Source organism: Orcinus orca, chromosome X (assembly GCF_937001465.1).
Source record: "Orcinus orca chromosome X, mOrcOrc1.1, whole genome shotgun sequence".
Taxonomy (NCBI): Eukaryota; Metazoa; Chordata; class Mammalia; order Artiodactyla; family Delphinidae; genus Orcinus; species Orcinus orca.
The window spans coordinates 124914147-124986235 of NC_064580.1; positions in this window are offsets into that span (position 1 = coordinate 124914147).

A 72089-nucleotide genomic window follows, 5' to 3' on the forward strand; every position below is an offset into this window, starting at 1 on the left:
GCCAAAACAGACAAGCACAGTGTAGTCTGAGAATTTCGGTTACTTCAGAAGACAATAAATACATATTTTAGTTCTCAAAACAACAAAAGAGCAGGAATGTGCTTAACATTGTCTTGCTAATTTCAAAGCATTTTAGAGAAATGTTTATTTGTGCTTGCTAATGTTCAGTATAGACAGAAACACAGTATGCATGGAACTGGTTCCACAGGAGTCATTAAAAGGTTTGCTGAGAATGTGTGCTAAGAATAAGACACAATTCTTTGTGCCTGTTGTCTGGCAAAACTCATAAGGAGTGATTCCAAAGTCATGGGAGATGACGTGTTCGTGCCTCCTGGAAGAGGGAAGGCTGAATGGCATGTGTGTTCCCTTCCTCTATCTTTCAGGACAGCACCTTTGGCTGGTATGGCAGGAAGACAGACTGGAAACAGGCAGGGAAGATGAGGGAGAACAGAATCAGGGTGGAGACCAGCCTAACACGCTATTGATCAGCATTCTGACTGTACAATTTCAATCACACAGGACCCAAGAGCATATCCTGTCTATTTGATAAAAGGGCATTTCCTTTGCAACACGATGTGATGGAAAAGGGTCTGCAAGTCAGAAAGTGTATATTTAATTTTTATTTTTTTAACATCTTTATTAGAGTATAGTTGCTTTACAATGGTGTGTCAGTTTCTGTTTATAACAAAGTAAATCAGTTATACATATACATATGTCCACATATCTCTTCCCTCTTGCATCTCCCTCCCTCCCACCCTCCCTATCCCACCCCTCTAGGTGGTCACAAAGCACCGAGCTGATCTCCCTGTGCTATGCGGCTGCTTCCCACTAGCTATCTATTTTGTTTGGTAGTGTATATATGTCCATGCCACTCTCTCACTTTATCCCAGCTTACCCTTCCCCCTCCCCATATCCTTAAGTCCATTCTCTAGTAGGTCTGCATCTTTATTCCCATCTTGCCCCTATGTTCTTCTGACCATTTTCTTTTTTTTGTTTGTTTTTATTGTTTAGATTCCATATATATGTGTTAGCATACGGTATTTGTTTTTCTCTTTCTGACTTACTTCACTGTGTATGACAGTCTCTAGGTCCATCCACCTCACTACAAATAACTCAGTTTCATTCCTTTTTATGGCTGAGTAATATTCCATTGTATATATGTGCCACAGCTTCTTTATCCATTCATCTGTTAATGGACACTTAGGTTGCTTCCATGTCCTGGCTATTGTAAATAGAGCTGCAATGAACATATTGTTACATGCCTCTTTTTGAATCATGGTTTTCTCAGTGTATATGCCCAGTGGTGGGAATGCTGGGTCACATGGTAGTTCTATTTTTGTTTTGTAAGGAACCTCCATACTGTTCTCCATAGTGGCTGTATCAATTTACATTCCCACCAACAGTACAAGAGGGTTCCTTTTTCTCCACACCTTCTCCAGCACTTATTGTTTGTAAATTTCTTGATGATGGCCATTCTGACCGGTGTGAGATGATATCTCATTGTAGTTTTCATTTGCATTTCTATAATGATTATAGATGTTGAGCATTCTTTCATGTGTTTGTTGGCAATCTGTATATCTTCTTTGGAGAAATGTCTATTTAGGTCTTCTGCCCATTTTTGCATTGGGTTGCTTGTTTTTTCGATATGGAGCTGCATGGGGTTCTTGTATGTTTTGGGGATTAATCCTTTGTCAGTTGCTTCATTTGCAAATATTTTCTCCCATTCTGAGGGTTGTCTTTTGGTCTTATTTATGGTTTCCTTTGCTGTGCAAAAGCTTTTAAGTTTCATTAGATCCCATTTGTTTAATTTTGTTTTTATTTCCATTTCTCTAGGAGGTGGGTCAAAAAAGATCTTGCTGTGATTTATGTCATAGTGTTCTGCCTATGATTCCCTCTAAAAGTTTGATGGTGTCTAGCCTTACATTTAGGTCTTTAATCCATTTTGAGTTTATTTTTGTGTATGGTGTTAGGGAGTGTTCTAACTTCATTCTTTTATATGTAGTTATATAGTTTTCCCAGCACCACTTCTTGAAGAGGCTGGCTTTTCTCCACTGTATATTCTTGCCTCCTTTATCAAAGATAAGTTGAGCATATGTGCCTGAGCTTATCTCTGGGCTTTCTAACCTGTTCCATTGATCTATATTTCTGTTTTTCTGCCAATACCATACTGTCTTGATTACTGTAGGTTTGTAGTATAGTCTGAGGTCAGGGAGCCTGACTCCTCCAGCTCCGCTTTTCTTTATCAAGATTGCTTTGGCTATTCGGGGTCTTTTGTGTTTCCATACAAATTTTGAAATTTTTTGTTCTAGTTCTGTGAAAAATGCCAGTGGTATTTTGATAGGAATTGCATTGACTCTGTAGATTGATTTTGGTAGTAGAGTCATTTTCACAATGTTGATTCTTCCAATCCAAGAACATGGTATATCTCTCCATCTATTTGTATCATCTTTAATTTCTTTCATCAGTGTCATAATTTTCTGCATACGGGTCTTTTGTTTCCTTAGGTAGGTTTATTCCTAGACATTTTATTCTTTTTGTTGCAATGGTAAATGGGAGTGTTTTCTCAATTTCACTTTCAGATTTTTCATCATTTGTGTATAGGAATGCCAGAGATTTCTGAGCATTAATTTTGTATCCTGCTACTTTACCAAATTCATTGATTAGCTCTAGTAGTTTTCTGGTAGCATCTTTAGGATTCGCTATGTATAATATCATGTCATCTGCAAACAGTGACAGCTTTACTTCTTCTTTTCTGACTTGGATTCCTTTTATTTCTTTTTCTTCTCTGATTGCTGTGGCTAAAATTTTCAAAACTGTTGAATAAGAGTGGTGAGAGTGGGCAACCTTGTCTTGTTCCTAATCTTAGTGGAATTGGTTTCAGTTTTTCACCATTGAGGATGATGTTGGCTGTGGGTTTGTCATATATGGCCTTTATTATGTTGAGGAAAGTTCCCTCTATGCTTACTTTCTGGAGGGTTTTTTATCATAAATGGGTGTTGAATTTTGCAAAAACTTTTTCTGCATCTGTTGAGATGATCACATGGTTTTTATCCTTCAATTTTTCATTATGTGTATCATGTTGACTGATTTGTGTATATTGAAGAATCATTGCATTCCGGGGATAAACCCCACTTGATCATAGTGTATGATCCTTTTAATGTGCTGTTGGATTCTTTTTTCTAGTATTTTGTTGAGGATTTTTGCATCTATGCTCATCAGTGATATTGGCCTGTAGTTTTCTTTCTTTGTGACATGTTTGTCTGATTTTGGTAATAGAGTGATGGTGGCCTCGTAGAATGAGTTTGGGAGTGTTCCTCCCTCTGCTATATTTTGGAAGAGTTTGAGAAGGATAGGTGTTAGCTCTTCTCTAAATGTTTGATAGAATTCACCTGTGAAGCCATCTGGCCCTGGGATTTTGTTTGTTGGAAGATTTTTAATCACAGTTTCAGTATCAGTGCATGTGATTGGTCTGTTCATATTTTCTATTTCTTCCTGTTTTAGTCTCAGAACGTTATGCATTTCTAAGAATTTGTCCATTTCTTCCAGGTTGTCCATTTTATTCGCATAGAGTTGCTTGTAGTAATCTCTCATGATCCTTTGTATTTCTGCAGTGTCTGTTGTTATTTCTCCTTTTCATTTCTAATTCTATTGATTTGAATCTTCTCCCATTTTTCCTTGATGAGTCTGGCTAATGGTTTATCAATTTTGTTTATCTTCGCAAGGAACCAGCCTTTAGATTTATTGATGTTTGCTATCATTTTCTTCATTTCTTTTTCATTTATTTCTGATCTGATTTTTATGATTTCTTTCCTTCTCCCTACTTTGGGGTTTTTTGGTTCTTCTTTCTGTAATTGCTGTAGGTGTAAGGTTATGTTGTTTATTTGAGATGTTTCTTGTTTCTTAAGGTCGGCTTGTATAGCTATAAGCTTCCCTCTTAGAACTGCTTTTGCTGCATCCCATAAGTTTTGGGGTGCCGTGTTTTCATTGTCATTTATTTCTAGGTAGTTTTTGATTTCCTCTTTGATTTCTTCAGTGATCTCTTGGTTATTTAGTAGTGTATTGTTCAGCCTCCATGTGTTTGTGTTTTTCACAGATTTTTTCCTGTAATTGATATCTAGTCTTATAGCGTTGTCATCAGAAAAGATACTTGATATGATTTCAATTTTCTTAAATTTACCAAGGCTTGATTTGTGACCCAAGATATGATCTATCCTGGAGAATGTTCCATGAGCACTTGAGAAGAATGTGTATTCTGTTGTTTTTGGATGGAATGCCCTATAAATATCAATTAAGTACATCTTGTTTAATGTATCATTTAAAGCTTGTGTTTCCTTGTTTATTTTCATTTTGGATGATCTGTCCATTGGTGAAAGTGGGGATTTAAAGTCCCCTACTATGATTGTGTTACTGATGATTTCCCCTTTTATGGCTGTTAGTGTTTGCCTTATGTATTGAGGTGCTCCTATGTTGGGTGCATAAATATTTACAATTGTTATATCTTCTTGGGTTGATCCCTTGATCAGTATGTAGTGTCCTTCTTTGTCTCTTGTAATAGTCTTTGTTTTAAAGTCTATTTAGTCTGATATGAGAATTGCTAGCCCAGCTTTCTTTTGATTTCCATTTGCATGGAGTATCTTTTTCCATCCCCTCCCTTTCAGTCTGTATGTGTCCCTAGGTCTGAAGTGGGTCTCTTGTAGACAGCATATATATGGGTCTTGTTTTTGTATCCATTCAGCCAGTCTATGTGTTTTGGCTGGAGCATTTAATCCATTTACATTTAAGGTAATTATCGATATGTATGTTCCTATCACGATTTTCTTAATTGTTTTGGGATTATTATTGTATGCCTTTTCCTTCTCTTGTGTTTCCTGCCTAGAGAAGTTCCTTTAGCATTTGTTGTAAAGCTGGTTTGGTGCTGCTGAATTCTCTTAGCTTTTCCTTGTCTGTAAAGCTTTTAATTTCTCTGTGAAATATGAATGAGATTCTTTCTGGGTAGAGTAATATTGGTTGTAGGTTTTTCTCTTTCATCACCATAAATATGTCCTGCCAGTCCCTTCTGGCTTGCAGAGTTTCTGCTGAAAGATCAGCTGTTAACTTTATGGGGATTCCCTTATGTGTTACGTATTGTTTTTCCCTTGCTGCTTTTAATATTTTTTCTATTTAATTTTTGATAGTTTGATTAATATGTGTCTTGGCATGTTTCTCCTTGGATTTATCCTGTATGGGACTCTCTGTCCATCCTGGATTTATTAGCTATTTCCTTTCCCATATTAGGGAAGTTTTCAACTATAATCTCTTCAAATATTTTCTCAGTCCCTTTCTTCTTTTCTTCTTCTACTGGATCCCCTATAATTCGAATGTTGGTGCATTTAATGTTGTACCAGAGGTCTCCAAGACTGTCCTCAATTCTTTTCCTTCTTTTTCTTTATCCTGCTCTGCAGTATTTATTTCCTCTATTTTATCTTTCAGGTCACTTATCCGTTCTTCTGCCTCAGTTATTCTGCTTTTGATCCCTTCTAGAGGATTTTAAATGTCATTTATTGGGTTGTTCATTTCTGTTTGGTCTTTCGTTCTTCTAGGTCCTTGTTAAACGTTTCCTGTATTTTGTCCTTTCTATTTCCAAGATTTTGGATCATCTTTACTATCTTTATCCTGAATTCTTTTTCAGGTAGACTGCCTATTTCCTCTTCATTTGTTAGGTCTGGTGGGTTTTTATCTTGCTCCTTCATCTGCTGTGTGTTTCTCTGTCTTCTCCTTTTGCTTAACTTACTGTTTTTGGGGTCTCCTTTTCGCAGGCTGCAGGTTCGTAGTTTCTGTTGATTTTGTTGTCTGTCCCCAGTGGCTAAGGTTGGTTCAGTGGGTTGTGTAGGCTTCCTCGTGGAGGGCACTGGTGCCTGTGTTCTTGCAGATGGGGCTGGATCTCTTCTTTCTGTTGGGCAGGTCCACGTCTGGTGGTGTGTTTTGGGGTGTCTGTGGCCTTATTATGATTTTAGGCAGCCTCTCTTCTAATGGGTGGGGTTGTGTTCCTCTGTTGCTAGTTGTTTGGCATAGGGCGTCCTGCGCTGTAGCTTGCTGGTCGTTGACTGGAACTGGGTCTTGGCATTGAGATGGGAGATCTCTGGGAGATTTTCACCATTTGATATTACGTGGAGCTGGGAGGTCTCTTGTGGACCAGTGTCGTAAACTTGGCTCTCCCACCTTAGTGGCACAGCTCTGATTCCTGGCTGGAGCACCAATAGCCTGTCCTCCACACGGAAAAAGAGAAAAAGGGGGAAACATATATATATGTTTGCTCCCAAAGTTCACCTCCTCAATTTGGGATGATTCGTTGTCTATTCAGGTATTCCACAGATGCAGGGTACATCAAGTTGATTGTGGAAATTTAATCCGCTGCTCCTGAGAGATTTTCCTTTCTCTTCTTTGTTCGCACAGCTCCCGGGGTTCAGCTTTGGATTTGGACCCGCCTCTGCATGTAGGTCGCCTGAGGGTGTCTGTTCTTCGCTCAGACAGGACGGGGTTAAAGGAGCCGCTGATTGGGGGGCCCTTGCTAACTCAGGCTGTGGGGAGGGAGGGGCACAGAGTGCGGGCGAGCCTGTGGTGGCAGAGGCCGGCAGGACGTTGCACCAGCCTGAGGCGTGCCGTGCGTTCTCCCGGGGAAGTTGTCCCTGGATCCCGGGACCCTGGCAGTGGCGGGCTGCACAGGCTCCCGGGAGGGGAGGTGTGGAGAGTGACCTGTGCTCGCACACAGGCTTCTTGGTCGTGGCAGCAGCAGCCTTAGCATCCCATGCCCGTCTCTGGGGTCCGTGATGATAGCAGCAGCTCGCGCCTGTCTCTGGAGCTCCTTTAAGCAGCGCTCTTAATCCCCTCTCCTCGCGCACCAAGAAACAAAGAGGAAAGAAAAAGTCTCTTGCCTCTTTGGCAGGTCCAGACTTTTCCCCGGACTCCCTCCCGGCCAGCCGTGGTGCACTAACCCCCTGCAGGCTGTGTTCACGCAGCCAACCCCAGTCCTCTCCCTGCGCTCCAAACGAAGCCTGAGCCTCAGCTCCCATCCCCGCCTGCCCCGGCGGGTGAGCAGACAAGCCTCTCGGGCTGGTGAGTGCCGGTCAGCACCGATCCTCTGTGTGGGAACCTCTCCGCTTTGCCCTACGCACTCCTGTTGCTGCGCTTTCCTCCGTGGCTCCGAAACTTCCCCCCTCCGCCACCCACCATCTCTGCCCGCGAAGGGGCTTCCTAGTGTGTGGAAACCTTTCCTCCTTCCCGCCTCCCTCCCACTGGTGCAGGTCCTGTCCCTATTCTTTTATCTTTGTTTATTCTTTTTTCTTTTGCCCTACTCAGGTACATGGGGAGTTTCTTGCCTTTTGGGAGGTCTGAGGTCTTCTGCCAGCGTTCAGTAGGTGTTCTGTAGGAGCTGTTCCACATGTAGATGTATTTCTGATGTATTTGTGGAGAGGAAGGTGATCTCCGCATCTTACTCTTCCGCCATCTTGAAGCTCCTCCTAGAAAGCATATATTTAAACCTTGGTTCTGCCACTTCCTCTGTGATCTCGAGCAAGTTCATCTCCTTGAGTCTCAGTTTCCTCAACTGCAAAATGGGCATAATGATCGCACCTACCTCATAGTGATATAAGGATTAAATGCACCCCTATATGTGATAGTGTCTCTTATAGGGCTTGGTACCCGATTGTTGACTCATAAATATAAAAAAAAAATCTGTCAGTATAAGGAATGACAAAGTAGCCAGTATTATGCTGTGTGATTTGACCCACTCCTGAGTGTGCTAAGCTATGAGCTCCACATTAATATATTTTGGTTATTCCTAGAGCCACTGACCCTCCAGCCAGGTTTTCTTTAACTTGCAAAGGCAATTTCCTGCTAAGCCTTAGCATAAGCACTCTCCTTTCCATAGTTTTCTTGACCACTTTCTGAACATCATGCACTTAGAGCAGAGGTTACCAAATTTAGGGGCTCATTACTGTCACTCAGGCACCACAGATGCCCAGGCCCTACCTGCAGAGATTCTTATTCAACTTGTCTAGGGTGGGTCCCTAGACATTTTTGGCATTATCACTCTTTAAAGATTCCAAGGGAATTCTAGTATGAGGCCAGAGTAAAGAACTGCTGATTTACAGGGTTCCCCTTGCTTTCCCCCACCCTCCCACCTGTTCCAGTAAGAGAGACTGTGGGTTGCTTGAGCCAAGCACTGCTTATGTCTCCTCACCCCAGGGTTTTGCATGGTGCTTGGCACATGGTAAGTGCTCAATAAATACCTCTTGAATAAATGAATGAATGAATGAAGCACTAGTGGTAGCTGCTTGCAAGGTTGCTCGCTGATATTAATGAGTGATAAAGTAAAATGAGCATTGACTTAGGTGACAGAGAACTTGGCTTTTTATTCTGATTCAGTCACAAGCCTGGTGGGTTTTCATGGTTAAATCACACCAAGCCTCAGTTTCCCCATGTGTAAAATGAGAGGAATAGACAAAACAATGCCTCAGGGCTTTTCTAGCTTAACATTATTATTTTATGAGTCCATGAAATCCCACGGCACTAATAGCTATATTTCTGACACCCTGATAAAATGACATGTACGTGGGGAAAGGAAGTTTAATGAATCTTGTGAAAAGCACTTTGTGGAACTAGAGAAGCCATTTTCATAATGGAGAGGATTTAATGGACTCAGCTTGTAAAGAGGCAATTTAGTAGCTTCTGTCCATTTGGAGCTGTTGTCCATGCTAAGCGGAACGAGTAATCCTGGAGCATCCACCTTCTTTCAGAGATAGTGTGTCCTCTGGAATCAGACGAACTGGATCCAGGCTGACTGATTACCAGGTGGGTGATTTTGACATGTTCTTTGGTGTTTGGTCAAGATGAAATGAAATCACACACGTGAAGCACTTAGAAGAACGCCTGGCAAGTTGAAAGGACACAGTAAATGTTAACAATAACACCACACAGCACAACAAGAATAAAACCCCATGAGTCCCGTACTATTCATCTCCATCTTCCAATCGCAGAAATGGAAGCTCAGGGAAGTCAAATAAATTTGCCCAAGGTGACAGAGCTGGTAAATCACAAATCTGTGATTTCCAGCGAGCACACATGACTGCAAAGTCGGTGGCTTTGTCCTTATTCCTCAGTGCTTTATTGGGATTCCTAATGTGTCTAGATCTGCTTCCAGTAGTCAATGCTGGGGGTTTGTTCACTTCAGCAGCCTGTCCTGGGTCCTTATAGGTATGGTCTGGCCGCTAATCCTCAGCTTTTCCCCATGGCACCTTTTCAAGTGTCCTCCACCATGAAAGAGTGACAGTGTTTCTGCTTTTATAGACGTAGCTGGATTCACATATGCACCTCTAGCTTCTAACACAGCAAAACCCCCTGTATAGGTAGAATTGTTTCTTTATGCATCAAGCCATAAAGACTTCTTGCAAAGGAGAAGCTGGTCTTAGAAAGCTTAACTCTTCACACTGCTGTATTTAAAATAGATAACCAACAAGGGCCTACTGTATAGCACAGGGAACCCTGCTCAATATTCTGTAATAACCTATAAGGAAAAAGAATAGATACATGTATGTGTATAACTGAATCACTTTGCTGTACACCTGAAACTAACACAACACTGTTAATCAACTATGATCCAATATAAAATAAAAATTTTTAAATAAAAATAAAAAGAAAGAAAGCTTAACTCTCTAACTTCCACAGCATCTAGCCCACATTGACTGCTCAGTAAATTTGGCACAGGGCCTGAGCAATGTGCTTTGCAAGTTTTCCAGGTGATATTACTATGCTCCCCTGGTTGAGACCCCACACATTCTAGTTCAAAACCCTCATTGTATAGTTGCAGCAACTAAGCCAAAGAGGAGTAGAAACTTACTCTAGGTGGCATCAGAAGGACTAAAATCTAGGTCACCTGATTTCAACTACAGCTCTCTTTTCCCTGCCTGCCAGGCCAAAGTGGATTTAGGTCTTTGGGAGTGCTACATTGTTCTATTTGGGTAAGCCAAGGTCAGCAGTTGTCTTTATGAAATGCTTTGCTGTCTAGTGGCCCTCTGCTCCTTTCTGAAATGCCATTTTGGGATAATGAGAAAAGCTCTCTCACGAGGAAGCAGTATGTTATGGTGGTTAAAAATGTGAAATCATGAAAAGATGCTCGGCATTGATAATTATTAGAGAAATGCAAATCAAAACTACAATAAGGTATCACATCACACCAGTCAGAATGGTCGTCATCAAAAAGTCTACAAACAATAAATTCTGGAGAGGGTGTGGAGAAAAGGGAACCCTCCTACACTGTTGGTGGGAATGTAAATTGGTGCAGGCACTATGGAAATATAAAAATAGAGTTACCACATGACCCAGCAATCCCACTCCTTAGGCACATAGATTTAATTATACTGGCTCTCCAGCAGAATGGCTTTTCCCAAATTATGCTTTGGTATGATACTGTACCATTAACTTCTATTGAGTCATATTAAGCAACAACCCAATGAAAGTCATTGTTACATATATGGTGTTAGAGACCTTAGTCATTATACTACCAGTACTGTTTCTGTGGATGCCTGGGAAAACTTCCTGGCCTCTCTACCAAGAATTATACATCCATTGTATCATTGATATATTTGTACTTCACGGATATTGTGGCTTTTACAGCAAACAGATTCTCCCTTTTCTTAATGGCTGCTATGACTCTTAGAGACAATTTTGTGGTTATATCCTTAGCACATGTGTAGAATAGCATGGTCTGCAATTTTAGTTCAGAACCAGATCATTTTGTTTCTATACTTTTTCCCCTTTCATCTTTCATACCAAGTCATATTTTATGCATTTTTGTTTCTTTTGAATATTTAATATCTGACTATGTAAGAGAGGAAGGAGAAAAGGAAACAAGAAAGATAAATATAAAAAAGATTTTCTCATTCCTTCAAAACTCAATCCAGACATGCTATATACATCAGTATTTACCCACAAGCCCAACTCCCACAATACAAAAATGCATTTTTAAAATGCTCTTATTGGCATTATATTTTAAACATCAAGAGCAATATTATGACTTATAAGAAAGGCCAATGAGGCACCTATCATGCTACTTCAGACTCATTGAACAGACTCATTTCAGAGTCTGTTTTCATTCCCGGGTAACGATGCCCTTTGAAGACCACCAAGTGGGAGCCATCCACAATCATGGAGATTCTCTTTTCCAGTGTCTGGAGTTTTCTATGCTTTCCAGTCTCTATAATGAATGGAGGTTTGAGGAAGAGATAACTTAGCATAGCCCACATTTCATTGCATTTTATTTGTTTAATGGTGCTTATGCTTAGAGATATGTTGAAAATAATCAAGTCAGAAGCATGACATGTCTTCCCAAATCAATAGTTTAATATCTTGGTTACAGATACTCCTACCATTAATCTTGGTCTCTTTATAAAGCTATGGGTTATACTTGATGTAGCAAGTAAATAAGCATGTCCTTTTATGGGTTTGGACTCAGAAAGATAAACATATTTTAGATGTGCTTCACTTTAGGGAGGTGAGTATTATCATCAACCATTTAAATAAACCTTTTGCTCAAAAATATAATTTCCATGTCACTCTTTAAAAGTAAATGAAACATTTGCAGCTAGCTTTATGGTGTGCTCAGTACCTACTGCATATGACATTTAAATTTAAATACATCAGCTATACCCTATATCTCAATTCACTTGTACTTTAAGATATTCATTTGTACAACAGAAATCTAACACTTTAATGGAATTCTCTAGGCTGTGCTTGAGAACTTACAAATGTGGAGTGAATTTTTTAAATGGTCATAAATGTTAACCATTAATTTCCTTATCACAATGATAATTTTCAATTTAGCAATCTGGCAAGCAAATTGCTTCTTTTAAAGCTAGGTGCATGAAATCAGATCCATTATGAAAATGGCTAGTCGCATTTCCAGGAAGTGATTTTTACAACATTCATCAAACTCTCTTTCCCAGAGCATAGGTCATTTTAAAAGGGAGGTAGCAATGTGGATATTAGTGTCATGGTTATTCACAGACTTTGAAATAAAGACACTTAGAGTGGGAAGGCCTCTTAGAGATCATTTAGTCTTCTCCATCTTACGGAGGGAAAAAAGTAAGAGCAAGAGAGGAGAAAGACTGCATTGCTTAAGATTGCCCAGCTTCACTTTGTTATACAGCAGAAACTAACAACAGTGTAAAGAAATTATACTCCAATAAAATGTTAAGAAAAAGAAAAAAAGATTGCCCAGCTTAAGTGGAAACAAGCCCTGTGTATGTGGAGAGAGAGAAACGGAGACAGAGTCAGACGGATAGAGAGATTAATCCAGTGGTAGCCTTTCCTTTCAACTGAGAAGCTAGTATTTTTGTGACTTAGGGCTTCAATGAATATAACAAAATCTGTTTGCTATAACCAAAATCTATAACTACTAAAAATGTGGGAAGGGCTTCCCTCGTGGCGCAGTGGTTGAGAGTCCACCTGCCGATGCAGGGGACACGGGTTTGTTCCCCGGTCCGGGAAGATCCCACATGCCGTGAAGCGGCTGGGCCCGTGAGCCATGGCCGCTAAGCAAGCGCATCGGGAGCCTGTGCTCCGCAATGGGAGAGGCCACAGTAGTGAGAGGCCCGCGTACCGCAAAAAAAAAAAAAAAAAAAAAAAAAAAAAGTGGGGTTATGCTATTTGCGTGCATTTTCACATCAGAATCGGCTAGTGTTGACTGCAATTAAGATCATGGAGAAATCCAAAGATCCAGGAGACTCAAGGGAGAAAAGAACCCAAGGAAAATCCTCACTGAAAACATGTGCCTTTTCAGACATGTATCTGTAATAGGGTAGAATTTATATTGTCACTAACTGTTTGCTTTACTTAGTATGTAAATTCCTTGAAGATCCAAACTAGCAATTACTCTTCTTAAGAACAAAGTAACTATTTGAAATTTGCTTTTATGAGCAAGAATGTCTATAATACTTCATTGTAACTTAACATGTTCTAGGGCAACTCTGATGTATCCATTTGCATGGGTGAGGGAGTCTAATGATCTTTAGCTGCCTGTCACAATCCACTGACAGCTGCTCTTTCTCTCAGAGCCATCAGCAGCGCTGAGCAATGCTTATGAAGACACCTGGAGGTCCAGCGCAGGATGAGGTAGGGCAAGGCTAAAAAGGAGTAAGCAAGGTGGAAAGGGGGAAATTGACTCTGAAAGGACAGTGGGAAATAGAGAAGAAAGAGAAAACAACAAGGGGATTAAGAAAAGACATCAAATGCCAGGACATGATGTTACAGCAAGCTGAAAATCCTTGCGCTAGCCTACTATGAACTTTTTTTGGGTATTTCCAAAGTTTCCAAAAGATCATTTTGAAAAAAAATATTTTAAAACATAAGCTGTTTTGTAAAGTATGCAACATTCATTGTAATGCTATTAAAACACCACTTTTCACCCATAATACACCAAACGCCTACATCTTTACAAGGCAAACTTCCACGTGACCCTATGGAATTTATACCATCAAAAGCACGAAGTTATTAGGTGTGTCAGGTTTTTAAGAGAGAACTTGTGCTATTGGAATTTTATTCATTTTAAATTAATGATTAGCGCTCTGATTAAAAAAATATATTATCAAAACCACAAGTAGCCAAGAAAATGCATTAAATGAGTGCTGTTACTGCTTCCCACCAAACAGTGATTATACCACGAGGCTTTTCTTGTCTCTTTTGTTATCTGCTCAGAAAGCTAAACTGTCATGAATAGGAGTTTCATGGTAACCCAGAAACTTCTCTAGCACACAATTTTGATAACCTAGTACCAGATAGTGTCCAGGAATAATTTGATTTTAATTTAGAAATATGCCATTGCAACCCAAGGGTCCACTGATGAATGAATGGATAAACGAAATATGGTATAGCCATACAATGGAGTATTATTCAGCCTTAAAAAGGAAGGAAATTCTGACACATGCCAAAATATGGATGAACCTTGAGTGCATTATACTAAGTAAAACAAGACAATAACAAAAAGACAAATATTGTATACTTTCACTTATATAAAGTGCCTAGAGTCGTCAAATTCATAGAGACGGAAAGTAGAATGGTGGTTACCAGGGAGAGTGGGGAATTGTTGTTTATGGGTACAAAGTTTCAGTTATGCAAGATGAAGAGAGTTCTGTGATGGATGGTGGTGATGACAGCACAACAATGTGAATGTACTTGATGCCGTTGAGCTGTACACTTAAAAATGTAAGATGTCAAATGTTATGTATACTTTACCACACTTTTAAAAAATAAAAAGAAATAGAAAGTTCCCTGGTGGTCCAGTGGTTAAAACTCCATGCTTCCAATGCAAGAGGTGCGGGTTCGATCCCTGGTAGGGGAACTAATATTCCACATCCCCAGCGGTTTGGCCAGAATAAATAAATAAAATAAAATAAATAGGTCACAGGAACACCTCCAGGGATCCTGGCTTTCACCTGTTTTCTTGAATCCTTCACGGTCACTTTAAGACGTTGTGAATCTTACAGAACATCCCCTAAACTCCTCAGTGCCAAGTATGCCCTCACTGCCACTTCTAGAGCTCTCTTTGTATAATATGTTCTTCTCTGGAGGATGATCATTAAAATTGAGCCTATTAGAGCCTTCCTCAAGTTAGACCTCTCTCAATTAGCACCCTGCTTATAATGACATATTCTCTCAGGTGAGAGACCTTCCTTGTTGAGGGGCTGGGGCATTAATGCATGGGGTGGGTGGAATGTAAGTTTTCCCAACATAAGGAACAGTGTGACTCTGAGTCATCTGGTACTTGATTGCTTAATGGAATTCGATGAATGACATCTAACCTTTGGGAATAGTTGTTCATCTGCTTTTTTTCTGTGTGTAGAAAGCATCAGTCATTTTCCCTGATTCCATAGGTCAGACCCTTGAAATTTTGCCTTAAAAGAAATAGTCAATTTGCCTGCATTCTGTTCTGAGCCTCCTGGTCATGTTCAGATAACTGCCTTGATACTGGATCTGCCCATTGCTGAGCTGTCATGGCACATGGGGCAGGGTCAGTTCTATTCAGGGACTTGAAGGGGTTACAGAAGCTGGGCACCTGGAGAGTTCCCATTTATCAGCCCTGTCATTCAATTATTTCCTATTTATTCAGGCCTATATGAAATCCTTGAATTTTTAATGAAAAAATCCCATTAGCACAGAAGGATAGAAGTGTTATTAAGCTAATAAAACAGATTTCCATTGAAACTAACAGGGAAAGTGAGAGAAATTAACATAAGAAATATAAAACTAATTAATTCCTGGCTCGACACAGTTAAGGATTATTTAGATTAGACACAGCAAAATGGGAGGTAACTGTTTTTTAATAATAAGCCTACATACCAATATGCATTTTCAACAAATAAGACAGAATGAGAGCATTATGATTTAGATACTTTGAGCATACTTGCAACGATAAATTTAGTAGACTTGAAAAAATGGCCTGAAGATCTCACAGTGAGTGTCATATGGAAGAGACAATAGGGGGCACCTGGCTTATGAACTAAGCGTGAAGCAACAGCAACACAACTAGACCCAGTAAAGACCTATAATCTTCTCTCTTAAGAGTTTGCTCCTCATTCCTGCATATGAGGAAGGCTTTTAAATTTCTCTTGGCCAGAATGGTAGGTAATGATTATTATAAAACTGTTGCCTCCACTATTTTTGAGGCACTCCATAATTGTAAATAAGAAGAGTAGACCGTTACTGAAACCAGATCTCTACAGACTTATTTCCATTACAGATTAAAGTTATGTACTTTGTACTGAAGCTGAGCAGGGTGTCTTGTGTTATGTTCATACAAGTGATTGCCCTTTATAAATAGTAGTTTTAATTTGGGCACAAGAGGGGCCAGATATTTTAGTGCTAAGTCCAGGCACTTAGAGAAGTAGCACTCTTTCATGTCACTAGGGACATTGCTTAAAAGATTAAAGCAAGGTAGTGATTTTCAAACTGATTTGAAGGAAAAGGCATGACTTTGCAAAGTGCCAGGTGGCTTCTTGACGCAGCTTTGGGTTGCAACTCAGTTACTACCAGGGAGTAACCCCAAACTGAGAATATTGTACGTCTAGATGCCAGCATCCTTCTCTCTACAGAGTAGATGCAGCCCAGTGCATCTGGCTGGAAATCATATCTCTTATTTACACATTCTATAAAATCCCATCACTTTTTGTCATGGGGAAAATAATCACAAATTATATAGAAAATATTTGGCAAAGGAGGGCTGTAAGAGCATCAGCTCTAAGCCCTTTATACTGCAAGGATGTCAAGGCAGTTGTGGGTCTTCAGCAATTCTTCTCAGCAAAATGAACCCTTGTTTCCTACTCACAGAAACCACTTTACCCACTAACACATACTCTTCCCCTTTTGTCCTGGATCTCTAAATTAATGTTCAGTGGGGTCACAAAAATGTTGGACCTGGGAATTACACATCCCAACATAGGGTAAGTCCCTCATTTTGTAGGTGGCACAAGATATATTAGATGGAATGGGTTGCCTAATGTTGTATAACTAGTTAACAGCAGAATCTCCATTCACTATACCATGATTAATCAAGTTGTGACAAGGTACTACTGTGTAAAATAGTCAACCCCTCAAAATCACCTATGAAGGGTGTTTTCTAATGGAAAATAAATTTACAAGGCTCCTGAGAAGCTCCTGCTGTATGTTTTGTGTGTATATTTCTTTTCAATTTTTAAAATAACTGTAATACATTAACCTGATTGCAAAAATTTAAAACCATACAGAGGATTTAAAGTAAATTCCTATTCTTGCCCCCAAATTAACCCACTTAACTGTTTCAGTCTGCCTTTTCTATAGGTTAATATGTATATACTGAAATTGTGTGTTTATACTTAATTATACTGATTTTGTTGAAATTAGTTTAAAACTATACAGTATGTAAAAGACTTCAGTTTACAAATAAGATACGCGTCAAAACTTTTGAAACCTGAAAAGATAACTTGTGAACAATTATATTCTATTTTCAATTAGAAAAGTTGGAAAGGTTGAGGGTTTTATTAAAGCTTTATTTTGCTTGCTTGTTTTTAAAGATTATTAAGTAATATATATTTGTTTTGGAAAATAGAAAATGCAGATTATCAGTAACGAAATAAGGAATAAAATCACCCCTAATCCCAGAGATAATATCTTCCATTTGGATGACTCTATCTGTCTCTATCTATAGTACATGTTTTTGCAAAGCAATAAATACATGCAGTGAGGTAGTCAAATTAATTGCTTTAAAAGCCAATACTAGAGCTCTTTTTAGGAAAGAAAATTGTATTTGATTAGATAAATGCCTTGATAAGCACTTGGGGATGAAAAACATGAGGTCCCATCCATATGAATGGAAGAAGGAAATAAAATAAGAAACTAACTGTTCTGGAAAAAAAGGAAAGAAAAGACAGGTATTCAATGGGAGACAGAGACAGAGAGGCAAAGAGGGAAAGACAGAGAGATGAGAGAGAGAGACAGAGACAGAGAGAGAGAGAGACAGAGAGAGAGAGGAAATTGAAAATTGAGTAGTCTGCTAGGAGGATGGCACCTGTGAGGAAAGGTGGCCATATTAGCCAGAGAAATTTAAAGAACAAGGATGTCAAATGGCTTCCCCTGCATTCAGTCAAGTCATCAGTAACACATCTACAAATGCCCTGGGTGAGAATGTAAGCTCCATTTCAGTGGGCACCACCTTTTTAACCACAATAAACACAAATACTGTGTCTGTGACAGTTTGAATGGATGAAGTAATGGTTTGGGAGAATAAAGGAGCCAGGGAAGGTGAAGCACAAGAGTTAAAAAGAAGCAACTCAGAACTAGAAGTGAAGAATTCACAGAAATATTGGAGGAGATACTGGACCTCCCACTGGACATGGGAGGGGAGATTAAAAATTTTCCTCAAATTTCTAATGTTAGAATGACTTCATCTAACATTGAGATTTTTCTTTCTCTAATTATATATAATGTTACCAAAAATGTTAATGGTCATCATGCTATGCCATAAACATTGTAACATGCTTTTCTCACTTAGAAATAAATATGGATTTACATTCATTTCAATGGCCTCATATTTAATGGATATAAATAATTTAGCTAACCTTTTATTAGTCTTCAAGTTTTCACTATGGAAAACAATGCACTAAACATTCTGTTAAGTAAAATGCTCACACAAATATAAAAATAGGGAAGTCTGTACAATTGCTGGAAAACAGAAGGAATCCATCAATAGGCAAGAAACTGGGGACGTTCTAAAAGGTGTGGTATGGATAGGAGGTCAAGGGAAATACTATTCTGTTCTTCTTCCACACATGAATAAAACGCCAGTTGAGGGGTGCAGAGGTAAGTGGATGGGAACCCTGAACAGAAGCTCTTAAATCCCCACGCCCAGGGTGGAAGTGCATGTAAGCTCCTGGACCTGTGGGGCAGTGCGGGGATGGGGACAGTGCAACCATCTTAGAACGACTCCACTCCACAGATTGTGGAACGGCAGGCCAGGGAGCTCACGTGCCTACTTTCTCCCCAGTATGGGTGAAGAGAGAGGACAGGGCTGCAACCGGCTCAGAAAGGGCAGTCAAGACCACCTGGGAAGGGGAAAGTCCTCTAACTCCATGCTACCATTACCAACAGAGCAAGAAACTGCTGGGTGCAGCACTGTTCACAGGCATCTATCCCCTCCATAGTTACTTATGATCAACTAGATCATCAATCTAGAAAAATACAACTACAAAAATATAAAACCCCACTTCTCAGAAAAAAACTATTTGTACAGAAACCCATCCCAACTAGCAGAACTTAGTAGAGACCACTCTGGTTAGAGTGTGAAAACAGAACAACTGCACAGATATTTGAAAAGAGTTGGTACTACCAAAGAAAATGGGTAGACCAAGGAATAAGATTTCTCCCAATGAAAGAGATTTACTCCATGGAACTGGAGAAAACATTAGATAAATTCTATTTCATATTTTCCAAGAGTTTTGAGAGAATATTTCATAGATGAAGACAAAGCAATATGAAACCAAGCAAGATTGCTTTCAGATAAAAAAACACAATTACAGAATGAAAAAAAAATACCATGGAGGCAGTGAACAGGAGATAGATTATTGCAGAAAACCAAAGCAGAAGAATTCAGAAAACTCTCCCAGAACCTATAAAAAATTTAGACACAAACATGATATGCAAATATATAAAGGCATATAATTCTTAAAGCCTTAGGATCGTAATTCTTAGAAGAGAAAAAGGAACAAATGAAGGAGAAGCAATAGAGAAATAATAGGAACAAACTCTCTGAGCTTAGGCTAATTAAGTTTGAGCTAGTTAAATCTTCTCCTGATTGGGGGAAAAATACAGGATGTTCATTCATGCTGCTGAAAGGAATACATAGTGTAGCCAGTCTTTTTCTTTTGACATTTGCCAAATAGCAGAGGAAATCAGCATTTTTCCCTCGGGCAAAGAGACAGGAAGCTGAAAATATCAGCTGGCATGCCAAAGGACAATTACAGTGATTCCTTGGATGAGGTATAAGGAGGAAGATAAAGAAAGATCTGAAAGTAGGATGAAAGTCTGAATGGAAGCTTGCTGGTTTTCTGCCAAAGGTAAATGGGTCTGAGGATCACGGTTCACCTCCAGGCAGACTACTGGAATTGTAGGTTCCTCCTAAGAAATAAACAGTCCCACAGATATCTTCTCGGCTAAACCAAAACAACAAACTGACTGACAACAGATGTCACAGAATTTCGTTATATATCTATATGCCTATAACCATATGTAAATACAGATATATAGATATTACATATAGATACATATGTATATGATAATCACAGTGAGGAACCACACCCTCCCATGTAAATGTTTAATTTGTCACATGCCTTTGTGGGTTATATATTATTTGTCGTGTAATAACGTTTAAATCCCAACGAAATTTAGTTCAATACATATTACCTGTGTACTTACTATATGCCAAACATGTATATGACTTCTGTGTTTCACACTCTTCTTCCATGTGGAAATCAATGTCAGGCTAATGTCAGGAAAGTACAGAGTTTCATCAAATGTCAGTGTGAAATCAAGGGAAACACATTAATTCTCATTCCTATAAAAGATATTTCAATAGTTATTCTTGATACTCCCTCATAAAAATGATAAAAAAAGTGTTTTAAAATATTCTGTTTGAAAGGATAATTTTGCAGAAAGTCATATATATGCTTCAGATGTCCATCTAAGGTCTCTTTTCACTTTAAGAAAAGGATAAGATTGGCTTGAAACCCCTTTCTATATCCTGTTGAAGTTCAAGATTTCCCCAAGAATGTCATGATTATGGGGCTGGGAGGCAGGGGAGGTGTCTCAAATTCCCATGGTGCCCCAAAGTTCCCAGCCCCTGCTGTATTCGACAAGTTGATGGCCTGTCTCACTCTTCTAGGAAGACCTTCAAGGGTCACACACAATGACAATACACATAGGGAACTTGGCTTTTTCTTTCAAAAGAAAAAAAAAGACCTAGTCATGCAGAGATGCTTCCTGCAGCATCTCTTTTCCAAAAGGATGATGTGGAAAGGGGCTTGACCTCCCAGATCTGGGCTCTTCTTAAGAACTCACAGATCACCTTGAGTCACTTCTCCCCCATGGAAGAGGGCGTGAGAAGGCCAGAAGATGAGAATGCTGAGTCTTCCATTAACCCAACTGCCACTGCTCAGGAATGGGAAAGAAGTATTCCCTTTCAGAAGCCAGAGGAGGGGCTCGGTTTCATTGATTTCAATTAAAAACTGTTTAATTTTAAAGATAATTTTCATGTCTATTTTAACAGCATCTAACACATCTGAAGATTTGGGGAAACTCATTTCCTTCCCATGTAGGTCTTTTCCCCCATGACAAGTGTCTGAGACCTTGCTTGAATTTGGAGGTTTTAGAGTTAGCTGCTCAATGACACAGGCTTTTCCCTATACTTGTGAACTGAAAGAAGTCCCTGATTAAGTCCTCTGAATATTCTAAAGAGTAAAGAAGGGTGAGTATGAACATGACTTTTTCACTTTTGTCTTCTTTGACACTGAAGGAATGCCTAATTGAACATTTTGACTGTATGCCATGGAGGCACCTGGGATGATCAATAAAACTCAATAGCTCATCAGATTAGTTAACCAAAGTTAAGGCCATGATTGCAGAAATTAGATTGCTAAACCAGGTATAGCCCCAGTGATTCTCCTTCAGTTCTACTGGCTGACAGTATAATGCCAACGATAGTGTACAGACTCCAGAGCCTGATTACCTGGATTGCAATCCTGACACTGCCTGCTTACTTGCGTGACTTTGGAAAACTTACTTCACCTCTGAGCCTCAGTTTCGTCATCTGTATAATAGGGATAATAATAATAACTACATTAAGGTTTCTGTAAGGATTAAGTTAATATACATATTAAATGCTTAGAATGTTGCCTCGCAAATAGTGGTAGCTACTATTATCATGTAGGAGGGCGTTTCCCATCAGAGTAAAGTCCTGAGAACAGATGACTTGAAGTGACATCACTGCTGAAGTACTTTGTCACTGCCCCTCTCATCGTATATACTAGAATTTTTGAGCAAGTGGCTCCTCCACATGATAGATGTGACTTTGAATAAAGTATATCATCATCAGTTCCATGTCTTGTAAAACTGAGATAATAACAGTACTTGTATCACAGGGTTGTTATGATTTAATAAGATAATGGATGTATGAATGTTTTACAAACCTTAGTTACGATTGATATTAGCTGCATTTTTGAAAATCCACAAAAAAATTGAGAGGATATGGTAGGATTGAAAAAATGTAAGGCTTGTGATTTGAAGGATTGAAGTTTAAATAATAAAAAGTCTTATAATAATGAGGATCATTAGACACTGAAATAGAATCTTCTCATAACTGGTAGAACTGATTTTCTTAAGACTGACATATAATTACTAAAGCCCTTTTACAAGACAATGGATTTGACATCTTTAAGATTATATGAAAGCATGTTCTGCAATATGCTTAATTTCTCAGAACTAAAAGTTCAATTGCATGACCAGTTAAGTCAGTTTTTATCAAACGTCTTTAGTAATTTCTGTATGCTAGTTCTAGATACTCTGTCCTGTCTCTCAGACCTTAAAAATTCATTTGGGAGGTATTTTTTAAAGCTTTGATATTTAGGATATGTTCTTTCTAAAATAACACAGAACAGAGATTTGTAATTTCAATGTTATGAGACTTTGGGGATTTTCAGAAAACATTTTATAAGGGCTCTACTCTGGACCACCTGATGTGATTATTCAGAGCAAATCCTGGGAGATCTTACCCAATAAGTGCTGAACATTTTGAGTCTCTTCGGACTACAGCTAGGCAATTTTTGCATAGATTCTTTGGTTATAATGGGAAAGTAAAGAACCCCAGTGCAGATGGCTTTCAATTATCCACGATAATAGAGATAGTCAGGGTTGAGTACGGCACTGTTGGGATTCACCCACACACTCCACTGGCTTAGGGGAAAGGAAAAACTCATCCAAAGGCATCTTAGTACTGGTATTCTCCCAGATCATTGTGCCCTCACATTCACCCATTTTGATTCTTTCCCATGATCTTCTCAGGAAGCCCTTGGCTTCATACTGTATACTCCTAAACCCATCTTAAGATTGCTTCAATTTGCCAACCTACACAGCATGCAGTTACTTCATTTTATAGAACTCATTCAGGCCTCTGCACTCTCAACTTAGCTAACCCCTTAGCTCAATGCTCCAAAAGCTGCAGAAAGGGGATGCTACTGACATTAGTTCTAGCTCTATAGGAGAAAGAAAATTTAATAAGGCTAGAGTAAGTAAAACATAAATGATTTTGCACATTATGAGAAGCAACGTATGTTACCTTAGTTACTTCTTTCTAAGAGTTAGTGAATTGCTTTTCTCTTAACTGTGTCCAATAATTAGAGCTCTCTGAATTTGTTGACCATTATTTGGAGAAACACACACATGCGCATGCGAGTGCACACACACACACACATGCACACACACTGATATATAGAATGTCTATCATGGTCATCAACGTAAATAATAGAGTAAATGAGATATGCTTATACAGTGAACTTACTGAGTTGAATTGTTAAAACATAGGGCCTGGATAACTATAACTGTAACAACTACTATATAAAACTTTTGGACAAGGGGATAAAATCCTCAGATTTACAAACATCGTTCTTGTGTGCAAACAAATCCTATATCATTATTTTCCATTAGTAGTTCACCAAAAGACTTAGTTGTCATCAGAAGACCTAATTTTTCATCTTTTCTATTAGTCCCCTGATGAACAGTAGGTGAAGTACATCTGCATGAAGCATAACTTCTTCTCTCCTTGAAATAAACTTAGAGAGCAGGCCATTAAGTGTACTTTTTATAATCTTCAATTAAAATGCTCTTCAGTTGTACTGATGTAAGATAATGTGCACCAAGATGTTGGTATTCTACCACCTCAGGGGATGAAAATAAAGAGGGTAAGGAGAAAGATTAGCAATTTCTTTACATTTATCTGCCTATTTCACTAGTTACAAAGTACAAGTATTACAGACTGTTGTGAAGAAGCATATTTTAAGAAAGAAAAACAATTTTGCAATTTAACAAAAGAATCCAGGCCACTCAAGTGTTATGCCACCTGACAGAAACCAGGTAAGATTTCAAAGGGTCACATTATTACATCCATAAAAACAGATACTAAAACTACGCAAGTAATTGTTGTGAGATATTTATAAGAATTATATCATTTAATCCTCATGAGAAGGTTATTATTACATCAAACTCACAAATTTCTCATGAGGCTCAATTAAAAAACATGGAAAAATACTTTTGGTGAAAATCAACATGGATGCAAATGATATAATTTCTATAGCAGATTATGTGCTTAACAAAGCACATTCACTACTAAAATGTTGGTTTCCTATTTAGAATATATGCACGTAGCTACCAAGATGTGAATAATGTGTGTAGTCTGGATACCAAACAACTTCAATTCTTGCTATTAGATGGCATTCTTAATAGTTATCATTAATATGTATTTAGTAAATTCTGTGTGGCAGGCACTGTTCTAAGTGGTTTACATCTATTAACTCAATCCCCATTACTATTTTTTTTGTACTTTTACTCAGTCTATTTACCAACTTCTACATAATTTTCTCTAAATTTTCTTATTCATTCTTCAAGTTTTTTCTACTTAGTTCCTCTGCTCATGACATGCATTTTCACCCACTAATGTGTATAAACAATTCTACCAACATTAGCTACCTTTGTTATTCCTCTTCATGCATGCATGTGCACAATTGCAAAACTCACCTGAAAGAAGGTTAATCAATGAGGAAATAAATGGGCTCACATAGTTGTGAAGTTTAAGCACAGAAATTGTATCGCTTGAAGTGTATTTAGATTAATATCATTGAAAATTATGCCTACTGATTTCTAGGTATGTCTCTTGCATTTCCTGGCAAGGATGACACTAAAAATTCAGGTTTCCATGATAATGCCTGAAAATCCAAAGAAGAGGTTTTGTTACACCTGTGTGCATTTTCAGAAAAAAAAATGAAATAAAGAATAGAAAAAAATAGAAAAGATCAACAAAACTAAGAGTAGATTTTTTGAAAAGATAAACAAAATTGAAAAACTTTCAGCTAGACAAAAGAGAGAGCTCAAATAAAGGAAAATCAGAACTGAGAGAGGAGACACTATAAGTGATACCACAGAAATACAAAGGATTATAAGAAAATACTATCAACAATTACATGCCAACAAAGTTTGTAACCTAGAATGAATGGATAAAATCCTAGAACTATACAACCTACCAAGGCTGAATTATGAAGAAATAGAAAATCTGAACAGACCAATAACAAGTAAGGGGATTGAATCAGTAATCAAAAACCTCGCAGCAGGTCTTCCCTGGTGGCGCAGTGGTTGAGAGTCCGCCTGCCGATGCAGGGGACACAGGTTCGCGCCCCAGTCTGGGAAGATCCCACGTGCCGCGGAGCGGCTGGGCCTGTGAGCCATGGCCACTGAGCCTGCACGTCCAGAGCCTGTGCTCCGCAACGGGAGAGGCCACAGCAGTGAGAGGCCCACGTACTGCAAAAAAAAAAAAAGAAAGAAAAAACCTCGCAGCAAATAAAAACCCAGGACCAAATGGTTTCACTAGTGAATTCTACGAAACATGTAAAAAAGAATTAATGCCAATCCTTCTCACATTCTTCCAAAGAATTTGAAGGGATGGAACACTAGCAAAATAATGTTACAAGGCCAACATTATCCTGATACCAAAGCTAGATATGAACACTACACAAAAAGAAAACTACAGACCAAGATTCCTGATGAAATTAGATGCAAAGTTCTCAACAAAGTATTAACAAACCAAATTCAGTAGCACATTACAAAGAGCGTACCTCATGATCAAGAAGAATTTGTCCCATAAAAGGCTGAAAATGGTTCAACATTTGTGAATCAATAAAAATGATATACCATATAAATAGAATGAAACATTTAAAAATATGATAATATCAATAGATACAGATAAAGAATTTGACAAAGTACAACATTTTTTCATGATACAAACACTGAATAAATTGGGTAACATAGGAACATAACATAAGAAAGGCCAGTATGACAAACCAACAGCTAACATCATACTTAAAGGTGAAATGTTGAAAGCTCTTCCTCTAAGATTGGGAACAAGATAAGGATGTCCACTCTCACCATTCTTCTTTTTTTTTTTTCCGTCAGTATCCTTTCTTTTTTTTAAACATCTTTATTGGAGTATAATTGCTGTACAATGGTGTATTAGTTTCTGCTTTATAACAAAGTGAATCAGCTATACGTATACTATATCCCCATATCTCTTGCCTCTTGCGTCTCCCTCTCACTCTCCCTACCACCCCTTTAGGTGGTCACAAAACACTGAGCTGATCTCTCTGTGCTATGTGGCAGCTTCCCACTAGCTATCTATTTTACATTTGGTAGTGTATATATGTCCACACCACTCTCACTTTGTCCCAGCTTACCTTTCTCCCTCTCCATGTCCTCAAGTCCATTTTCTACATCTGCGACTTTATTCCTGTCCTGCCCCAAGGTTCTTTACAACCGTTTTTTCTTTTCTTTTTTTTAATATTCCATTTATATGTGCTAGCATATGGTATTTGTTTTTCTCTTTCTGACTTACTTCACTCTGTATGACAGACACTAGGTCCATCCACCTCACTACAAATAACTCAATTTCATTTCTTTTTATGGCTGAATAATATTCCATTGTATATATATGCCACATTTTCTTTATCCATTCATCTGTCGATGGACACTTAGGTGGTTTCCATAATCTGGCTATTGTAAATAGTGCTGCAGTGAATATTTTGGTACATGACACTTTTTGAATTATGGTTTTCTCAGGGTATATGCCCAGCAGTGGGATTCCTGGGTCGTATGGTAGTTCTATTTTTAGTTTTTGAAGGAATCTCCATACTGTTCTCCATAGTGACTGTATCAATTAACAATCCCACCAATGGTGCAAGAGGGTTCCTTTTTCTCCACACCCTCTCCAGCATTTATTGTTTGTAGATCTTGATGATGGCCATTCTGACCAGTGTGAGGTGATACCTCATTGTAGTTTTGATTTGCATTTCTCTAATGATTAGTGATGTTGAGCATCCTTTCGTGTGTTTGTTGGCAATCTGTATATCTTCCTTGGAGAAATGTCTATTTACATCTTCTGTGCATTTTTAGATTGGGTTGTTTGTTTTTTTGATATTGAGCTGCATGAGCTGCTTGTAAATTTTGGAGGTTAATCCTTTGTCAATTGCTTCATTTACAAATATTTTCTCCAATTGTAAGGGTTGGATTTTTTTTGTTTATGGTTTCCTTTGCTGTGCAAAAGCTTTTAAATTTCATTAGGTCCCATTTGTATACTTTGGTTTTATTTCCATTTCTCTAGGAAGTGGGTCAAAAAGGATGTTGCTGTGATTTATGTCATAGAGTGTGTTGCCTATGTTTACCTCTAGAGTTTTATAGTGTCTGGTTTTATATATAGCTCTTTAATACATTTTGCATTTATTTCTGTGTATTGTGATAGGGAATGTTCTAATTTCAGTTTTTTCATGTAGCCATCCAGTATTCCTAGCACCAATTATTGAAGAGGCTGTCTTTTTGCCATTGTACGTTCTTGCCTCCTTTATCAAAAATAAGGTGGCCATATGTGCAAGGGTTTATCTCTGGGCTTTCTATCCTGTTCCATTGATCTATATTTCTGTTTTTGTGCCAGTACCATACTGTCTTGATTAATGTAGCTTTGTAGTATAGCCTGAAGTGCAGGAGTCTGATTCCTCCAGCTCCACTGTAAAGCAAATATACTCCAAATAAAGATGTTAAAAAAAACTGTTTTGGCTATTTGGGGTCTTTTGTGTTTCCATACAAATTGTGAAATTTTTTGTTCTAGTTCTCTGAAAAATGCCAGTGGTAGTTTGATAGGGATTGCATTGAATCTGTAGATTGCGTAGGGGAGTACAGTCAATTTCAAAATGTTGATCCTTCCAATCCAAGAACATGGTATATCTCTCCATCTGTTTGTATCATCTTTAATTTCTTTCATCAGTGTCTTATAGTTTTCTGCATACAGGTCTTATGTCTCCTCAGGTAGGTTTATTCCTAGGTATTTTACTCTTTTTGTTGCAATGGTAACCGGGAGTGTTTCCTTAATTTCTCTTTCAGATTTTTCATCATTAGTGTATAGGAATGCAAGAGATTTCTGAGCATTGATTTTGTATCCTGCTACTTTATCACATTTATTGTTTAGCTCTAGTAGTTTTCTGGTAGCATCTTTAGCATTACCTATGTATAGTATCATGTCATCTGCAAACACTGGCAGCCTTATTTCTTCTTTTCCGATTTGGATTCCTTTTATTTCTTTTCTTCTCTGATTGCTGTGGCTAAAATTTCCAAAACTATTTTGAAGAATAGTGGTGAGAGTGGACAACCTTGTTTTGTTCCTGATATTATTGGAAATGGTTTCACTATTTCTGCAATGAGAATGATGTTGGCTGTGGGTTTTTCATATATGGCTTTTATTATATTGCGGTAAGTTCCCTCTATGCCTACTTTCTGGAAGGTTTTTATCATAAATTGGTGTTGAATTTTGTCAAAATTTTTTCTTCATCTATTGAGATGACCGTATGGTTTTGCTCCTTCAATTTGTTAGTATGGGGTATCACATTGATTGACTTGTGTATATTGAAGAATCCTAGCATTCCTGGGGTAAACCCCACTTGATCATGGTATGATCCTTTTAATATGCTGTGGGATTCGGTTTGCTAGTATTTTGTTGAGGATTTTTGCATCTATGCTCCTCAGTGATATTGGCCTATAGTTTTCTTTGTGACATCTTTGTCTGGTTTTGGTATCAGGTTGATGGTGGCCTCGTAGAATGAGTTTGGGTGTGTTCCTTCCTCTGCTACATTTTGGAAGAGTATGAGAAGGATTAGTGTTAGCTTTTTTCTAAATGTTTGATAGAATTCATTTGTGAACCCTTCTGCTCCAGAGCTTTGGTTTGTTGAAAGATTTTTAATCACAGTCTCAACTTCAACACTAGAGATTGAGCTGTTTATATTTTCTATTTCTTCCTGGGTCCGTCTCGGAAGGCTGTGCTTTTTTAAGAATTTGTCCATGTCTTTTCAGTTGTCCATTTTATCAGCATAGAGTTGGTTTTAGTAATCTCTTATGGTCGTTTGTATTTCTTCAGTGTCAGTTGTTACTTCTCCTTTTCCATTTCTAATTCTATTGATTTGACTCTTCTTCCTTTTTTCTTCATGAGTCTGGCTAATGGTTTATCAATTTTGTTAATCTTCCCAAAGAACCAGCTTTTAATTTTATTGACCTTTGGGTATTGTTTCCTTCATTTCTTTTCATTTATTTCTGTTCTGACTTTTATGATTTTTTTCCTTCTGCAAACATTGGGGTTTCTTTGTTCTTCTTTCTCTAATTGCTTTAGGTGTAAGGTTGTGTTTCCCGTTCATAAACTGTGGCTGCCCACACTATTAGGAATATTCGAGCACCAGATTTGTCCTCAAGATGACAGGGATCCAGTTCGCTCTCGCTTCTCGTGTTCACTTGGGGAGGAAAGGACCACGTAACTCATCCTGAGGATGCCAGAAACACAGGTGGCTCCCAGGGTCATTAGGATATCAAGGCATCCAGGTCAATGACATCTGCAAATCCACCCACATCACTGTCCCAGAGGCCACCACCAACGATGTTCTTGTGAGCCTTACTCTACCCAAACAGCAGCGTTCACTAGTACTACATGTGAACACTACCTGTCTGGGCAGGGCACCGCACACAGCACACCTTCGAGGTGGAAGACAGGCCCTAGGACCCTCTCACTCACACATGTACCTTTCTTACATCTATCCATCACATCCTCATGTCCGTACACGGGCTTCCCCCGTACCCATTCACAATATCTCGACCCACAGTCCTCCAGCTTGCATCTCTCCCCCGTGGAGATCTCCGCAGCTGCTCTATGCATATCTGGAGATATATGTGAACACAGGAAGAATGATCTTGCTTTCTGTTACCTGCTACTCTATGAGCAATTTTTTACCTTATTCATTTTATACATGTTCACGTTTTTTAGGGGAGAAGAGGTAAATCATCATCAAGCTGTGGTTGACATCTATGTGGCTCCCACAGCCTTCCTGACTTCAGGGAGGTTGACCACCTGCAGGGCCACGCCCATCGCCCATCCAGAGGCACCACAACCGATACTCCAGTTGCACACTACTCCACCCAGAAAGGCACTGTTTACCCCTAGTCTAGTACACGGCACCTATCCGGGCTGCACACTGCACACAGCACAGCCTCACGCTGGGGGACCTGCTGAGTCTCATTTCCCAGCCGTAGAGAATTTTGCTTCTCTATGCCGACCACACCTTAAGACTCTACTCAAGATTTATCCATAGCCTTAGACACTCTTGACACTCTGCCCTCCGACTTGCATCGCACCTCACTGAGCAGTTCATCACCGCTTCTATGTGTACTGTCACAAGGATGAGGATACCATGGGAGAATCTTCCTCCCTTTATCGATTTTCCTGAGGGGAACTGTCTTTCCCATTCCTAAGTTGTGTGTGCCCACATTATTTGGATTATTAGAGCACCAGAGTCATCCTCAAAACGCCAGGGATCCAGGTCGCTCTCGCTTCCCACTTCTCGCCATGGCAAGCATCTCAAGGACACATGCAGCTCCACCACCAGAACGGGTCCACAGCCACCACAAGTGATGTTCCTTGTGAGCCTCCCTCTAGCCAGGCAGACACTGTTTACACCAAGTCTGAGAGACCAGCACCCCTCTGAGCATGGCCACGCACACAGTGTGGTTTCGCGTTGGAGGAACGACCCAGGACTTCTGGCACTTCCACACGTACCTGTCACCTCTCTACCCAACATATCATACTGAATGCATTCCAAAATTTTCCCTAGATCGAGACACTTTGATTCACCGCCCTGCAACTTGCACCCATCACTCAATGGGGATCCTTTCTTCTGCTCTAACTTATGCTAGGATGAGTAGGAAGAGCATCAGAGGACAAGATCATTAGCGTTCTGTCTTGTTCTATTGGAAAGTCCCATTAGCTTCTCTCACCTGGCGGTGTACACAATGCTAGCAAAAGGCTAATTCAATTGCGCCAAATGTTGCCGAGATGAGGTGGCTGCCAGAGTCCTCATGACTTCATGGCAGCCAGCTCAAGTACAACTGCAGCTCCACCACTACCACGCGTCCGAAGGCCGGCCTAAAAGTTGATCTTCTTGAGTGTTACTCTTCCTGGACAGGAACTGATTACCCAAAATACATGTAATCAGCAGTTGTCCAAGTAGGGCACCGCACACATCAGGGCTCTCTGTGGAGGATCTCCCCCGTCCCATTCCCATCTTCGCGAGTAACATTGATCTATCGCCCCATCACATCTTGACAGCTGCACCCATGATATATCCACACTCCTAGAGGGTATCGAACCACTGCCTTCCAACGTGCCTCCCTCCCTCACTGGATATCCGCACACAGCTCCACCCCGCTATATGCCTAATGGAGAAGTATCAGAACCCCACCAATAAAACACCTATTGTACTCCTCTCTTCTTGTCATAGGAATGATTTTCCTTCCTTCAACCTCTTTTTCTTTACGTTGTGAGGCAAGGAGCTCTTGACTCCTCCTGAAGATGCCAGAGTCACACATCGCTACCATGGTCATTAAGATATCAAGGCAGCCAACTCAAGGACACCTGTAACTCCACCCACAACACTGGTCCAGAGGCCACCAACAACGATGTTCTTGTGAGCCTCACTCTATCCACACGGGCACCGGTCAGTGGTAGTTTATGTCAACAGCACCTGTCTGGACAGGGCACCGCACACCGCACGGCTTCTATGTGGATCACATGCCCAACTCCTTCTCACTCACACATGTACCTTTCTTGCTTCTAACCATCACATTCTCATGGCTGTATCCTCGATTGATCTCTAACACTAGAAAATATCTAGACCAACTGCCCTCCAACTTGCATCTCTCCCCCTTGGGGATCTCCTAAACGGCTCTATGCATATCTAGAGAACTATGGGAACACAGGAGGCATGATCATGGCTTCTGTTCTCTGCTACTCTGTTAGCAATTATCTTTACCTTATTTACTTTACACACGTTCACGTTGTTCAGGCTGGAACAGGTAAATCATCATCAAGATGCGGTTGAGGTCTACGTGGCTTCCAGGGCCTTCGTGACTTCTGGGAGAAAGATCACCTGCAGCCCCATGCCCATCGCTCATCCAAAGGCCACCACAACCGATAATCCGGTTGCACAATACTCTACCCAAAATGCACTCTTTACCCCTAGTCTAGTAAACGGCAACATTCCGGGCTGGGCAGGGCACACAGCAGGGCCTCAATGCGGGGGATATGCTGAGTCTCCTTCTCAATTTATAGCAAGGTATTTCTTCTCTATGCCGACCACACCTTGAGGACTGTACCCAAGATGTATCCATATACATAGACAGTGCTAACCCACTGCCCTCAGACTTGCACTGCACCTCACTGAGAATCTCATCACCAGTTCTATGAGTACTGGCAGAAAGACGAGGATACCATGGGAAAATCTTCCTCCCTTTATCTCCTTTCCTCATAGAAACTGTGTTTCCTGTTCCTAAACTGTGGCTGCCCACACTATTAGGAATATTCGAGCACCGGATTCGTCCACAAAATGCCAGGGATCCTGGTCGCTGCCCGGGCCCTCTTCTCGCCATGGCAAGCAGCTCAACGACATGTGCCACTCTAACAGTAGAACATGTCCGAAGGCCACCACAAATGATATTCCTTGTGAGCCTCGCTCTAGGCCAAGTTTGACAGATCACGACCCGTCTTGCTACGGCCCCGCATACAGCGTGCCTTCGCGTTGGAGGACTTACCCAGTACTTCTGGCACTTCCAAACAAAGTGTTCACCTCGTTCCCATCACATCGCACTGAATACATTCAACACTTTTCCGAACTTCAAGACACGTTGATTTCCCGCCATGCAACACGCATCCATTACTCAATGAGGATCTGCTCTTCGGTCCCAAGGTTTCCTAGGAAGATGATGAACAGCATCAGAGGACAACATCCTTCGCATTCCCTCTTGTTCTACTGGAAAATTCCCTTCAGCTTCACTCACCTGTGGGTGTTCACACCGCTAGCAACAGACGTGTGAAATCACCATGCGTCTTACCGACATCACGGGGCTGCCATAGGCCTCATGACTTCACGGCAGCCAGCTCAAGTCAACTGCAGCTCCACCACTACCACCATTCCAAAAGCCAGCCTAAAAGTTGCTCTTGTTGAGTGTTACTCAACCTGACCAGGAACTAATTACCCAAAATACAAGTAATCGGCACCTGGCCAGGTAGGGCACCACACACATCACGGCTCTCGGTGAAGGATCGCCCCAGTCCCCTTCCGACTCTCGCGACTAGCTTTCATCTGTCTTCCCGTCAAATCCTATCGGCTGCACCAATGAGATATCCAGACCCCTAGAAGATATCAAAGCACTGCCTTCAAACCTGCATCTCTCCCTGAGTGTATAGCCGCACCCACCTCCACCCCGCCCTATGCCTAACTGAGATGTATCAGGACCCCACGAGAGAAACGCATATTGTACTTTTCTCTTCTTCTCAGAGGAATGATTCCCCTTCCTGCAACCTCTTTGTGTTCATTTTGGGAGGAAAGGACCACCTAACTCATCCTGAGGATGCCAGAAACACAGATGGCTCCCGGGGTCATTAGGGTATCAAGGCATCCAGGTCAATGACATCTGCAAATCCACCCACATCACTGTCCCAGAGGCCACCCCCAACGATGTTCTTGTGAGCCTTACTCTACCCAAACAGCAGCGTTCACTAGTACTACATGTGAACACTACCTGTCTGGGCAGGGCACCGCACACAGCACACCTTCGAGGTGGAGGACAGGCCCTACCACCCTCTCACTCACACATGTACCTTTCTTACATCTATCCATCACATCCTGATGTCCGTACACGGGCTTCCCCCGTACCCATTCACAATATCTCGACCCACAGTCCTCCAGCTTGCATCTCTCCCCCGTGGAGATCTCCGCAGCTGCTCTATGCATATCTGGAGATATATGTGAACACAGGAAGAATGATCTTGCTTTCTGTTATCTGCTACTCTATCAGCAATTATTTTACTTTATTCATTTTATACATGTTCACGTTTTTTAGGGGGAAACAGGTAAATCATCATCAAGCTGTGGTTGAGATCTATGTGGCTCCCACAGCCTTCCTGACTTCGGGGAGGTTGACCACCTGCAGGCCAACGCCCATCGCCCATCCAGAGGTACCACAACCGATACTCCAGTTGCACACTACTCCACCCAGAAAGGCACTGTTTACCCCTAGTCTAGTAAACGGCACCTATCCGGGCTGCGCACTGCACACAGCACGGCCTCACGCTGGGGGACCTGCTGAGTCTCATTTCCCAGCCGTAGAGAATTTTGCTTCTCTATGCCGACCACACCTTAAGACTCTACCCAAGATTTATCCATAGCCTTAGACACTCTTGACCCTCTGCCCTCCGACTCGCATCCCACCTCACTGAGCAGTTCATCACCGCTTCTATGTGTACTGTCACAAGGATGAGGATACCATGGGAGAATCTTCCTTCCTTTATCGATTTTCCTGAGGGGAACTGTCTTTCCCATTCCTAAGTTGTGTGTGCCCACATTATTTGGATTATTAGAGCACCAGAGTCATCCTCAAAATGCCACGGATCCAGGTCGCGCTCGCTTCCCTCATCTCGCCATGGCAAGCATCTCAAGGACACATGCAGCTCCACCACCAGAACGGGTCCACAGGCCACCACAAGTGATGTTGCTTGTGAGCCTCCCTCTAGCCAGGCAGACACTGTTTACACCAAGTCTGAGAGACCAGCACCCCTCTGAGCATGGCCACGCACACAGTGTGGTTTCGCGTTGGAGGAACGACCCAGGACTTCTGGCACTTCCACACGTACCTGTCACCACTCTACCCACCACATCATACTGAATGCATTCCAAAATTTTCCCTACATCGAGACACTTTGATTCACCGCCCTGCAACTTGCACCCATCACTCAATGGGGATCCTTTCTTCTGCTCTAACTTACGCTGGGATGAGTAGGAAGAGCATCAGAGGACAAGATCATTAGAGTTCTGTCTTGTTCTATTGGAAAGTCCCATTAGCTTCTCTCACCTGGCGGTGTACACAATGCTAGCAAAAGGCTAATACAATTGCGCCAAATGTTGCCGAGATGAGGTGGCTGCCAGAGTCCTCATGACTTCATGGCAGCCAGCTCAAGTACAACTGCAGCTCCACCACTACCACGCGTCTGAAGGCCGGCCTAACAGTTGATCTTCTTGAGCGTTACTCTTCCTGGACAGGAACTGATTACCCAAAATACATGTAATCAGCAGTTGTCCAAGTAGGGCACCGCACACATCAGGGCTCTCTGTGGAGGATCTCCCCCGTCCCATTCCCATCTTCGCGAGTAACTTTGATCTATCGCCCCATCACATCTAGACAGCTGCACCCATGATATATCCACACTCCTAGAGGATATCTAACCACTGCCTTCCAACCTGCCTCCCTCCCTCACTGGATATCCGCACACTGCTCCACCCCGCTATATGCCTACTGGAGAAGTATCAGAACCCCACCAATAAAACACCTATTGTACTCCTCTCTTCTTTTCAGAGGAATGATTTTCCTTCCTTCAACCTCTTTTTCTTTACGTTGTGAGGCAAGGAGCTCTTGACTCCTCCTGAAGATGCCAGAGTCACACATCGCTACCATGGTCATTAAGATATCAAGGCAGCCAACTCAAGGACACCTGTAACTCCACCCACAACACTGGTCCAGAGGCCACCAACAACGATGTTCTTGTGAGCCTCACTCTATCCACACGGGCACCGGTCAGTGGTAGTTTATGTCAACAGCACCTGTCTGGACAGGGCACCGCACACCGCACGGCTTCTATGTGGATCACATGCCCAACTCCTTCTCACTCACACATGTACCTTTCTTGCTTCTAACCATCACATTCTCATGGCTGTATCCTCGATTGATCTCTAACACTAGAAAATATCTAGACCAACTGCCCTCCAACTTGCATCTCTCCCCCTTGGGGATCTCCTAAACGGCTCTATGCATATCTAGAGAACTATGGGAACACAGGAGGCATGATCATGGCTTCTGTTCTCTGCTACTCTGTTAGCAATTATCTTTACCTTATTTACTTTACACACGTTCACGTTGTTCGGGCTGGAACAGGTAAATCATCATCAAGATGCGGCTGAGTTCTACGTGGCTTCCAGAGCCTTCCTGACTTCTGGGAGGAAGATCACCTGGAGCCCCACGCCCATCGCTCATCCAAAGGCCACCATAACCGATAATCCGGTTGCACAATACTCTACCCAAAATGCACTCTTTACCCCTAGTCTAGTAAACGGCAACATTCCGGGCTGGGCAGGGCACACAGCAGGGCCTCAATGCGGGGGATATGCTGAGTCTCCTTCTCAATTTATAGCAAAGTATTTCTTCTCTATGCCGACCACACCTTGATGACTGTACCCAAGATGTATCCATACACATAGACAGTGCTAACCCACTGCCCTCAGACTTGCACTGCACCTCACTGAGAATCTCATCACCAGTTCTATGAGTACTGGCAGAAAGACGAGGATACCATGGGAAAATCTTCCTCCCTTTATCTCCTTTCCTCATAGAAACTGTGTTTCCCGTTCCTAAACTGTGGCTGCCCACACTATTAGGAATATTCGAGCACCGGATTCGTCCACAAAATGCCAGGGATCCTGGTCGCTGCCCAGGCCCTCTTCTCGCCATGGCAAGCAGCTCAACGACATGTGCCGCTCTAACAGTACAACGTGTCCGAAGGCCACCACAAATGATATTCCTTGTGAGCCTCGCTCTAGGCCAAGTTTGACAGATCACGACCCGTCTTGCTACGGCCCCGCATACAGCGTGCCTTCGCGTTGGAGGACTTACCCAGTACTTCTGGCACTTCCAAACAAAGTGTTCACCTCGTTCCCATCACATCGCACTGAATACATTCAACACTTTTCCGAACTTCAAGACACGTTGATTTCCCGCCATGCAACACGCATCCATTACTCAATGAGGATCTGCTCTTCGGTCCCAAGGTTTCCTAGGAAGATGATGAACAGCATCAGAGGACAACATCCTTCGCATTCCCTCTTGTTCTACTGGAAAATTCCCTTCAGCTTCACTCACCTGTGGGTGTTCACACCGCTAGCAACAGACGAGTGAAATCACCATGCGTCTTACCCACATCACGGGGCTGCCATAGGCCTCATGACTTCACGGCAGCCAGCTCAAGTCAACTGCAGCTCCACCACTACCACCATTCCAAAAGCCAGCCTAAAAGTTGCTCTTGTTGAGTGTTACTCAACCTGACCAGGAACTAATTACCCAAAATACAAGTAATCGGCACCTGACCAGGTAGGGCACCACACACATCACGGCTCTCGGTGAAGGATCGCCCCAGTCCCCTTCCGACTCTCGCGACTAGCTTTCATCTGTCTTCCCGTCAAATGCTATCGGCTGCACCAATGAGATATCCAGACCCCTAGAAGATATCAAAGCACTGCCTTCAAACCTGCATCTCTCCCTGAGTGTATAGCCGCACCCACCTCCACCCCGCCCTATGCCTAACTGAGATGTATCAGGACCCCACGAGAGAAACGCATATTGTACTTCTCTCTTCTTCTCAGAGGAATGATTTCCCTTCCTGCAACCTCTTTGTGTTCACTTGGGGAGGAAAGGACCACCTAACTCATCCTGAGGATGCCAGAAACACAGATGGCTCCCGAGGTCATTAGGATATCAAGGCATCCAGGTCAATGACATCTGCAAATCCAACCACATCACTGTCCCAGAGGCCACCACCAAGGATGTTCTTGTGAGCCTTACTCTACCCAAACAGCAGCGTTCACTAGTACTACATGTGAACACTACCTGTCTGGGCAGGGCACCGCACACAGCACACCTTCGAGGTGGAGGACAGGCCCTACCACCCTCTCACTCACACATGTACCTTTCTTACATCTATCCATCACATCCTGATGTCCGTACACGGGCTTCCCCCGTACCCATTCACAATATCTCGACCCACAGTCCTCCAGCTTGCATCTCTCCCCCGTGGAGATCTCCGCAGCTGCTCTATGCATATCTGGAGATATATGTGAACACAGGAAGAATGATCTTGCTTTCTGTTACCTGCTACTCTATCAGCAATTATTTTACCTTATTCATTTTATACATGTTCACGTTTTTTAGGGGGGAAGAGGTAAATCATCATCAAGCTGTGGTTGACATCTATGTGGCTCCCACAGCCTTCCCGACTTCGGGGAGGTTGACCACCTGCAGGCCCACGCCCATCGCCCATACAGAGGCAGCACACCCGACACTCCAGTTGCACACTACTCCACCCAGAAAGGCACTGTTTACCCCTAGTCTAGTACACGGCACCTATCCGGGCTGCGCACTGCACACAGCACGGCCTCACGCTGGGGGACCTGCTGAATCTCATTTCCCAGCCGTAGAGAATTTTGCTTCTCTATGCCGACCACACCTTAAGACTCTACCCAAGATTTATCCATAGCCTTAGACACTCTTGACCCTCTGCCCTCCGACTTGCATCCCACCTCACTGAGCAGTTCATCACCGCTTCTATGTGTACTGTCACAAGGATGAGGATACCATGGGAGAATCTTCCTCCCTTTATCGATTTTCCTGAGGGAAACTGTCTTTCCCATTCCTAAGTTGTGTGTGCCCACATTATTTGGATTGTTAGAGCACCAGAGTCATCCTCAAAACGCCAGGGATCCAGGTCGCTCTCGCTTCCCTCTTCTCGCCATGGCAAGCATCTCAAGGACACATGCAGCTCCACCACCAGAACGGGTCCACAGGCCACCACAAGTGATGTTGCTTGTGAGCCTCCCTCTAGCCAGGCAGACACTGTTTACGCCAAGTCTGAGAGACCAGCACCCCTCTGAGCATGGCCACGCACACAGTGTGGTTTCGCGTTGGAGGAACGACCCAGGACTTCTGGCACTTCCACACGTACCTGTCACCACTCTACCCGCCACATCATACTGAATGCATTCCAAAATTTTCCCTAGATCGAGACACTTTGATTCACCGCCCTGCAACTTGCACCCATCACTCAATGGGGATCCTTTCTTCTGCTCTAACTTATGCTAGGATGAGTAGGAAGAGCATCAGAGGACAAGATCATTAGACTTCTGTCTTGTTCTATTGGAAAGTCCCATTAGCTTCTCTCACCTGGCGGTGTACACAATGCTAGCAAAAGGCTAATACAATTGCGCCAAATGTTGCCGAGATGAGGTGGCTGCCAGAGTCCTCATGACTTCATGGCAGCCAGCTCAAGTACAACTGCAGCTCCACCACTACCACGCGTCTGAAGGCCGGCCTAAAAGTTGATCTTCTTGAGCGTTACTCTTCCTGGACAGGCATTGATTACCCAAAATACATGTAATCAGCAGTTGTCCAAGTAGGGCACTGCACACATCATGGCTCTCTGTGGAGGATCTCCCCCGTCCCATTCCCATCTTCGCGAGTAACTTTGATCTATCGCCCCATCACATCTTGACAGCTGCGCCCATGATATATCCACACTCCTAGAGGATATCGAACCACTGCTTTCCAACCTGCCTCCCTCCCTCACTGGATATCCGCACACTGCTCCACCCCGCTATATGCCTACTGGAGAAGTATCAGAACCCCACCAATAAAACACCTATTGTACTCCTCTCTTCTTGTCATAGGAATGATTTTCCTTCCTTCAACCTCTTTTTCTTTACGTTGTGAGGCAAGGAGCTCTTGACTCCTCCTGAAGATGCCAGAGTCACACATCGCTACCATGGTCATTAAGATATCAAGGCAGCCAACTCAAGGACACCTGTAACTCCACCCACAACACTGGTCCAGAGGCCACCAACAACGATGTTCTTGTGAGCCTCACTCTATCCACACGGGCACCGGTCAGTGGTAGTTTATGTCAACAGCACCTGTCTGGACAGGGCACCGCACACCGCACGGCTTCTATGTGGATCACATGCCCAACTCCTTCTCACTCACACATGTACCTTTCTTGCTTCTAACCATCACATTCTCATGGCTGTATCCTCGATTGATCTCTAACACTAGAAAATATCTAGACCAACTGCCCTCCAACTTGCATCTCTCCCCCTTGGGGATCTCCTAAACGGCTCTATGCATATCTAGAGAACTATGGGAACACAGGAGGCATGATCATGGCTTCTGTTCTCTGCTACTCTGTTAGCAATTATCTTTACCTTATTTACTTTACACACGTTCACGTTGTTCGGGCTGGAACAGGTAAATCATCATCAAGATGCGGCTGAGTTCTACGTGGCTTCCAGAGCCTTCCTGACTTCTGGGAGGAAGATCACCTGGAGCCCCACGCCCATCGCTCATCCAAAGGCCACCACAACCGATAATCCGGTTGCACAATACTCTACCCAAAATGCACTCTTTACCCCTAGTCTAGTAAACGGCAACATTCCGGGCTGGGCAGGGCACACAGCAGGGCCTCAATGCGGGGGATATGCTGAGTCTCCTTCTCAATTTATAGCAAAGTATTTCTTCTCTATGCCGACCACACCTTGATGACTGTACCCAAGATGTATCCATACACATACACAGTGCTAACCCACTGCCCTCAGACTTGCACTGCACCTCACTGAGAATCTCATCACCAGTTCTATGAGTAGTGGCAGAAAGACGAGGATACCATGGGAAAATCTTCCTCCCTTTATCTCCTTTCCTCATAGAAACTGTGTTTCCCGTTCCTAAACTGTGGCTGCCCACACTATTAGGAATATTCGAGCACCGGATTCGTCCACAAAATGCCAGGGATCCTGGTCGCTGCCCGGGCCCTCTTCTCGCCATGGCAAGCAGCTCAACGACATGTGCCGCTCTAACAGTACAACGTGTCCGAAGGCCACCACAAATGATATTCCTTGTGAGCCTCGCTCTAGGCCAAGTTTGACAGATCACGACCCGTCTTGCTACGGCCCCGCATACAGCGTGCCTTCGCGTTGGAGGACTTACCCAGTACTTCTGGCACTTCCAAACAAAGTGTTCACCTCGTTCCCATCACATCGCACTGAATACATTCAACACTTTTCCGAACTTCAAGACACGTTGATTTCCCGCCATGCAAAACGCATCCATTGCTCAATGAAGATCTGCTCTTCTGTCCCAAGGTTTCCTAGGAAGATGATGAACAGAATCAGAGGACAACATACTTCGCATTCCCTCTTGTTCTACTGGAAAATTCTCTTCAGCTTCACTCACCTGTGGGTGTTCACACCGCTAGCAACAGACGAGTGAAATCACCATGCGTCTTACCGACATCACGGGGCTGCCATAGGCCTCATGACTTCACGGCAGCCAGCTCAAGTCAACTGCAGCTCCACCACTACCACCATTCCAAAAGCCAGCCTAAAAGTTGCTCTTGTTGAGTGTTACTCAACCTGACCAGGAACTAATTACCCAAAATACAAGTAATCGGCACCTGGCCAGGTAGGGCACCACACACATCACGGCTCTCGGTGAAGGAACGCCCCAGTCCCCTTCCGACTCTCGCGACTAGCTTTCATCTGTCTTCCCGTCAAATCCTATCGGCTGCACCAATGAGATATCCAGACCCCTAGAAGATATCAAAGCACTGCCTTCAAACCTGCATCTCTCCCTGAGTGTATAGCCGCACCCACCTCCACCCCGCCCTATGCCTAACTGAGATGTATCAGGACCCCACGAGAGAAACGCATATTGTACTTCTCTCTTCTTCTCAGAGGAATGATTCCCCTTCCTGCAACCTCTTTGTGTTCATTTTGGGAGGAAAGGACCACCTAACTCATCCTGAGGATGCCAGAAACACAGATGGCTCCCGGGGTCATTAGGGTATCAAGGCATCCAGGTCAATGACATCTGCAAATCCAACCACATCACTGTCCCAGAGGCCACCACCAAGGATGTTCTTGTGAGCCTTACTCTACCCAAACAGCAGCGTTCACTAGTACTACATGTGAACACTACCTGTCTGGGCAGGGCACCGCACACAGCACACCTTCGAGGTGGAGGACAGGCCCTACCACCCTCTCACTCACACATGTACCTTTCTTACATCTATCCATCACATCCTGATGTCCGTACACGGGCTTCCCCCGTACCCATTCACAATATCTCGACCCACAGTCCTCCAGCTTGCATCTCTCCCCCGTGGAGATCTCCGCAGCTGCTCTATGCATATCTGGAGATATATGTGAACACAGGAAGAATGATCTTGCTTTCTGTTACCTGCTACTCTATCAGCAATTATTTTACCTTATTCATTTTATACATGTTCACGTTTTTTAGGGGGGAAGAGGTAAATCATCATCAAGCTGTGGTTGACATCTATGTGGCTCCCACAGCCTTCCCGACTTCGGGGAGGTTGACCACCTGCAGGCCCACGCCCATCGCCCATACAGAGGCAGCACACCCGACACTCCAGTTGCACACTACTCCACCCAGAAAGGCACTGTTTACCCCTAGTCTAGTACACGGCACCTATCCGGGCTGCGCACTGCACACAGCACGGCCTCACGCTGGGGGACCTGCTGAATCTCATTTCCCAGCCGTAGAGAATTTTGCTTCTCTATGCCGACCACACCTTAAGACTCTACCCAAGATTTATCCATAGCCTTAGACACTCTTGACCCTCTGCCCTCCGACTTGCATCCCACCTCACTGAGCAGTTCATCACCGCTTCTATGTGTACTGTCACAAGGATGAGGATACCATGGGAGAATCTTCCTCCCTTTATCGATTTTCCTGAGGGAAACTGTCTTTCCCATTCCTAAGTTGTGTGTGCCCACATTATTTGGATTGTTAGAGCACCAGAGTCATCCTCAAAACGCCAGGGATCCAGGTCGCTCTCGCTTCCCTCTTCTCGCCATGGCAAGCATCTCAAGGACACATGCAGCTCCACCACCAGAACGGGTCCACAGGCCACCACAAGTGATGTTGCTTGTGAGCCTCCCTCTAGCCAGGCAGACACTGTTTACGCCAAGTCTGAGAGACCAGCACCCCTCTGAGCATGGCCACGCACACAGTGTGGTTTCGCGTTGGAGGAACGACCCAGGACTTCTGGCACTTCCACACGTACCTGTCACCACTCTACCCGCCACATCATACTGAATGCATTCCAAAATTTTCCCTAGATCGAGACACTTTGATTCACCGCCCTGCAACTTGCACCCATCACTCAATGGGGATCCTTTCTTCTGCTCTAACTTATGCTAGGATGAGTAGGAAGAGCATCAGAGGACAAGATCATTAGACTTCTGTCTTGTTCTATTGGAAAGTCCCATTAGCTTCTCTCACCTGGCGGTGTACACAATGCTAGCAAAAGGCTAATACAATTGCGCCAAATGTTGCCGAGATGAGGTGGCTGCCAGAGTCCTCATGACTTCATGGCAGCCAGCTCAAGTACAACTGCAGCTCCACCACTACCACGCGTCCGAAGGCCGGCCTAAAAGTTGATCTTCTTGAGCGTTACTCTTCCTGGACAGGCATTGATTACCCAAAATACATGTAATCAGCAGTTGTCCAAGTAGGGCACTGCACACATCATGGCTCTCTGTGGAGGATCTCCCCCGTCCCATTCCCATCTTCGCGAGTAACTTTGATCTATCGCCCCATCACATCTTGACAGCTGCGCCCATGATATATCCACACTCCTAGAGGATATCGAACCACTGCTTTCCAACCTGCCTCCCTCCCTCACTGGATATCCGCACACTGCTCCACCCCGCTATATGCCTACTGGAGAAGTATCAGAACCCCACCAATAAAACACCTATTGTACTCCTCTCTTCTTGTCATAGGAATGATTTTCCTTCCTTCAACCTCTTTTTCTTTACGTTGTGAGGCAAGGAGCTCTTGACTCCTCCTGAAGATGCCAGAGTCACACATCGCTACCATGGTCATTAAGATATCAAGGCAGCCAACTCAAGGACACCTGTAACTCCACCCACAACACTGGTCCAGAGGCCACCAACAACGATGTTCTTGTGAGCCTCACTCTATCCACACGGGCACCGGTCAGTGGTAGTTTATGTCAACAGCACCTGTCTGGACAGGGCACCGCACACCGCACGGCTTCTATGTGGATCACATGCCCAACTCCTTCTCACTCACACATGTACCTTTCTTGCTTCTAACCATCACATTCTCATGGCTGTATCCTCGATTGATCTCTAACACTAGAAAATATCTAGACCAACTGCCCTCCAACTTGCATCTCTCCCCCTTGGGGATCTCCTAAACGGCTCTATGCATATCTAGAGAACTATGGGAACACAGGAGGCATGATCATGGCTTCTGTTCTCTGCTACTCTGTTAGCAATTATCTTTACCTTATTTACTTTACACACGTTCACGTTGTTCGGGCTGGAACAGGTAAATCATCATCAAGATGTGGCTGAGTTCTACGTGGCTTCCAGAGCCTTCCTGACTTCTGGGAGGAAGATCACCTGGAGCCCCACGCCCATCGCTCATCCAAAGGCCACCACAACCGATAATCCGGTTGCACAATACTCTACCCAAAATGCACTCTTTACCCCTAGTCTAGTAAACGGCAACATTCCGGGCTGGGCAGGGCACACAGCAGGGCCTCAATGCGGGGGATATGCTGAGTCTCCTTCTCAATTTATAGCAAAGTATTTCTTCTCTATGCCGACCACACCTTGATGACTGTACCCAAGATGTATCCATACACATACACAGTGCTAACCCACTGCCCTCAGACTTGCACTGCACCTCACTGAGAATCTCATCACCAGTTCTATGAGTAGTGGCAGAAAGACGAGGATACCATGGGAAAATCTTCCTCCCTTTATCTCCTTTCCTCATAGAAACTGTGTTTCCCGTTCCTAAACTGTGGCTGCCCACACTATTAGGAATATTCGAGCACCGGATTCGTCCACAAAATGCCAGGGATCCTGGTCGCTGCCCGGGCCCTCTTCTCGCCATGGCAAGCAGCTCAACGACATGTGCCGCTCTAACAGTACAACGTGTCCGAAGGCCACCACAAATGATATTCCTTGTGAGCCTCGCTCTAGGCCAAGTTTGACAGATCACGACCCGTCTTGCTACGGCCCCGCATACAGCGTGCCTTCGCGTTGGAGGACTTACCCAGTACTTCTGGCACTTCCAAACAAAGTGTTCACCTCGTTCCCATCACATCGCACTGAATACATTCAACACTTTTCCGAACTTCAAGACACGTTGATTTCCCGCCATGCAAAACGCATCCATTGCTCAATGAAGATCTGCTCTTCTGTCCCAAGGTTTCCTAGGAAGATGATGAACAGAATCAGAGGACAACATACTTCGCATTCCCTCTTGTTCTACTGGAAAATTCTCTTCAGCTTCACTCACCTGTGGGTGTTCACACCGCTAGCAACAGACGAGTGAAATCACCATGCGTCTTACCGACATCACGGGGCTGCCATAGGCCTCATGACTTCACGGCAGCCAGCTCAAGTCAACTGCAGCTCCACCACTACCACCATTCCAAAAGCCAGCCTAAAAGTTGCTCTTGTTGAGTGTTACTCAACCTGACCAGGAACTAATTACCCAAAATACAAGTAATCGGCACCTGGCCAGGTAGGGCACCACACACATCACGGCTCTCGGTGAAGGAACGCCCCAGTCCCCTTCCGACTCTCGCGACTAGCTTTCATCTGTCTTCCCGTCAAATCCTATCGGCTGCACCAATGAGATATCCAGACCCCTAGAAGATATCAAAGCACTGCCTTCAAACCTGCATCTCTCCCTGAGTGTATAGCCGCACCCACCTCCACCCCGCCCTATGCCTAACTGAGATGTATCAGGACCCCACGAGAGAAACGCATATTGTACTTCTCTCTTCTTCTCAGAGGAATGATTCCCCTTCCTGCAACCTCTTTGTGTTCATTTTGGGAGGAAAGGACCACCTAACTCATCCTGAGGATGCCAGAAACACAGATGGCTCCCGGGGTCATTAGGGTATCAAGGCATCCAGGTCAATGACATCTGCAAATCCAACCACATCACTGTCCCAGAGGCCACCCCCAACGATGTTCTTGTGAGCCTTACTCTACCCAAACAGCAGCGTTCACTAGTACTACATGTGAACACTACCTGTCTGGGCAGGGCACCGCACACAGCACACCTTCGAGGTGGAGGACAGGCCCTACCACCCTCTCACTCACACATGCACCTTTCTTACATCTATCCATCACATCCTGATGTCCGTACACGGGCTTCCCCCGTACGCATTCACAATATCTCGACCCACAGTCCCCCAGCTTGCATCTCTCCCCCGTGGAGATCTCCGCAGCTGCTCTATGCATATCTGGAGATATATGTGAACACAGGAAGAATGATCTTGCTTTCTGTTATCTGCTACTCTATCAGCAATTATTTTACTTTATTCATTTTATACAGGTTCACGTTTTTTAGGGGGAAACAGGTAAATCATCATCAAGCTGTGGTTGAGATCTATGTGGCTCCCACAGCCTTCCCGACTTCGGGGAGGTTGACCACCTGCAGGCCAACGCCCATCGCCCATCCAGAGGTACCACAACCGATACTCCAGTTGCACACTACTCCACCCAGAAAGGCACTGTTTACCCCTAGTCTAGTAAACGGCACCTATCCGGGCTGCGCACTGCACACAGCACGGCCTCACGCTGGGGGACCTGCTGAGTCTCATTTCCCAGCCGTAGAGAATTTTGCTTCTCTATGCCGACCACACCTTAAGACTCTACCCAAGATTTATCCATAGCCTTAGACACTCTTGACCCTCTGCCCTCTGACTTGCATCCCACCTCACTGAGCAGTTCATCACCGCTTCTATGTGTACTGTCACAAGGATGAGGATACCATGGGAGAATCTTCCTTCCTTTATCGATTTTCCTGAGGGGAACTGTCTTTCCCATTCCTAAGTTGTGTGTGCCCACATTATTTGGATTATTAGAGCACCAGAGTCATCCTCAAAATGCCACAGATCCAGGTCGCTCTCGCTTCCCTCATCTCGCCATGGCAAGCATCTCAAGGACACATGCAGCTCCACCACCAGAACGGGTCCACAGGCCACCACAAGTGATGTTGCTTGTGAGCCTCCCTCTAGCCAGGCAGACACTGTTTATACCAAGTCTGAGAGACCAGCACCCCTCTGAGCATGGCCACGCACACAGTGTGGTTTCGCGTTGGAGGAACGACCCAGGACTTCTGGCACTTCCACACGTACCTGTCACCACTCTACCCACCACATCATACTGAATGCATTCCAAAATTTTCCCTAGATCGAGACACTTTGATTCACCGCCCTGCAACTTGCACCCATCACTCAATGGGGATCCTTTCTTCTGCTCTAACTTACGCTAGGATGAGTAGGAAGAGCATCAGAGGACAAGATCATTAGACTTCTGTCTTGTTCTATTGGAAAGTCCCATTAGCTTCTCTCACCTGGCGGTGTACACAATGCTAGCAAAAGGCTAATACAATTGCACCAAATGCTCCCGAGATGAGGTGGCTGCCAGAGTCCTCATGACTTCATGGCAGCCAGCTCAAGTACAACTGCAGCTCCACCACTACCACGCGTCCGAAGGCCGGCCTAAAAGTTGATCTTCTTGAGCGTTACTCTTCCTGGACAGGCATTGATTACCCAAAATACATGTAATCAGCAGTTGTCCAAGTAGGGCACCGCACACATCATGGCTCTCTGTGGAGGATCTCCCCCGTCCCATTCCCATCTTCGCGAGTAACTTTGATCTATCGCCCCATCACATCTTGACAGCTGCGCCCATGATATATCCACACTCCTAGAGGATATCGAACCACTGCTTTCCAACCTGCCTCCGTCCCTCACTGGATATCCGCACACTGCTCCACCCCGCTATATGCCTACTGGAGAAGTATCAGAACCCCACCAATAAAACACCTATTGTACTCCTCTCTTCTTGTCATAGGAATGATTTTCCTTCCTTCAACCTCTTTTTCTTTACGTTGTGAGGCAAGGAGCTCTTGACTCCTCCTGAAGATGCCAGAGTCACACATCGCTACCATGGTCATTAAGATATCAAGGCAGCCAACTCAAGGACACCTGTAACTCCACCCACAACACTGGTCCAGAGGCCACCAACAACGATGTTCTTGTGAGCCTCACTCTATCCACACGGGCACCGGTCAGTGGTAGTTTATGTCAACAGCACCTGTCTGGACAGGGCACCGCACACCGCACGGCTTCTATGTGGATCACATGCCCAACTCCTTCTCACTCACACATGTACCTTTCTTGCTTCTAACCATCACATTCTCATGGCTGTATCCTCGATTGATCTCTAACACTAGAAAATATCTAGACCAAATGCCCTCCAACTTGCATCTCTCCCCCTTGGGGATCTCCTAAACGGCTCTATGCATATCTAGAGAACTACGGGAACACAGGAGGCATGATCATGGCTTCTGTTCTCTGCTACTCTGTTAGCAATTATCTTTACCTTATTTACTTTACACACGTTCACGTTGTTCGGGCTGGAACAGGTAAATCATCATCAAGATGCGGCTGAGTTCTACGTGGCTTCCAGAGCCTTCCTGACTTCTGGGAGGAAGATCACCTGGAGCCCCACGCCCATCGCTCATCCAAAGGCCACCACAACCGATAATCCGGTTGCACAATACTCTACCCAAAATGCACTCTTTACCCCTAGTCTAGTAAACGGCAACATTCCGGGCTGGGCAGGGCACACAGCAGGGCCTCAATGCGGGGGATATGCTGAGTCTCCTTCTCAATTTATAGCAAAGTATTTCTTCTCTATGCCAACCACACCTTGATGACTGTACCCAAGATGTATCCATACACATACACAGTGCTAACCCACTGCCCTCAGACTTGCACTGCACCTCACTGAGAATCTCATCACCAGTTCTATGAGTAGTGGCAGAAAGACGAGGATACCATGGGAAAATCTTCCTCCCTTTATCTCCTTTCCTCATAGAAACTGTGTTTCCCGTTCCTAAACTGTGGCTGCCCACACTATTAGGAATATTCGAGCACCGGATTCGTCCACAAAATGCCAGGGATCCTGGTCGCTGCCCGGGCCCTCTTCTCGCCATGGCAAGCAGCTCAACGACATGTGCCGCTCTAACAGTACAACGTGTCCGAAGGCCACCACAAATGATATTCCTTGTGAGCCTCGCTCTAGGCCAAGTTTGACAGATCACGACCCGTCTTGCTACGGCCCCGCATACAGCGTGCCTTCGCGTTGGAGGACTTACCCAGTACTTCTGGCACTTCCAAACAAAGTGTTCACCTCGTTCCCATCACATCGCACTGAATACATTCAACACTTTTCCGAACTTCAAGACACGTTGATTTCCCGCCATGCAACACGCATCCATTACTCAATGAAGATCTGCTCTTCTGTCCCAAGGTTTCCTAGGAAGATGATGAACAGAATCAGAGGACAACATCCTTCGCATTCCCTCTTGTTCTACCGGAAAATTCCCTTCAGCTTCACTCACCTGTGGGTGTTCACACCGCTAGCAACAGACAAGTGACATCACCATGCGTCTTACCGACATCACGGGGCTGCCATAGGCCTCATGACTTCACGGCAGCCAGCTCAAGTCAACTGCAGCTCCACCACTACCACCATTCCAAAAGCCAGCCTAAAAGTTGCTCTTGTTGAGTGTTACTCAACCTGACCAGGAACTAATTACCCAAAATACAAGTAATCGGCACCTGGCCAGGTAGGGCACCACACACATCACGGCTCTCGGTGAAGGATCGCCCCAGTCCCCTTCCGACTCTCGCGACTAGCTTTCATCTGTCTTCCCGTCAAATCCTATCGGCTGCACCAATGAGATATCCAGACCCCTAGAAGATATCAAAGCACTGCCTTCAAACCTGCATCTCTCCCTGAGTGTATAGCCGCACCCACCTCCACCCCGCCCTATGCCTAACTGAGATGTATCAGGACCCCACGAGAGAAACGCATATTGTACTTCTCTCTTCTTCTCAGAGGAATGATTCCCCTTCCTGCAACCTCTTTGTGTTCATTTTGGGAGGAAAGGACCACCTAACTCATCCTGAGGATGCCAGAAACACAGATGGCTCCCGGGGTCATTAGGGTATCAAGGCATCCAGGTCAATGACATCTGCAAATCCACCCACATCACTGTCCCAGAGGCCACCCCCAACGATGTTCTTGTGAGCCTTACTCTACCCAAACAGCAGCGTTCACTAGTACTACATGTGAACACTACCTGTCTGGGCAGGGCACCGCACACAGCACACCTTCGAGGTGGAGGACAGGCCCTACCACCCTCTCACTCACACATGCACCTTTCTTACATCTATCCATCACATCCTGATGTCCGTACACGGGCTTCCCCCGTACGCATTCACAATATCTCGACCCACAGTCCTCCAGCTTGCATCTCTCCCCCGTGGAGATCTCCGCAGCTGCTCTATGCATATCTGGAGATATATGTGAACACAGGAAGAATGATCTTGCTTTCTGTTATCTGCTACTCTATCAGCAATTATTTTACTTTATTCATTTTATACATGTTCACGTTTTTTAGGGGGAAACAGGTAAATCATCATCAAGCTGTGGTTGAGATCTATGTGGCTCCCACAGCCTTCCCGACTTCGGGGAGGTTGACCACCTGCAGGCCAACGCCCATCGCCCATCCAGAGGTACCACAACCGATACTCCAGTTGCACACTACTCCACCCAGAAATGCACTGTTTACCCCTAGTCTAGTAAACGGCACCTATCCGGGCTGCGCACTGCACACAGCACGGCCTCACGCTGGGGGACCTGCTGAGTCTCATTTCCCAGCCGTAGAGAATTTTGCTTCTCTATGCCGACCACACCTTAAGACTCTACCCAAGATTTATCCATAGCCTTAGACACTCTTGACCCTCTGCCCTCTGACTTGCATCCCACCTCACTGAGCAGTTCATCACCGCTTCTATGTGTACTGTCACAAGGATGAGGATACCATGGGAGAATCTTCCTTCCTTTATCGATTTTCCTGAGGGGAACTGTCTTTCCCATTCCTAAGTTGTGTGTGCCCACATTATTTGGATTATTAGAGCACTAGAGTCATCCTCAAAATGCCACGGATCCAGGTCGCTCTCGCTTCCCTCATCTCGCCATGGCAAGCATCTCAAGGACACATGCAGCTCCACCACCAGAACGGGTCCACAGGCCACCACAAGTGATGTTGCTTGTGAGCCTCCCTCTAGCCAGGCAGACACTGTTTATACCAAGTCTGAGAGACCAGCACCCCTCTGAGCATGGCCACGCACACAGTGTGGTTTCGCGTTGGAGGAACGACCCAGGACTTCTGGCACTTCCACACGTACCTGTCACCACTCTACCCACCACATCATACTGAATGCATTCCAAAATTTTCCCTAGATCGAGACACTTTGATTCACCGCCCTGCAACTTGCACCCATCACTCAATGGGGATCCTTTCTTCTGCTCTAACTTACGCTAGGATGAGTAGGAAGAGCAACAGAGGACAAGATCATTAGATTTCTGTCTTGTTCTATTGGAAAGTCCCATTAGCTTCTCTCACCTGGCGGTGTACACAATGCTAGCAAAAGGCTAATACAATTGCGCCAAATGTTGCCGAGATGAGGTGGCTGCCAGAGTCCTCATGACTTCATGGCAGCCAGCTCAAGTACAACTGCAGCTCCACCACTACCACGCGTCTGAAGGCCGGCCTAACAGTTGATCTTCTTGAGCGTTACTCTTCCTGGACAGGCACTGATTACCCAAAATACATGTAATCAGCAGTTGTCCAAGTAGGGCACCGCACACATCAGGGCTCTCTGTGGAGGATCTCCCCCGTCCCATTCCCATCTTCACGAGTAACTTTGATCTATCGCCCCATCACATCTTGACAGCTGCGCCCATGATATATCCACACTCCTAGAGGATATCGAACCACTGCTTTCCAACCTGCCTCCCTCCCTCACTGGATATCCGCACACTGCTCCACCCCGCTATATGCCTACTGGAGAAGTATCAGAACCCCACCAATAAAACACCTATTGTACTCCTCTCTTCTTTTCAGAGGAATGATTTTCCTTCCTTCAACCTCTTTTTCTTTACGTTGTGAGGCAAGGAGCTCTTGACTCCTCCTGAAGATGCCAGAGTCACACATCGCTACCATGGTCATTAAGATATCAAGGCAGCCAACTCAAGGACACCTGTAACTCCACCCACAACACTGGTCCAGAGGCCACCAACAACGATGTTCTTGTGAGCCTCACTCTATCCACACGGGCACCGGTCAGTGGTAGTTTATGTCAACAGCACCTGTCTGGACAGGGCACCGCACACCGCACGGCTTCTATGTGGATCACATGCCCAACTCCTTCTCACTCACACATGTACCTTTCTTGCTTCTAACCATCACATTCTCATGGCTGTATCCTCGATTGATCTCTAACACTAGAAAATATCTAGACCAAATGCCCTCCAACTTGCATCTCTCCCCCTTGGGGATCTCCTAAACGGCTCTATGCATATCTAGAGAACTATGGGAACACAGGAGGCATGATCATGGCTTCTGTTCTCTGCTACTCTGTTAGCAATTATCTTTACCTTATTTACTTTACACACGTTCACGTTGTTCGGGCTGGAACAGGTAAATCATCATCAAGATGCGGCTGAGTTCTACGTGGCTTCCAGAGCCTTCCTGACTTCTGGGAGGAAGATCACCTGGAGCCCCACGCCCATCGCTCATCCAAAGGCCACCACAACCGATAATCCGGTTGCACAATACTCTACCCCAAATGCACTCTTTACCCCTAGTCTAGTAAACGGCAACATTCCGGGCTGGGCAGGGCACACAGCAGGGCCTCAATGCGGGGGATATGCTGAGTCTCCTTCTCAATTTATAGCAAAGTATTTCTTCTCTATGCCGACCACACCTTGATGACTGTACCCAAGATGTATCCATACACATACACAGTGCTAACCCACTGCCCTCAGACTTGCACTGCACCTCACTGAGAATCTCATCACCAGTTCTATGAGTAGTGGCAGAAAGACGAGGATACCATGGGAAAATCTTCCTCCCTTTATCTCCTTTCCTCATAGAAACTGTGTTTCCCGTTCCTAAACTGTGGCTGCCCACACTATTAGGAATATTCGAGCACCGGATTCGTCCACAAAATGCCAGGGATCCTGGTCGCTGCCCGGGCCCTCTTCTCGCCATGGCAAGCAGCTCAACGACATGTGCCGCTCTAACAGTACAACGTGTCCGAAGGCCACCACAAATGATATTCCTTGTGAGCCTCGCTCTAGGCCAAGTTTGACAGATCACGACCCGTCTTGCTACGGCCCCGCATACAGCGTGCCTTCGCGTTGGAGGACTTACCCAGTACTTCTGGCACTTCCAAACAAAGTGTTCACCTCGTTCCCATCACATCGCACTGAATACATTCAACACTTTTCCGAACTTCAAGACACGTTGATTTCCCGCCATGCAACACGCATCCATTACTCAATGAGGATCTGCTCTTCTGTCCCAAGGTTTCCTAGGAAGATGATGAACAGCATCAGAGGACAACATACTTCGCATTCCCTCTTGTTCTACTGGAAAATTCCCTTCAGCTTCACTCACCTGTGGGTGTTCACACCGCTAGCAACAGACGAGTGACATCACCATGCGTCTTACCCACATCACGGGGCTGCCATAGGCCTCATGACTTCACGGCAGCCAGCTCAAGTCAACTGCAGCTCCACCACTACCACCATTCCAAAAGCCAGCCTAAAAGTTGCTCTTGTTGAGTGTTACTCAACCTGACCAGGAACTAATTACCCAAAATACAGGTAATCGGCACCTGGCCAGGTAGGGCACCACACACATCACGGCTCTCGGTGAAAGATCGCCCCAGTCCCCTTCCGACTCTCGCGACTAGCTTTCATCTGTCTTCCCGTCAAATCCTATCGGCTGCACCAATGAGATATCCAGACCCCTAGAAGATATCAAAGCACTGCCTTCAAACCTGCATCTCTCCCTGAGTGTATAGCCGCACCCACGTCCACCCCGCCCTATGCCTAACTGAGATGTATCAGGACCCCACGAGAGAAACGCATATTGTACTTCTCTCTTCTTCTCAGAGGAATGATTCCCCTTCCTGCAACCTCTTTGTGTTCATTTTGGGAGGAAAGGACCACCTAACTCATCCTGAGGATGCCAGAAACACAGATGGCTCCCGGGGTCATTAGGGTATCAAGGCATCCAGGTCAATGACATCTGCAAATCCACCCACATCACTGTCCCAGAGGCCACCCCCAACGATGTTCTTGTGAGCCTTACTCTACCCAAACAGCAGCGTTCACTAGTACTACATGTGAACACTACCTGTCTGGGCAGGGCACCGCACACAGCACACCTTCGAGGTGGAGGACAGGCCCTACCACCCTCTCACTCACACATGAACCTTTCTTACATCTATCCATCACATCCTCATATCCGTACACGGGCTTCCCCCGTACCCATTCACAATATCTCGACCCACAGTCCTCCAGCTTGCATCTCTCCCCCGTGGAGATCTCCGCAGCTGCTCTATGCATATCTGGAGATATATGTGAACACAGGAAGAATGATCTTGCTTTCTGTTATCTGCTACTCTATCAGCAATTATTTTACTTTATTCATTTTATACATGTTCACGTTTTTTAGGGGGAAACAGGTAAATCATCATCAAGCTGTGGTTGAGATCTATGTGGCTCCCACAGCCTTCCTGACTTCGGGGAGGTTGACCACCTGCAGGCCAACGCCCATCGCCCATCCAGAGGTACCACAACCGATACTCCAGTTGCACACTACTCCACCCAGAAATGCACTGTTTACCCCTAGTCTAGTAAACGGCACCTATCCGGGCTGCGCACTGCACACAGCACAGCCTCACACTGGGGGACCTGCTGAGTCTCATTTCCCAGCCGTAGAGAATTTTGCTTCTCTATGCCGACCACACCTTAAGACTCTACCCAAGATTTATCCATAGCCTTAGACACTCTTGACCCTCTGCCCTCCGACTTGCATCCCACCTCACTGAGCAGTTCATCACCGCTTCTATGTGTACTGTCACAAGGATGAGGATACCATGGGAGAATCTTCCTCCCTTTATCGATTCTCCTGAGGGGAACTGTCTTTCCCATTCCTAAGTTGTGTGTGCCCACATTATTTGGATTATTAGAGCACCAGAGTCATCCTCAAAACGCCAGGGATCCAGGTCGCTCTCGCTTCCCTCTTCTCGCCATGGCAAGCATCTCAAGGACACATGCAGCTCCACCACCAGAACGGGTCCACAGCCACCACAAGTGATGTTCCTTGTGAGCCTCCCTCTAGCCAGGCAGACACTGTTTACAGACACTGTTTCCACCAAGTCTGAGAGACCAGCACCCCTCTGAGCATGGCCACGCACACAGTGTGGTTTCGCGTTGGAGGAACGACCCAGGACTTCTGGCACTTCCACACGTACCTGTCACCACTCTACCCACCACATCATACTGAATGCATTCCAGAAATTTTCCCTACATCGAGACACTTTGATTCACCGCCCTGCAACTTGCACCCATCACTCAATGGGGATCCTTTCTCCTGCTCTAACTTATGCTAGGATGAGTAGGAAGAGCATCAGAGGACAAGATCATTAGAGTTCTGTCTTGTTCTATTGGAAAGTCCCATTAGCTTCGCTCAGCTGGCGGTGTACACGATGCTAGCAAAAGGCTAATACAATTGCGCCAAATGTTCCCGAGATGAGGTGGCTGCCAGAGACCTCATGACTTCACGGCAGCCAGCTCAAGTCAACTGCAGCTCCACCACTACCACCATTCCAAAAGCCAGCCTAAAAGTTGCTCTTGTTGAGTGTTACTCAACCTGACCAGGAACTAATTACCCAAAAGACAAGTAATCGGCACCTGGCCGGGTAGGGCACCACACACATCAGGGCTCTCGGTGAAGGATCGCCCCATCCTCTTCCGACTGTCGCGACTAGCTTTCATCTGTCTTCCCGTCAAATCCTATCGGCTGCACCAATGAGATATCCAGACCCCTAGAAGATATCAAAGCACTGCCTTCAAACCTGCATCTCTCCCTGAGTGTACAGCCGCACCCACCTCCACCCCGCCCTATGCCTAACTGAGATGTATCAGGACCCCACGAGAGAAACGCATATTGTACTTCTCTCTTCTTCTCAGAGGAATGATTCCCCTTCCTGCAACCTCTTTGTGTTCATTTTGGGAGGAAAGGACCACCTAACTCATCCTGAGGATGCCAGAAACACAGATGGCTCCTGGGGTCATTAGGGTATCAAGGCATCCAGGTCAATGACATCTGCAAATCCACCCACATCACTGTCCCAGAGGCCACCCCCAACGATGTTCTTGTGAGCCTTACTCTACCCAAACAGCAGCGTTCACTAGTACTACATGTGAACACTACCTGTCTGGGCAGGGCACCGCACACAGCACACCTTCGAGGTGGAGGACAGGCCCTACCACCCTCTCACTCACACATGCACCTTTCTTACATCTATCCATCACATCCTGATGTCCGTACACGGGCTTCCCCCGTACGCATTCACAATATCTCGACCCACAGTCCCCCAGCTTGCATCTCTCCCCCGTGGAGATCTCCGCAGCTGCTCTATGCATATCTGGAGATATATGTGAACACAGGAAGAATGATCTTGCTTTCTGTTATCTGCTACTCTATCAGCAATTATTTTACTTTATTCATTTTATACATGTTCACGTTTTTTAGGGGGAAACAGGTAAATCATCATCAAGCTGTGGTTGAGATCTATGTGGCTCCCACAGCCTTCCCGACTTCGGGGAGGTTGACCACCTGCAGGCCAACGCCCATCGCCCATCCAGAGGTACCACAACCGATACTCCAGTTGCACACTACTCCACCCAGAAAGGCACTGTTTACCCCTAGTCTAGTAAACGGCACCTATCCGGGCTGCGCACTGCACACAGCACGGCCTCACGCTGGGGGACCTGCTGAGTCTCATTTCCCAGCCGTAGAGAATTTTGCTTCTCTATGCCGACCACACCTTAAGACTCTACCCAAGATTTATCCATAGCCTTAGACACTCTTGACCCTCTGCCCTCTGACTTGCATCCCACCTCACTGAGCAGTTCATCACCGCTTCTATGTGTACTGTCACAAGGATGAGGATACCATGGGAGAATCTTCCTTCCTTTATCGATTTTCCTGAGGGGAACTGTCTTTCCCATTCCTAAGTTGTGTGTGCCCACATTATTTGGATTATTAGAGCACTAGAGTCATCCTCAAAATGCCACGGATCCAGGTCGCTCTCGCTTCCCTCATCTCGCCATGGCAAGCATCTCAAGGACACATGCAGCTCCACCACCAGAACGGGTCCACAGGCCACCACAAGTGATGTTGCTTGTGAGCCTCCCTCTAGCCAGGCAGACACTGTTTATACCAAGTCTGAGAGACCAGCACCCCTCTGAGCATGGCCACGCACACAGTGTGGTTTCGCGTTGGAGGAACGACCCAGGACTTCTGGCACTTCCACACGTACCTGTCACCACTCTACCCACCACATCATACTGAATGCATTCCAAAATTTTCCCTAGATCGAGACACTTTGATTCACCGCCCTGCAACTTGCACCCATCACTCAATGGGGATCCTTTCTTCTGCTCTAACTTACGCTAGGATGAGTAGGAAGAGCAACAGAGGACAAGATCATTAGATTTCTGTCTTGTTCTATTGGAAAGTCCCATTAGCTTCTCTCACCTGGCGGTGTACACAATGCTAGCAAAAGGCTAATACAATTGCGCCAAATGTTGCCGAGATGAGGTGGCTGCCAGAGTCCTCATGACTTCATGGCAGCCAGCTCAAGTACAACTGCAGCTCCACCACTACCACGCGTCTGAAGGCCGGCCTAACAGTTGATCTTCTTGAGCGTTACTCTTCCTGGACAGGCACTGATTACCCAAAATACATGTAATCAGCAGTTGTCCAAGTAGGGCACCGCACACATCAGGGCTCTCTGTGGAGGATCTCCCCCGTCCCATTCCCATCTTCACGAGTAACTTTGATCTATCGCCCCATCACATCTTGACAGCTGCGCCCATGATATATCCACACTCCTAGAGGATATCGAACCACTGCTTTCCAACCTGCCTCCCTCCCTCACTGGATATCCGCACACTGCTCCACCCCGCTATATGCCTACTGGAGAAGTATCAGAACCCCACCAATAAAACACCTATTGTACTCCTCTCTTCTTTTCAGAGGAATGATTTTCCTTCCTTCAACCTCTTTTTCTTTACGTTGTGAGGCAAGGAGCTCTTGACTCCTCCTGAAGATGCCAGAGTCACACATCGCTACCATGGTCATTAAGATATCAAGGCAGCCAACTCAAGGACACCTGTAACTCCACCCACAACACTGGTCCAGAGGCCACCAACAACGATGTTCTTGTGAGCCTCACTCTATCCACACGGGCACCGGTCAGTGGTAGTTTATGTCAACAGCACCTGTCTGGACAGGGCACCGCACACCGCACGGCTTCTATGTGGATCACATGCCCAACTCCTTCTCACTCACACATGTACCTTTCTTGCTTCTAACCATCACATTCTCATGGCTGTATCCTCGATTGATCTCTAACACTAGAAAATATCTAGACCAAATGCCCTCCAACTTGCATCTCTCCCCCTTGGGGATCTCCTAAACGGCTCTATGCATATCTAGAGAACTATGGGAACACAGGAGGCATGATCATGGCTTCTGTTCTCTGCTACTCTGTTAGCAATTATCTTTACCTTATTTACTTTACACACGTTCACGTTGTTCGGGCTGGAACAGGTAAATCATCATCAAGATGCGGCTGAGTTCTACGTGGCTTCCAGAGCCTTCCTGACTTCTGGGAGGAAGATCACCTGGAGCCCCACGCCCATCGCTCATCCAAAGGCCACCACAACCGATAATCCGGTTGCACAATACTCTACCCAAAATGCACTCTTTACCCCTAGTCTAGTAAACGGCAACATTCCGGGCTGGGCAGGGCACACAGCAGGGCCTCAATGCGGGGGATATGCTGAGTCTCCTTCTCAATTTATAGCAAAGTATTTCTTCTCTATGCCGACCACACCTTGATGACTGTACCCAAGATGTATCCATACACATACACAGTGCTAACCCACTGCCCTCAGACTTGCACTGCACCTCACTGAGAATCTCATCACCAGTTCTATGAGTAGTGGCAGAAAGACGAGGATACCATGGGAAAATCTTCCTCCCTTTATCTCCTTTCCTCATAGAAACTGTGTTTCCCGTTCCTAAACTGTGGCTGCCCACACTATTAGGAATATTCGAGCACCGGATTCGTCCACAAAATGCCAGGGATCCTGGTCGCTGCCCGGGCCCTCTTCTCGCCATGGCAAGCAGCTCAACGACATGTGCCGCTCTAACAGTACAACGTGTCCGAAGGCCACCACAAATGATATTCCTTGTGAGCCTCGCTCTAGGCCAAGTTTGACAGATCACGACCCGTCTTGCTACGGCCCCGCATACAGCGTGCCTTCGCGTTGGAGGACTTACCCAGTACTTCTGGCACTTCCAAACAAAGTGTTCACCTCGTTCCCATCACATCGCACTGAATACATTCAACACTTTTCCGAACTTCAAGACACGTTGATTTCCCGCCATGCAACACGCATCCATTACTCAATGAGGATCTGCTCTTCTGTCCCAAGGTTTCCTAGGAAGATGATGAACAGCATCAGAGGACAACATACTTCGCATTCCCTCTTGTTCTACTGGAAAATTCCCTTCAGCTTCACTCACCTGTGGGTGTTCACACCGCTAGCAACAGACGAGTGACATCACCATGCGTCTTACCCACATCACGGGGCTGCCATAGGCCTCATGACTTCACGGCAGCCAGCTCAAGTCAACTGCAGCTCCACCACTACCACCATTCCAAAAGCCAGCCTAAAAGTTGCTCTTGTTGAGTGTTACTCAACCTGACCAGGAACTAATTACCCAAAATACAGGTAATCGGCACCTGGCCAGGTAGGGCACCACACACATCACGGCTCTCGGTGAAAGATCGCCCCAGTCCCCTTCCGACTCTCGCGACTAGCTTTCATCTGTCTTCCCGTCAAATCCTATCGGCTGCACCAATGAGATATCCAGACCCCTAGAAGATATCAAAGCACTGCCTTCAAACCTGCATCTCTCCCTGAGTGTATAGCCGCACCCACGTCCACCCCGCCCTATGCCTAACTGAGATGTATCAGGACCCCACGAGAGAAACGCATATTGTACTTCTCTCTTCTTCTCAGAGGAATGATTCCCCTTCCTGCAACCTCTTTGTGTTCATTTTGGGAGGAAAGGACCACCTAACTCATCCTGAGGATGCCAGAAACACAGATGGCTCCCGGGGTCATTAGGGTATCAAGGCATCCAGGTCAATGACATCTGCAAATCCACCCACATCACTGTCCCAGAGGCCACCCCCAACGATGTTCTTGTGAGCCTTACTCTACCCAAACAGCAGCGTTCACTAGTACTACATGTGAACACTACCTGTCTGGGCAGGGCACCGCACACAGCACACCTTCGAGGTGGAGGACAGGCCCTACCACCCTCTCACTCACACATGTACCTTTCTTACATCTATCCATCACATCCTCATATCCGTACACGGGCTTCCCCCGTACCCATTCACAATATCTCGACCCACAGTCCTCCAGCTTGCATCTCTCCCCCGTGGAGATCTCCGCAGCTGCTCTATGCATATCTGGAGATATATGTGAACACAGGAAGAATGATCTTGCTTTCTGTTATCTGCTACTCTATCAGCAATTATTTTACTTTATTCATTTTATACATGTTCACGTTTTTTAGGGGGAAACAGGTAAATCATCATCAAGCTGTGGTTGAGATCTATGTGGCTCCCACAGCCTTCCTGACTTCGGGGAGGTTGACCACCTGCAGGCCAACGCCCATCGCCCATCCAGAGGTACCACAACCGATACTCCAGTTGCACACTACTCCACCCAGAAATGCACTGTTTACCCCTAGTCTAGTAAACGGCACCTATCCGGGCTGCGCACTGCACACAGCACAGCCTCACACTGGGGGACCTGCTGAGTCTCATTTCCCAGCCGTAGAGAATTTTGCTTCTCTATGCCGACCACACCTTAAGACTCTACCCAAGATTTATCCATAGCCTTAGACACTCTTGACCCTCTGCCCTCCGACTTGCATCCCACCTCACTGAGCAGTTCATCACCGCTTCTATGTGTACTGTCACAAGGATGAGGATACCATGGGAGAATCTTCCTCCCTTTATCGATTCTCCTGAGGGGAACTGTCTTTCCCATTCCTAAGTTGTGTGTGCCCACATTATTTGGATTATTAGAGCACCAGAGTCATCCTCAAAACGCCAGGGATCCAGGTCGCTCTCGCTTCCCTCTTCTCGCCATGGCAAGCATCTCAAGGACACATGCAGCTCCACCACCAGAACGGGTCCACAGCCACCACAAGTGATGTTCCTTGTGAGCCTCCCTCTAGCCAGGCAGACACTGTTTACAGACACTGTTTCCACCAAGTCTGAGAGACCAGCACCCCTCTGAGCATGGCCACGCACACAGTGTGGTTTCGCGTTGGAGGAACGACCCAGGACTTCTGGCACTTCCACACGTACCTGTCACCACTCTACCCACCACATCATACTGAATGCATTCCAGAAATTTTCCCTACATCGAGACACTTTGATTCACCGCCCTGCAACTTGCACCCATCACTCAATGGGGATCCTTTCTCCTGCTCTAACTTATGCTAGGATGAGTAGGAAGAGCATCAGAGGACAAGATCATTAGAGTTCTGTCTTGTTCTATTGGAAAGTCCCATTAGCTTCGCTCAGCTGGCGGTGTACACGATGCTAGCAAAAGGCTAATACAATTGCGCCAAATGTTCCCGAGATGAGGTGGCTGCCAGAGACCTCATGACTTCACGGCAGCCAGCTCAAGTCAACTGCAGCTCCACCACTACCACCATTCCAAAAGCCAGCCTAAAAGTTGCTCTTGTTGAGTGTTACTCAACCTGACCAGGAACTAATTACCCAAAAGACAAGTAATCGGCGCCTGGCCGGGTAGGGCACCACACACATCAGGGCTCTCGGTGAAGGATCGCCCCATCCTCTTCCGACTGTCGCGACTAGCTTTCATCTGTCTTCCCGTCAAATCCTATCGGCTGCACCAATGAGATATCCAGACCCCTAGAAGATATCAAAGCACTGCCTTCAAACCTGCATCTCTCCCTGAGTGTATAGCCGCACCCACCTCCACCCCGCCCTATGCCTAATTGAGATGTATCAGGACCCCACGAGAGAAACGCATATTGTACTTCTCTCTTCTTCTCAGAGGAATGATTTCCCTTCCTGCAACCTCTTTGTGTTCATTTTTCGAGGAAAGATCCACCTAACTCATCCTGAGGATGCCAGAAACACAGATGGCTCCCGGGGTCATTAGGATATCAAGGCATCCAGGTCAATGACATCTACAAATCCACCCACACCACTGTCCCAGAGACAACCACCAACAATGTTCTTGTGAGCCTTACTCTACCCAAACAGCAGCGTTCACTAGTACTACATGTGAACACTACCTGTCTGGGCAGGGCACCGCACACAGCACACCTTCGAGGTGGAGGACAGGCCCTACCACCCTCTCACTCACACATGTACCTTTCTTACATCTATCCATCACATCCTGATGTCCGTACACGGGCTTCCCCCGTACCCATTCACAATATCTCGACCCACAGTCCTCCAGCTTGCATCTCTCCCCCGTGGAGATCTCCGCAGCTGCTCTATGCATATCTGGAGATATATGTGAACACAGGAAGAATGATCTTGCTTTCTGTTATCTGCTACTCTATGAGCAATTATTTTACCTTATTCACTTTATACATGTTCACGTTTTTTAGGGGGGATCAGGTAAATCATCATCAAGTTGTGGTTGAGATCTATGTGGCTCCCACAGCCTTCCTGACTTCGGGGAGGTTGACCACCTGCAGGCCCACACCCATCGCCCATCGAGAGGCAGCACACCCGACACTCCAGTTGCACAGTACTCCACCTAGAAAGGCACTGTTCACCCCTAGTCTAGTAAAGGGCACCTATCCGGGCTGCGCACTGCACACAGCACAGCCTCACACTGGGGGACCTGCTGAGTCTCATTTCCCAGCCGTAGAGAATTTTGCTTCTCTATGCCGACCACACCTTAAGACTCTACCCAAGATTTATCCATAGCCTTAGACACTCTTGACCCTCTGCCCTCCGACTTGCATGCCACCTCACTGAGCAGTTCATCACCGCTTCTATGTGTACTGTCACAAGGATGAGGATACCATGGGAGAATCTTCCTCCCTTTATCGATTCTCCTGAGGGGAACTGTCTTTCCCATTCCTAAGTTGTGTGTGCCCACATTATTTGGATTATTAGAGCACCAGAGTCATCCTCAAAACGCCAGGGATCCAGGTCGCTCTCGCTTCCCTCTTCTCGCCATGGCAAGCATCTCAAGGACACATGCAGCTCCACCACCAGAACGGGTCCACAGCCACCACAAGTGATGTTCCTTGTGAGCCTCGCTCTAGCCAGGCAGACACTGTTTACAGACACTGTTTACACCAAGTCTGAGAGACCAGCACCCCTCTGAGCATGGCCACGCACACAGTGTGGTTTCGCGTTGGAGGAACGACCCAGGACTTCTGGCACTTCCACACGTACCTGTCACCACTCTACCCACCACATCATACTGAATGCATTCCAGAAATTTTCCCTACATCGAGACACTTTGATTCACCGCCCTGCAACTTGCACCCATCACTCAATGGGGATCCTTTCTCCTGCTCTAACTTATGCTAGGATGAGTAGGAAGAGCATCAGAGGACAAGATCATTAGAGTTCTGTCTTGTTCTATTGGAAAGTCCCATTAGCTTCGCTCAGCTGGCGGTGTACACGATGCTAGCAAAAGGCTAATACAATTGCGCCAAATGTTCCCGAGATGAGGTGGCTGCCAGAGACCTCATGACTTCACGGCAGCCAGCTCAAGTCAACTGCAGCTCCACCAATACCACCATTTCAAAAACAGCCTAAAAGTTGCTCTTGTTGAGTGTTACTCAACCTGACCAGGAACTAATTACCCAAAAGACAAGTAATCGGCACCTGGCCGGGTAGGGCACCACACACATCAGGGCTCTCGGTGAAGGATCGCCCCATCCTCTTCCGACTGTCGCGACTAGCTTTCATCTGTCTTCCCGTCAAATCCTATCGGCTGCACCAATGAGATATCCAGACCCCTAGAAGATATCAAAGCACTGCCTTCAAACCTGCATCTCTCCCTGAGTGTATGGCCGCACCCACCTCCACCCCGCCCTATGCCTAATTGAGATGTATCAGGACCCCACGAGAGAAACGCATATTGTACTTCTCTCTTCTTCTCAGAGGAATGATTTCCCTTCCTGCAACCTCTTTGTGTTCATTTTTCGAGGAAAGATCCACCTAACTCATCCTGAGGATGCCAGAAACACAGATGGCTCCCGGGGTCATTAGGATATCAAGGCATCCAGGTCAATGACATCTGCAATTCTACCCACATCACTGTCGCAGAGGCCACCACCAACGATGTTCTTGTGAGCCTTACTCTACCCAAACAGCAGCGTTCACTAGTACTACATGTGAACACTACCTGTCTGGGCAGGGCACCGCACACAGCACACCTTCGAGGTGGAGGACAGGCCCTACCACCCTCTCACTCACACATGTACCTTTCTTACATCTATCCATCACATCCTCATGTCCGTACACGGGCTTCCCCCGTACCCATTCACAATATCTCGACCCACAGTCCTCCAGCTTGCATCTCTCCCCCGTGGAGATCTCCGCAGCTGCTCTATGCATATCTGGAGATATATGTGAACACAGGAAGAATGATCTTGCTTTCTGTTATCTGCTACTCTATGAGCAATTATTTTACCTTATTCACTTTATACATGTTCACGTTTTTTAGGGGGGATCAGGTAAATCATCATCAAGTTGTGGTTGAGATCTATGTGGCTCCCACAGCCTTCCTGACTTCGGGGAGGTTGACCACCTGCAGGCCCACACCGATCGCCCATCGAGAGGCAGCACACCCGACACTCCAGTTGCACAGTACTCCACCTAGAAAGGCACTGTTCACCCCTAGTCTAGTAAAGGGCACCTATCCGGGCTGCGCACTGCACACAGCACAGCCTCACACTGGGGGACCTGCTGAGTCTCATTTCCCAGCCGTAGAGAATTTTGCTTCTCTATGCCGACCACACCTTAAGACTCTACCCAAGATTTATCCATAGCCTTAGACACTCTTGACCCTCTGCCCTCCGACTTGCATCCCACCTCACTGAGCAGTTCATCACCGCTTCTATGTGTACTGTCACAAGGATGAGGATACCATGGGAGAATCTTCCTCCCTTTATCGATTCTCCTGAGGGGAACTGTCTTTCCCATTCCTAAGTTGTGTGTGCCCACATTATTTGGATTATTAGAGCACCAGAGTCATCCTCAAAACGCCAGGGATCCAGGTCGCTCTCGCTTCCCTCTTCTCGCCATGGCAAGCATCTCAAGGACACATGCAGCTCCACCACCAGAACGGGTCCACAGCCACCACAAGTGATGTTCCTTGTGAGCCTCGCTCTAGCCAGGCAGACACTGTTTACAGACACTGTTTACACCAAGTCTGAGAGACCAGCACCCCTCTGAGCATGGCCACGCACACAGTGTGGTTTCGCGTTGGAGGAACGACCCAGGACTTCTGGCACTTCCACACGTACCTGTCACCACTCTACCCACCACATCATACTGAATGCATTCCAAAAATTTTCCCTACATCGAGACACTTTAATTCACCGCCCTGCAACTTGCACCCATCACTCAATGGGGATCCTTTCTCCTGCTCTAACTTATGCTAGGATGAGTAGGAAGAGCATCAGAGGACAAGATCATTAGAGTTCTGTCTTGTTCTATTGGAAAGTCCCATTAGCTTCGCTCAGCTGGCGGTGTACACGATGCTAGCAAAAGGCTAATGCAATTGCGCCAAATGTTCCCGAGATGAGGTGGCTGCCAGAGACCTCATGACTTCACGGCAGCCAGCTCAAGTCAACTGCAGCTCCACCACTACCACCATTCCAAAAGCCAGCCTAAAAGTTGCTCTTGTTGAGTGTTACTCAACCTGACCAGGAACTAATTACCCAAAAGACAAGTAATCGGCACCTGGCTGGGTAGGGCACCACACACATCAGGGCTCTCGGTGAAGGATCGCCCCATCCTCTTCCGACTGTCGCGACTAGCTTTCATCTGTCTTCCCGTCAAATCCTATCGGCTGCACCAATGAGATATCCAGACCCCTAGAAGATATCAAAGCACTGCCTTCAAACCTGCATCTCTCCCTGAGTGTATAGCCGCACCCACCTCCACCCCGCCCTATGCCTAATTGAGATGTATCAGGACCCCACGAGAGAAACGCATATTGTACTTCTCTCTTCTTCTCAGAGGAATGATTTCCCTTCCTGCAACCTCTTTGTGTTCATTTTGGGAAGAAAGGACCACCTAACTCATCCTGAGGATGCCAGAAACACAGATGGCTCCCGGGGTCATTAGGATATCAAGGCATCCAGGTCAATGACATCTGCAATTCTACCCACATCACTGTCGCAGAGGCCACCACCAACGATGTTCTTGTGAGCCTTACTCTACCCAAACAGCAGCGTTCACTAGTACTACATGTGAACACTACCTGTCTGGGCAGGGCACCGCACACAGCACACCTTCGAGGTGGAGGACAGGCCCTACCACCCTCTCACTCACACATGTACCTTTCTTACATCTATCCATCACATCCTCATGTCCGTACACGGGCTTCCCCCGTACCCATTCACAATATCTCGACCCACAGTCCTCCAGCTTGCATCTCTCCCCCGTGGAGATCTCCGCAGCTGCTCTATGCATATCTGGAGATATATGTGAACACAGGAAGAATGATCTTGCTTTCTGTTATCTGCTACTCTATGAGCAATTATTTTACCTTATTCACTTTATACATGTTCACGTTTTTTAGGGGGGATCAGGTAAATCATCATCAAGTTGTGGTTGAGATCTATGTGGCTCCCACAGCCCTCCTGACTTCGGGGAGGTTGACCACCTGCAGGCCCACACCGATCGCCCATCGAGAGGCAGCACACCCGACACTCCAGTTGCACAGTACTCCACCTAGAAAGGCACTGTTCACCCCTAGTCTAGTAAAGGGCACCTATCCGGGCTGCGCACTGCACACAGCACAGCCTCACACTGGGGAACCTGCTGAGTCTCATTTCCCAGCCGTAGAGAATTTTGCTTCTCTATGCCGACCACACCTTAAGACTCTACCCAAGATTTATCCATAGCCTTAGACACTCTTGACCCTCTGCCCTCCGACTTGCATGCCACCTCACTGAGCAGTTCATCACCGCTTCTATGTGTACTGTCACAAGGATGAGGATACCATGGGAGAATCTTCCTCCCTTTATCGATTCTCCTGAGGGGAACTGTCTTTCCCATTCCTAAGTTGTGTGTGCCCACATTATTTGGATTATTAGAGTACCAGAGTCATCCTCAAAACGCCAGGGATCCAGGTCGCTCTCGCTTCCCTCTTCTCGCCATGGCAAGCATCTCAAGGACACATGCAGCTCCACCACCAGAACGGGTCCACAGCCACCACAAGTGATGTTCCTTGTGAGCCTCCCTCTAGCCAGGCAGACACTGTTTACAGACACTGTTTCCACCAAGTCTGAGAGACCAGCACCCCTCTGAGCATGGCCACGCACACAGTGTGGTTTCGCGTTGGAGGAACGACCCAGGACTTCTGGCACTTCCACACGTACCTGTCACCACTCTACCCACCACATCATACTGAATGCATTCCAGAAATTTTCCCTACCTCGAGACACTTTGATTCACCGCCCTGCAACTTGCACCCATCACTCAATGGGGATCCTTTCTCCTGCTCTAACTTATGCTAGGATGAGTAGGAAGAGCATCAGAGGACAAGATCATTAGAGTTCTGTCTTGTTCTATTGGAAAGTCCCATTAGCTTCGCTCAGCTGGCGGTGTACACGATGCTAGCAAAAGGCTAATACAATTGCGCCAAATGTTCCCGAGATGAGGTGGCTGCCAGAGACCTCATAACTTCACGGCAGCCAGCTCAAGTCAACTGCAGCTCCACCAATACCACCATTTCAAAACCAGCCTAAAAGTTGCTCTTGTTGAGTGTTACTCAACCTGACCAGGAACTAATTACCCAAAAGACAAGTAATCGGCACCTGGCCGGGTAGGGCACCACACACATCAGGGCTCTCGGTGAAGGATCGCCCCATCCTCTTCCGACTGTCGCGACTAGCTTTCATCTGTCTTCCCGTCAAATCCTATCGGCTGCACCAATGAGATATCCAGACCCCTAGAAGATATCAAAGCACTGCCTTCAAACCTGCATCTCTCCCTGAGTGTATAGCCGCACCCACCTCCACCCCGCCCTATGCCTAATTGAGATGTATCAGGACCCCACGAGAGAAACGCATATTGTACTTCTCTCTTCTTCTCACTGGAATGATTTCCCTTCCTGCAACCTCTTTGTGTTCATTTTGGGAGGAAAGGACCACCTAACTCATCCTGAGGATGCCAGAAACACAGATGGCTCCCGGGGTCATTAGGATATCAAGGCATCCAGGTCAATGACATCTGCAATTCCACCCACATCACTGTCCCAGAGGCCACCACCAACGATGTTCTTGTGAGCCTTACTCTACCGAAACAGCAGCGTTCACTAGTACTACATGTGAACACTACCTGTCTGGGCAGGGCACCGCACACAGCACACCTTCGAGGTGGAGGACAGGCCCTACCACCCTCTCACTCACACAGGTACCTTTCTTACATCTATCCATCACATCCTCATGCCCGTACACGGGCTTCCCCCGTACCCATTCACAACATCTCGACCCACAGTCCTCCAGCTTGCATCTCTCCCCCGTGGACATCTCCGCAGCTGCTCTATGCATATCTGGAGATATATGTGAACACAGGAAGAATGATCTTGCTTTCTGTTATCTGCTACTCTATCAGCAATTATTTTACCTTATTCACTTTATACATGTTCACGTTTTTTAGGGGGGATCAGGTAAATCCTCATCAAGGTGTGGTTGAGATCTATGTGGCTCCCACAGCCTTCCTGACTTCGGGGAGGTTGACCACCTGCAGGCCCACGCCCATCGCCCATACAGAGGCAGCACACCCGACACTCCAGTTGCACAGTACTCCACCTAGAAAGGCACTGTTTACCCTAGTCTAGTAAACGGCACCTATCCGGGCTGCGCACTGCACACAGCACAGCCTCACGCTGGGGGACCTGCTGAGTCTCATTTCCCAGCCGTAGAGAATTTTGCTTCTCTATGCCGACCACACCTTAAGACTCTACCCAAGATTTATCCATAGCCTTAGACACTCTTGACCCTCTGCCCTCCGACTTGCATCCCACCTCACTGAGCAGTTCATCACCACTTCTATGTGTACTGTCACAAGTATGAGGATACCATGGGAGAATCTTCCTCCCTTTATCGATTCTCCTGAGGGGAACTGTCTTTCCCATTCCTAAGTTGTGTGTGCCCACATTATTTGGATTATTAGAGCACCAGAGTCATCCTCAAAACGCCAGGGATCCAGGTCGCTCTCGCTTCCCTCTTCTCGCCATGGCAAGCATCTCAAGGACACATGCAGCTCCACCACCAGAACGGGTCCACAGCCACCACAAGTGATGTTCCTTGTGAGCCTCCCTCTAGCCAGGCAGACACTGTTTACAGACACTGTTTCCACCAAGTCTGAGAGACCAGCACCCCTCTGAGCATGGCCACGCACACAGTGTGGTTTCGCGTTGGAGGAACGACCCAGGACTTCTGGCACTTCCACACGTACCTGTCACCACTCTACCCACCACATCATACTGAATGCATTCCAAAAATTTTCCCTACATCGAGACACTTTAATTCACCGCCCTGCAACTTGCACCCATCACTCAATGGGGATCCTTTCTCCTGCTCTAACTTATGCTAGGATGAGTAGGAAGAGCATCAGAGGACAAGATCATTAGAGTTCTGTCTTGTTCTATTGGAAAGTCCCATTAGCTTCGCTCAGCTGGCGGTGTACACGATGCTAGCAAAAGGCTAATGCAATTGCGCCAAATGTTCCCGAGATGAGGTGGCTGCCAGAGACCTCATGACTTCACGGCAGCCAGCTCAAGTCAACTGCAGCTCCACCACTACCACCATTCCAAAAGCCAGCCTAAAAGTTGCTCTTGTTGAGTGTTACTCAACCTGACCAGGAACTAATTACCCAAAGTACAAGTAATCAGCACCTGGCCGGGTAGGGCACCACACACATCAGGGCTCTCGGTGAAGGATCGCCCCATCCTCTTCCGACTGTCGCGACTAGCTTTCATCTGTCTTCCCGTCAAATCCTATCGGCTGCACCAATGAGATATCCAGACCCCTAGAAGATATCAAAGCACTGCCTTCAAACCTGCATCTCTCCCTGAGTGTATGGCCGCACCCACCTCCACCCCGCCCTATGCCTAATTGAGATGTATCAGGACCCCACGAGAGAAACGCATATTGTACTTCTCTCTTCTTCTCACTGGAATGATTTCCCTTCCTGCAACCTCTTTGTGTTCATTTTGGGAGGAAAGGACCACCTAACTCATCCTGAGGATGCCAGGAACACAGATGGCTCCCGGGGTCATTAGGATATCAAGGCATCCAGGTCAATGACATCTGCAAATCCACCCACATCACTGTCCCAGAGGCCACCACCAACGATGTTCTTGTGAGCCTTACTCTACCGAAACAGCAGCGTTCACTAGTACTACATGTGAACACTACCTGTCTGGGCAGGGCACCGCACACAGCACACCTTCGAGGTGGAGGACAGGCCCTACCACCCTCTCACTCACACAGGTACCTTTCTTACATCTATCCATCACATCCTCATGCCCGTACACGGGCTTCCCCCGTACCCATTCACAACATCTCGACCCACAGTCCTCCAGCTTGCATCTCTCCCCCGTGGACATCTCCGCAGCTGCTCTATGCATATCTGGAGATATATGTGAACACAGGAAGAATGATCTTGCTTTCTGTTATCTGCTACTCTATCAGCAATTATTTTACCTTATTCACTTTATACATGTTCACGTTTTTTAGGGGGGATCAGGTAAATCCTCATCAAGGTGTGGTTGAGATCTATGTGGCTCCCACAGCCTTCCTGACTTCGGGGAGGTTGACCACCTGCAGGCCCACGCCCATCGCCCATACAGAGGCAGCACACCCGACACTCCAGTTGCACAGTACTCCACCTAGAAAGGCACTGTTTACCCTAGTCTAGTAAACGGCACCTATCCGGGCTGCGCACTGCACACAGCACAGCCTCACGCTGGGGGACCTGCTGAGTCTCATTTCCCAGCCATAGAGAATTTTGCTTCTCTATGCCGACCACACCTTAAGACTCTACCCAAGATTTATCCATAGCCTTAGACACTCTTGACCCTCTGCCCTCCAACTTGCATCCCACCTCACTGAGCAGTTCATCACCGCTTCTATGTGTACTGTCACAAGGATGAGGATACCATGGGAGAATCTTCCTCCCTTTATCGATTCTCCTGAGGGGAACTGTCTTTCCCATTCCTACGTTGTGTGTGCCCACATTATTTGGATTATTAGAGCACCAGAGTCATCCTCAAAACGCCAGGGATCCAGGTCGCTCTCGCTTCCCTCTTCTCGCCATGGCAAGCATCTCAAGGACACATGCAGCTCCACCACCAGAACGGGTCCACAGCCACCACAAGTGATGTTCCTTGTGAGCCTCCCTCTAGCCAGGCAGACACTGTTTACAGACACTGTTTCCACCAAGTCTGAGAGACCAGCACCCCTCTGAGCATGGCCACACACACAGTGTGGTTTCGCGTTGGAGGAACGACCCAGGACTTCTGGCACTTCCACACGTACCTGTCACCACTCTACCCACCACATCATACTGAATGCATTCCAAAAATTTTCCCTACATCGAGACACTTTAATTCACCGCCCTGCAACTTGCACCCATCACTCAATGGGTATCCTTTCTCCTGCTCTAACTTATGCTAGGATGAGTAGGAAGAGCATCAGAGGACAAGATCATTAGAGTTCTGTCTTGTTCTATTGGAAAG